This window comes from Gastrolobium bilobum, unplaced genomic scaffold, assembly GCF_033153095.1.
Source record: "Gastrolobium bilobum isolate Gb01-03AN ecotype WA unplaced genomic scaffold, APGP_CSIRO_Gbil_v1 utg3271, whole genome shotgun sequence".
Classification (NCBI taxonomy): Eukaryota; Viridiplantae; Streptophyta; class Magnoliopsida; order Fabales; family Fabaceae; genus Gastrolobium; species Gastrolobium bilobum.
Window position 1 is genome coordinate 18279 of NW_026895294.1, and position 72089 is coordinate 90367.

The 72089-nt window shown below is 35.4% G+C and overlaps 1 protein-coding gene across 3 annotated transcripts; it reads right to left on the reverse strand.

Moving 5' to 3' along the window:
- Positions 1-5988: 5988 nt before the first annotated feature.
- On the reverse strand, positions 5989-20137 carry LOC133304832 (mitogen-activated protein kinase 20-like). 3 transcript variants are annotated; one of them, XM_061504908.1, is made up of 10 exons: positions 19749-20137; positions 17422-17830; positions 16947-17074; positions 16730-16789; positions 9799-9948; positions 9543-9698; positions 9139-9350; positions 8906-9004; positions 6803-6960; positions 5989-6731 (listed from the first exon to the last, which is right to left on the reverse strand). In XM_061504908.1, exons 2-10 carry the CDS (start codon positions 17816-17818, stop codon positions 6286-6288), a joined length of 1806 nt encoding a protein of 601 aa, XP_061360892.1. In that variant the 5' UTR covers positions 17819-17830; positions 19749-20137; the 3' UTR covers positions 5989-6285. The 3 variants fall into 3 exon arrangements, with proteins under 3 accessions (XP_061360892.1, XP_061360881.1, XP_061360886.1); XM_061504897.1 differs by having other exon boundaries at positions 19608-20137; XM_061504902.1 differs by having other exon boundaries at positions 6797-6960; positions 19608-20137.
- Between the last annotated feature and the right edge of the window lie 51952 nt (positions 20138-72089).

Consider the following 72089-nt stretch of genomic DNA (forward strand, 5'->3'; position numbering starts at 1 on the left):
TGCAACACCATGGGTTTTTCTTCAAGTGGAGATAGATTTTGGAACTCTCTTTGGAATTGGAAGGGGCCTTATAGAGTTACAGTTTTCATGTGGATGGCTACTCTTAATAAACTCCCTGTTCATGATAGAACCTGTCACTGGAGTGATGGCCAGTAAATCTGCCCCTCTTGCCTCAATAATTCTGAAACTATTATACATGTTCTTCGTGATTGTGGCTATGCTAAATCTGTTTGGCTGAACTGGTTAGCTAGAGTTGTGCCTCTAAACTTTTTTACTCTTGATGGGGAAAACTAGTTTAGACACAATATTTCTAGGTTTTTTCATATTAGCAGGTGGGTTAAGTGGAAGGATGTTTTTTATGTTACTTGTTGGTATCTTTGGCAGTGGGGAGACTCTTTTATTCATGATAGTTGTTTCCCAAACCCACAGAGCCTTTAGCTATTATTCTTCTCTTCTTACAAGGTATGGAAACAAATGGTAGCTCTCTACATAATATTGTTTTCTCTTTTGACTCTAATCTGAACAGGGAAACAATTTCCTTTTCTCAACAAATGGATGCCTTCTTATTTGTTGATGGAGCAACTTGTGTTTCTAGTTCTAAAAGTTCTTGCGAAGGTTTTATACGTGACGTGACTCTAATGGTAACTGGTTGCTGGATTTGCTTATAATATTGGGTACTGTTCAACCTTAGAAGCAGAATTGTAGGGTTGTATTCATGACCTCCTTTTAACTTGGAAGCTTGAATGCTTTAATCTAGTTGCTACTTGTGATTCCCAAGAAGCCTTATTGTGTATATCTGGTGAAATAGAAACTGATGGCTTATCTGCTTTGGTGTGTCGTATTAAAATTTTAATGCAAAAGCTACAATCTATCTATCTGGTTTATATGCCTCATGACAACAATCTTTGTGCTGATCCTATTAGCAAAAACTGGTTTTGATACTGCTCCTCAGACCTATTTATCGTTCAATGCTCCCCCTCATAATATTTTGCCTACTTGAAATGTCTTTATTTTCAATTTTCTTGTTGAAAGTGCTACTTTAGAGTTGCAGCAACTTTCTCTGTAATTACTTGCTTTGTTTGTTCTCTGGGCTTTCGGCCCTCCACCATTATCACAAAAAAAAAAAAAAAACACCGGACATACAAGATGACAAGGGTGAGAATCAATTGTACAATCCTTTACTCTTCCATTTTAAAAAAAAAATACTATTTCACATACTCGAATCCATAATCATACAATCATAAAAAACTAACATTACCACAATTTCAAGAAGTGCTCTCTCTATATATATATATATATATATATATATATATATATATATATATATATATATATATATATTAATAATATAATTTAGATAATTCTTTGAATCTCATTTCAAGTCAGAACTTGTTGAGGTGTAAGACATGTGATTAAAAGTACAAGCATCCAAGAGATCGGTTTTCAAGGTGGTTATTTCACTGCAAACACCTAGAAAAGGAGGTTATGGATTGACTTGCAAGATAGGAATCAATTTCATAGTTACAATTATTGATAGTTTGTAACCAAAGTTCATAGCTTTTTTTACCAGAGAAAGCTGGCTCTTTCTAGGGAAGCACTGCATCAATGGCTCTCCCCCTCCCTCATTTTACAAACAAACCATCATCACCTCAGACTACAGTTCCTTCCCAACAAAAAGCCATTTTTTAGGCTATGATTAGGGAAAGACCCAAGTAGGTAGAGAGAAATTAATATATTGGATCAGTTTGGATTGGATCGATTTTCATCAACCCATCCAAAAACCGATCCAATCCAATTAAAATTTGCGGTTTTTAATCGGTTTTCGATTTTTCGGTTTTCGATTTATTCGGTTATAGATTTTTCGATTCGGTCACCGCGATTTGAATCGGTTGATGAACACCTCTACTAATGGGGAGTATAATTCTTTTAAAATAAATTCACTTTATTAATATGTTGGTGAGTCGACGCAGCTGGTCGTTGAAATTATCAATGGTCAGGTTACCAGTTTGCCACCTCTGTGCAAAAGTGAAAAACCAAACTGTTTATTTCCTCCATAGTGACAGGTCACAGGTGGATTCATAAGAGTTCATAAAGATTGGATTAATCTCATTTGCATACATTCTGCCTTTTGAGAGCCGAAATATATAAATTAATGCCACTAGAATTAGTATCGGAGAAAGGGTGAGAATCAATTATTCGGCGAATTTGCTCTTACATTTTTTTTTAAAAAAATATATATATTTCTCATACTAGAACCCATGATCATCAAATCACAAAAAGCAACCTAATCATTATAATGACCCTAAATGGTAAATCTTAATTAGAGATTTAATTTAAGGATTTAAATGCCATAATTAGATTCAGTGAGCGCTTTCGAGTATTTTGACTGTAATCATGACTATGTTATGAACAGTGCGTTCTGCCGGAGAATTCGCAGTCTTGTGAATTAACCGGTAGAGCTTAAATGAGCAAAATAATTTTAGAGACATAATTTGATAATTCTGACGACAAATATGAGTTCAGAACAAAAAAAATGTATAGTCTGGCACTTTCCGTGAAAATCTCGTGAATAGTGTTTCTATCGGGTATTTTGTACTGCTGTTTAAGCAACCGGTAGAGTCCAGAAATAAATAATTGATGAAATAAGAATAAGAAAGTCCAATATATGCCAAGCAAGTCAATATAGGCCCAAGAAAATGATAAGTTTATAAGTTTTAAGTTTCATAAGTAAATGAAGTACAATTAGTGATTCATAGTGCATTTCATCAAAAACGGTGCAAAAACCATACTGTGAATTATGAATATTGTTTAGTAAGAAATAAAAATTAATGTAAATAATTTTAGAAAAAAAAATATGTCTGTAACTTTAAGTTAGTTCCGGGTCAATTTAAGTTAAAATACGCGATAGAAAAACAATCGGTTAAAAAGCCACATGTGCTTAAAAACCCCTAAGTCACTTAAATTCACTATTCCCTTACACTTTCTCTCTCCCTTTTCCCTTCCCCACCCGTGACAGCCATGGCAAAAGGAAGCTTAGGGTTTGTTTTTGTTTTTCTTTGATTTCTCCATGATTAAGCAACCAAATCTTTCACCCATTATACCAATCTCATAGGAAATCATCCAAGGAAGCTATTCCAACCCTCCATTTGAGCTGATTTCGTTTGTGGAGGGAGATATTTGTCATCCCGAATTCGTGCATTATTCATCAAGAGGGCAAAATGAAGTTTTTGATTGAGATTCTCTTGGTGTGGTCTTCTAGGCTTTGGGTAGTTGATTTGAGGTAATAAACCTCTATTTCCATGGTATTATTTCGATGATTTAAGTTATAAAAGTTATGAGTATGTTTTAGTAGGAAAGCATTGTGTATTAAACTTTGATTTAATGATGAATCTTTGACGTTTTGGATTTAAGAAATGAAAATAAGCATTTGTATGTATGTAAAAAAATTAGAAAAAAATCCTATACTTTCCTCTACATGTTCGGCCATCATAGGTGAAGAGTAGGATGTTGTGCACAATTTTATCTTAAGTATTAGGAGGGTTTAATGTGTAGGAATTAAGTGAAAATTTGATAAATTAGTGAGAATGCCAAAGAGGGAAAAATTATATGAAATATGCCCTTAGGTTTAGGCCTTGTGGGGTTTTGGAGGGACTTTATGCTCCAAAAATTAAGTTGGAACCTTATGAAAACATGTATTTGTATGTGTAAGTTACATGTAAGTGAAGAAAAAGAACCTTTGCCTATGTCCTTGTAGTGTTCGACCTATAGGGTATTTAGGGATATATTTGTACATTTTATTTTAAATAAAATGTGTTGTATTAAATTGTATAAAAGTGATGAGTTTTGAAGAAAAATAACATGATTTATGTTGAAAATTCCTAAGGGAATGAGTGATTAAATTAAAGAACACCAACGGTTATAAAGAGGTCTAGACTTGTGTATTGGCATAGGATTGGTAAAAATGCAAAGAAATGAAAAGAAGCGATAAAATGTATGCCTTATGTGAAAGCTAGGCATGATGGCGTTTTATTAATTGGTATTTGTGGATTCTTGCTCTAGGTGTACCTAGGGACTAAAAAGGAATCAGAATCTTTTGAAGACATATAAGTAACTTGTGCAACAAGTAAGCGTATTGGTAAAGCTTCAAGAGGTAAGCTCTATGTTTAAGGAGTCTTTTCCTACTTGAGTACTCCACCATGGTTAGTGAACTATGGTTGGACTGTATGACTGTTATTTAGATGCTTTGTATAGATGCATTCATATAGAGTTATTTGATAACATGATATGTTTTGCTCTGATATGACTTCTGTAATATGATTTCTGTAACAATCTCTGGCCATTGATTGTATAGTACCCGGACGTCCGTTTTGGGGTCCTCCCTCGGGACTGATGGCGTACGCCTCTGATATGTCTGGTTCCGCTTTGGGGTCCTCCCTCGGGAACACGTGCATTGATTTCCGCTTGGAGTCCTCCCTTGGGAATGACGGCGCACATCTCTGATATGATATGGATATATGTTCTGTTCTGTTATGATATCTGTTATATGTTGTATTTGTATACTCTGTATCTGACTTTCATGCAAGAGTGAGCCAGGGGTATGGAGAATTCTCTATAAACCTGGAGCTTATTGAGATTTGTAATCTCACCCCTCGTTGGGGACATATTTTCAGGTGCCCAGATTCCCGGTGAGTCCTCACTAGGCAGGGACACGACACGTGGCTAAGGCAGTTGACAGATCGAATTTTGAGTGGCTGTATGCTACTACCTTTTTGGAGTGTTTGATATCTTTTAGTATTTCCGCATTTGCTGGATCATGATATTGATCCTTTATTTTGTATATGGCATGTATATGCTTTGTACATGTCTGTCACTTTGATGCATGTACATTTGGGTATTCAGGCATGTTATATGATGATGTATTATTCAGTTTATGATTTCTTATTGGATTGCATGCTGATTAGGATAGTGGCACGGAGCCATATTTTGCATGCGCCCATGGATGGGTATCTGATTATATTTGCATGATTGGTACTTCTGGATTAATATGCTGTATAAACTGTTTATCAGGAAATGTTTCTGAGTGGGATTGGAAAATCCCCAGTTGTCCGATTTATAGAGGAAACTCTGCCCGATTTTTGTTTACGCCGAGTAAGAATTAATTGGTACTACCTATACTAACAAGATGCATCTACTTTTCGGTAGCCCGAATCGGAAGAACTCCACAGTTAAGCGTGCTTGACTTGGAGCAATTCTGGGATGGGTGACCTCCTGGGAAGTTTTCCCGAGAAGTGTGCGAGTGAGGACAAAGCACATTGAAAAGTCTCATGTTAGTGTGTGGGGACAGTCATTGATTCTTGCAAGTTGTCAGGCGTTACAAGTGGTATCAGAGCAGGGCCTCTCTTCCAGTACGGTGTGGTTCGAGGACGAACCAGGCGAAAGCTGGTGGACATGTAACATCCCAAGAGCTGGCAAGGGCAGGGAGTAATCGCCGGTGCAAAAAGGCACGGACAATGAGCGGCTCATGCCAAATCTTGCAGCTTGGGGGTTCATGAATGAATCGAATCAACACCCGAAAGAGAGGGATTCCATAGACTGTGCTGGTATGGGACGGTACAGTTAGGAATGGCTTATAAGAATTAATTGGTACTACCTATACTAACAAGATGCATCTACTTTTCGATAGCCCGGTTCGGAAGAACTCCACAATTAAGCGTGCTTGACTTGGAGCAATTCTGGGATGGGTGACCTCCTGGGAAGTTTTCCCGAGAAGTGTGCGAGTGAGGACAAAGCACATTGAAAAGTCTCATGTTAGTGTGTGGGGACAGTCATTGATTCTTGCAAGTGGCCGGACGTTACAATCATTGTTTCGAAACTCGCTCTCTCTATCTTCTTTAATATAATTTACATAATTCTTTTGAATCACATTTCGAGTCAGAATTTGTTGAGGCGTAAGACGTGATTAAAAGTACAAGCATCCAAGAGATCGGTTTTCAAGGTGGTTATTTCACTGCAAACATCTAGAAAAGGAGGTTATGGATTGACTTGCAAGATAGGAATCAATTCCATTGTTACATTGCTTGATAGTTTGTAACCAAAGTTCATAGCTTTTTGGACCAGAGAAAGCTGGCTCTTTCTAGGGAAGCACTGCATCAATGGCTCTCCCCCTCCCTCATTTTACACACAAACCATCATCACCTCAGACTACAGTTCCTTCCCAACAAAAAGCCATTTTTTCTCTACAGGGATTGCTACCCCTCGCCAACACATTCACAAGACAAGGGTCTTCTAGTACATTCTTGTCATACCATATTGAATAGGCCCAACTTTCCTATGAGCAGTGGCCCCAGCAGCAGCACTAATTCCACTATATTGCGCCTTTGACTGCAGCAAGTTTGTTTCTATGGCTATTTGATCATCCTGTTCTAATTTGTTCACTCCTGCCCTTGTCATAAAAAAGGGGTTTGTATCAATATTAATAGCTATATCTGGTGCTATTTTGGCATTAACTCCACATTGCTGTGCATGTTTTGCTTGCAAAGGTGCACCCTTATCAGCTTCTGTTGCTGGCCTTTCTTGGCTTCCAGTGCTAGATCTTTGATAATAATATGCTGGAGGAACAGGTTGAGTAGGAAGCACAGAACCTCTGATAAAAGCCCTTTGATCATAAGAGTCCTTGACAACACCCCCATACTCATATGGAACAACTGGCCCAACAACTTTACCAGGTTTTGCTGAAAAGAAAAATGAGTATTAATTGTTGATCATGCACATAAACTTAACAGACAACAATGATAACACAAACCTAACGGAATTCTTTGAGGCCCCTGCAAAGACCTTGGCACTGGAATTTGTGTGTCTCTAGAGTTCTTACTGTATTCATCGCTTGTTTGACGGTTTTTGCTGGAAGCAATATTTGTCTGCTCTTTCGGGTGTACCGTATTCGAATGTACAACTGTTGACCTGTCAGTGATAAAAAATGTAAGAGTGATAATATCTGATCATGCTCTGTGCACCAATTTCGTTTTGCATCATTGATGTTACTATGACATTATTTGCTTTGTAATAAAATCCAATAAACTGAATTAGTGCGGACTTGCATAATGGTATTTGCTAAATAAATGTTAAAGGAAGAGAGAGAAACACGATCAATGGTGCACAGAGTTTTCCGGCTACTAAATCATAACAGTACAAAGATGGATCAATGGTGATAAAGGAAGAGAGAGATATAGAAAATCATAACCATTCAAAGGTGAATCAATTAATATAAGGAAATAAATAAACAAAACGACGTAGTTTTGTGGTAGACGAAATAAATATATCTCAAGCTGCTTGAGAAATATTTTTCTCATATATATATCTATTAAAAGCGGTAGACAATCAACAGGAAAATAAATTAAAATAAATAAATAAAAGGAATATAGGGAAAAAAAGTAAAAGAAAAACATATAAATAAATAAATAAGAGAAAAATATTGAAAGGAAAAATGAAATAAAAGAAAAGAATGAAAAAATGAAAGAAAGAGAAAGATAAAGAGGAAAAGGACTAGAAAGGGACCATCACATAGGCTTAAAAATGGATCTAATCCTCTGTCATTCTTATAGCTTTTCTCTAATCTGTCCTAAGACACACCATCCACCAATTTCTATTCCACCCCATTAAGTCTTGTTTTACTACCTTCCCCCAAGTAAGTTTCGGTCTACCTCTACCTCTCTTTGTATCAAATCAAGCTCTTGGTAACAAATTTTTGTTCTTACAAGAGCATCCAGATGCCTTCTCATAACATACATAAACCACCTCCATCTATGTTCTCTCATCTTTTCAGCCACTGGTACTACTCCTACCTTTCGTCGAATATCTTTATTTCTTATCCTATCCATCCTCGTATAATCACACATCCACCTTAACATCCGCATTTCCACTACTCTCATTTTATGCTCATGTTGCCTATGTGCTTGGCCAACATTCAACTCCATATAATATTGCAGGCCTTACTAAGGAAAATTTTGCGGTCACACAAAAACCCAAATGCACCACACCATTTCATCCACCCTGCTCTGATTCTATAATTTACATCATAATCAATCTTTCCAACTTTTTGCAAAATTGATCTCAGGTATCTAAAAGCATATTTCTTGAGTACCTCTTGTCCAAACAGATGCACGAAATCTTGATCTTTATCTCTTACCAGAGAATACTCACACTTCATATATTCAGTCTTGCTCTGGCTTAACGTAAATCCTTTTGACTCCAACGTGCTTTCCCCCACAATTCTAGTTTTCTATTAACACCAGCCTTGATCTCATCAATAAGCACAATATCATCTACAAAAAGCATACACCATGGCACTTCCTCTTGAATATCTTTTGTTAATTCATCCATAACTAAGGCAAAGAGATAAAGACTTAGAGCAGAACTTTCCGTGAATGAAAAATAAATTGATGTTCCATTACAAGCTTCACACATGTCGCAGCACCATCATACATATCCTTGATTGCGTCTACATACTTTGATGGTACTTTTTTCTTCTCAAGAATCCACCATAAAACTTTTCTTAGAACCCTATCGTATGCCTTCTCAAGATCTATAAACACCGTATGTAAGTCATTCTTCTTTTCTCGACATCTTTCCATTAATTGTCACATTAAGAAAATGGCTTTCATGGTACATCTTCCTGGCATAAACTCAAATTAATTTACAGAGACCTCGATCTCTTTCCTCATGCGATGTTCAGTAACTCTCTTCCACAACTTTATATTAGTGATTTTTATTATAGAACATTCAATCCTATGATTACTATCTCAGCTTAAGCAGCATGCAATAAAAAGTAACTATTTGTCCACAACAATTTCAAGTCAAAAAATGCCAGATGAAATCCAATGAGAAACTGATTATGAAATAGAATTACCTTGGAAGAGAAACGTGCTTTCTATCAAGTGGCATAACTGGACCATTTTTACCATTTTCCTCTAGATGAGCAAACTGTTTTCTGAATTGATCAACAGCACTGTACAGAAATGCACCAAAAAGAGTAAGGAGAAGATGATAAAGTTGAAAATCTGAATTGAAAATTAACAAAGGGACGAAGAAGATAACGTCATAAACAGTCAAAATGCAAACGCAATCAAGAAATCAAGAAACCTTGGATAAAGAAAGTTAGTTCTCTCTGTTCCATTCATGTAGTCTTTCAATAGTTGAGGATGATACTCTAGAATCTCACGGAAAATTAGCTCTCGAATTTCTTCCTTTGTGACTCTACGTCTTTCAAATTCAAACTCCATTTTTGTGATAGGCTGGCAGGATGGTTCCCTCTCAACTTTTGCCAGTCCCTTAAAGTAAGGATCAGCCAATGCCTGAAGACATCAAAACCTTTAAAAATCTCAAGCAAGAAAATCAAAACAACATATTTAATAGATTTCTATACAATGTTATTATATAACCTTTATTGTTCAAATGAAAAAGACAAGCTCAAGAAGTAGGTCAAGGATACAACTAATATACATTTCATTGCACATATATAAGCAAGAAAACACAATGTAACAAACCTCTTCAGCAGTAGGCCGGTCTTTTGGGTCAAAAGCCAGCAACCTTTCGAGCAGTCGCAGTGCTAAAGGGTCTGCATTGGGAAATTTATGTGCAAATGACACCGGTTGCTTTTTCCTCATGCTAGTTAGATATCTCCTTGCCTTATCATTGCGTACCTGCATCCAACACAAATAATTGTCACAGGCTGGTAACTTTTGGTTCAGAATTAAGATAAGCAATACAAATGGTTTTTCCTCAGTCGGGGAAAAGGTTTACCCGCGATATAGTATCCAATGGGGGAGTCCCAAGCAGATCTGTCATCAGATCCAACTGATGGACTACATTTTTTCCAGGAAAAAGTGGCTTTCCTGTTAGTACTTCAGCAAAGATGCAACCTATACTCCATATATCAATTGCTGGTGTATACTGCATCAAGAATTATGAATAAAATTACTACAAAAAGCGAATCTGAAAACCGGTACCATTATGACACGTCCCTTTGTAACCAAATAGAATAAAAAGTTTAGTTCAGCATGAATTATTTAACTAGAGCCAGTACATGCATAAATACACACGTTTAATCACAACAATGCTAAAACATTTTCCCAGAAGCTCCACAAGAAATGCAGCTCCATATTGACAATGCTTAATGAGTGAGTTCAATCTCAACAACCCTACAACATTTTAATGGACAAGTGTCACTGATACAATCAAATTAAAAGAGGACGCACGAGTACTAAATAACACTCATGTATTGGTATTTATCAGCAATAACCAAAAAAAGACATTACAAATGGAACACCATAGTGCTGCTATGGCTCAGTGTTTAAAGGAAAAATAATCGAGACACCCTCCTAATCTCCTAAGACAATCCAATCACAATGACCTCCTTGGTGCCTCCCTCCCCCCCCCCCCCCCCCCCCCATTCCTTCCTAATAATACCCCACTAACTCTAACTAACTTGCAACGCGCGGAACCTCCTCTCCCTCTAACAAATTATCTGACTCAGTAGTAACCAACTGATTGGAGGCATGCCAACGTTCCCTGCCTTTGTCTCTCACATACACCTTATTCAATCGGACCTTACGTAATTGGGCCCTGTCAATACCCCCCCCCCCCCCCCCAAAAAAAAAAAAAAAACAACAAGCACCTTGTCTCAAGGTGGAGGTCTGGAAATTGAGTATCCAAGGTAGTGAAACCCTCCCATGAATTTTCATATTCTGGTAAACCGTGCCATTTGACAAGAACCTTAACATTGCCTTGAGGACCCCGGCGCCAATCCAGAATGTCTGGAGGGATAACGTGTAGTGTAGTTCCCATTCAGCAGTCAGCATATCAGGCAACGGTTGGATAGTCTACACTGCAGGAAAAGCTTTCTTAAGCAATGACACATGAAAGACAGGGTGAATTTTACATCCATCCGGCAATGATAAGCGATAGGCAGCCACTCCAACCTTCTCCTCAACCCAAAAAGGCTCATTGACCCTAGAAGCCAAAGTCTTCAACCTATAAGGTTGAATCCGCAGGTAAACCAAATTCCCTACCTCAAATTTGGTGTCCCTTCGATGCTGATCAGCCTAGACCTTCATACGGTTTTGGGCTTTCTCCAAATTCGATTTCAATTCAGCCAAAATAGCTTCCCTCTCTGCCAGTAAGGATGACATTGCGTCTAACTTCAAAAAACTATTTTCCACTCTCAATAATTGTGAAGGATCAATACTGTAAAGAGCCTTGAACGGTGTCATTCCGGTCGACTCCTTGTACGTGGTATAATACCAAAACTCCGCCCAATGCAGCCACCTAGGCCAACTCTTTGGCTGCGGGCTGCAGAAACAACGGAGATAAATCTCCAACCCTCTATTCACCACCTCGGATTACCCATTGGATTGCGGGTGATACGCCGTACTGTAATACAGTTTAGTACCAGCAGACTTGAATAATTCAGACCAAAATTTGCTCAAAAATACCTTGTCCCTATCCGAAACCACCACTAAAGGAAACCCATGTGGTTGAACAATTTCCTTAACAAACAATTCAGCCACATCTTTTGCTGAACAAGGATGGGACAGCACCATAAAATGGGCATGTTTGTTAAGACGATCAACCACAACGAAAATGGTATCAACACCAAACGCTCTAGGCAAGCCACCAATGAAATCTGTAAAGAACCGTGGGATACACCACCCCAAAAGCTAGCTCAAAGGGTGGCAGTGCCCAAGGTCTCATAAACTCCACATTAGTTGCACATACAACCAATGTGGGACTATATATCTCAACACGCCCCCTCACACGAAAGTCCATTGGACTTGAAGAGTGGATGATGCAACAGGCCCAGCCTACTCGTGCTAAGAAATTCCACAAGAAAAAGTGGGCGGGCGGCGAGGCTCTGATACCAAGTAAAGAACCTTGGGATACACCGCCCCAAAAGCTAGCTCAAAGGTTCTTTACAAGGCCTTGGGCACTCCCACCCTTTGAGCTAGCATTTGGGGTGGTGTATCCCAAGGTTCTTTACAAAATCCATTGAAATTTCGGACCATACCTGCGTTGGGATGGGCAAGGGCTGCAGCAAACCCGCGAGTGATAGATTTTGGACCTTACTTTGTTGGCAAAAAGAACAAGCATTAACATATTGTTGATTGTTGAATGGATTTTCTCATTCCCTCCCAATAAACTACACCCATCACTTTTCTATAAGTCCTGGAAAATCTGGAATGGCCCCCAACATTGGATTCATGCAAGATTAAGGGAATAAATCTAGCGACTTTGGATAAAACCAGTCGATCCTTGTAGAACAGCCTACCTCCAACCAAATTAAACCCCACATGCGCTTCAGGATTCAATATTAATTCTTGTACAATATTGCGCAGTTTCGGATCCCCCTGTACCTCGCTTTCCACCTCCTCCAACTCTGGCGTTGCATCTGAGAAATCATAGACTATTGCATATTTCTAGAAAGAGCATCCGCTACGACATTCTCTTTTCCTGGCTGTTACTGAATTTCAAAGTCATATCCCAACAATTTAGATATCCAACATTGTTGTTGCTCTCCCAACACGCGCTGTTCCAATAAAAACCTGAGGCTTTTTTGATCAATTTTTACAATAAACTGTCTCCCTAGAAGATACGGTCGCCATTTCTTTACCGCGGATACAATGGCCATTAACTCCTTCTCGTAAACTGATTTGTTCAATGAATATTTGGAAAACCCTTGACTAATATATGCCGAAGGTCGACCATGTTGCATAAGCAATGCCCCAATACCTTTACCGGAAGCATCAATTACTACCGTAAAGGTTTTAGAAAAATCTGGTAATGCTAACACTGGCACGCTGACCATAGCATTTTTTAACAACTGAAATGCATCCTCCACTGCTTGATCCCACTTGAATCCTTCTTTTTTTAGCAAATTCGTCAAAGGTTGAGCTATCTTCCCATAATCTTTCATAAACTTGCAATGATAACCAATGAGGCCAAGAAACCCATGCAGCTCTCATAGTTTTAGGACTCGGCCAATTCACCATGGCCTTGATTTTGCTTGGATCTGCACTGACCCTGTCAGCAGTAATATAATGACCCAAGTATTCAATTCAGTTTTGCCCCAATCTACATTTTTTTTTGGTTACCATACAGACCTGTTCCTCCGTAAAGCTGTGAATATTTGTTTAAGGTGCCCAATGTGCTCCTCGGAACTCCTACTGTAAATTAAAATACCATTGAAAAACACCAAAGCAAACTTCCGCAAGAAAGGTTTCAATACCTCATTCATAAGCACATTAAATGTTGACGGTGCATTCGTGAGCCTAAATGGCATCACCAAGTATTCATAATGACCCTCATGCGTTTGGAATGCCGTTTTAGGAATGTCCTCTTCCTTCATACGAATTTGATGATAACCGGACTTTAAATCCAGTTTACTAAACACAGTTGATCCCCCATGCTCATCGAGCAACTCCTCAACAACTAGTATTGGGAATTTATCTACGACAGTTATTTTATTCACGGTCCTATAATCAACACAAACTCTCAAACTCCAATCTTTCTTTTTAACCAAAATGATCGGACTGGAATGGGGCCTAATACTTGGTCTGATAAATACGTCACTCATCAATTCAATAACCAACTTCTCAATATCAGTTTTATGGTAATGAATATACCTGTATAGGAGACAATTAGGCACTTGACTTCCTGGTTTCAAGGTGATGGTGTGATCCCTGGTTCGCTGAGGAGGCATCCCTTTAGGTACCAAAACCAAATCTGCAAACTAATCAAGTAACTCTGCCAGCTCCCTCCAATCTTTAGGAAAAATAGCATCCTCAATCCCTTCTTTCGGATTTGTCTCTTCTTTTTCCACATAGTAGTACCCTTGGCCTGACTGCAAAAGAGCTTTGGACATGGATTTTAGAGAAGAAATTGTTCTGGATAAGGAAGGGTCACCTTTGATGAAGGTCTCATTGCCTTGTGTCCAATATCTGAGAGTCATCTCTTGGAAGTTAGCTCGAATTTCACCTAACTCCTTCAACCAATCCAGTCCCAAAACAATATCAGCCCCTCTCAATTCGAAATTATATAAATCTTGCACAATCTCATGGTTCTGAATCACAACCTTAACCTTCCTACACACTCCACTACATTCAACCTTGTGCTCGTCCCCCACTTCAACACGGAATAAGGGAGTCTGCTCCACCTTTAATCCCAGAAGCAGGGCCACCTTCGCCTTCACAAAATTATTGGACGCACCACAATCAATTAACACCTCAAGCCTTTTTCCTTCCACCACATCCCAAACCTTCATCGATTGATTTGACGTGAGACCCATCATGCTCTGCAAGGTCAATTGTAAGGCTCGCTCCATGTCCTCGCAAATTTTTTCCAACAGCTTTCGCTATCACCTTATCGTCGTCGTCGTCGTCTCCTTCGTCCATAATCAGTAGGTGAAGTTGTTTTACTGCACACCTATGTTCCGGGTTCCATTTTTCTTCGCATTGAAAACACAACCCTTTATTCCTTCGATCTATCATTTCCGCGTTGAAAAGACGTCGGAAACTACTCTTGACTGTCCTCCTTACAGTTTGTTGATGAGCTTCCCTGCGTCACCACCCCTGTTCCGCCTCGATTTAGGGCATTAGGTTTTAGGTTATCAGCGCTGAGTCCATAGTGTTAGAAGTAGCTGGGTTATTTTTGCTGACTCTCCCTTTAGGTAAGCTGTATTGTTAATGAAAAGACGTCGGAAAAGACGTCTTTTCCGCGTTGAAAAGACGTCGGAAACTACTCTTAATTGTCCTCCTTACAGTTTGTTGATGAGCTTCCCTGCGTCACCACCCCTGTTCCGCCTCGATTTAGGGCATTAGGTTTTAGGTTATCAACGTTGCTGGCTCAACCTGAGTCCATAGTGTTAGAAGTAGCTGGGTTATTTTTGCTGACTCTCCCTTTAGGTAAGAGGTATTGTTAATGAACCTTTGTGGCCCACTAAATGTTTTAGGCCCAAAATACCCCACCCCTTCTTCAGCCCAAGCTAAATTTCGCTGATCAATCTCTTGGGCTAGCCTCATCATCAATGCTAAATCCAGCCCAGGAGTCATCAGGATTTCTTGTCTGATACTGGGTTTTAGACCACTACGCCATGCGCCCTTCAATATCTCTTCATCTGCATATCGCATGGCGCCCACCACCACTTCGAATTCACCCCGAAACTCCGTCACCGAGCCAGTTTGCTTCAACGAGTAAAGCGGACCATAGGGGTTATCTAGCAACTCAGGCTAAAATCGACACAAGATCTCTCGCTGGAAATGCACCCATGTCGCCATTGGTTTATCTAGCTCCCACCAACTGTACCAATTAAGCGCTTCTCCTTCAAGTACCAACATCACTGCCGGAACCTTACCGTTTTCCCCAATTTCGTTCACTTGAAAATATCGTTCCACCTTGCTAAGCCACGCATAAGCGTTTCCCCTGAGAAAATTGGGATGTCCAATTTTTTGACCCTCCAGTCACCGTAATTTGTCCCTCTGTGACTTCCATGAGAACCCTCCGAACTATTTCTCCTTCGATACCCGCCCCCATGGTTTCGCTCATTCTGGAACTCATTAGATTGGAGCTGCTCAATTCCCGCTCCAAGTTCCCTTAATTGTCGGATGATTTTGGCTTGATTCGCATCACTGGCATCCATCCTTCGCAATAGTTCATCCCGAGCTTGCTCACTGCGACGTAACCTCTCTTCCATTCCTTCCATGCTTCTCGTCCACACCTTAACCCAGCTCCCAGGCAGAGCTTTGGTACCAAATTGATACAATCAAATTAAAAGAGAATGCACAATGTATTGAATAACACTCGTGTATTGGTATTTATCAGTAATAACCAGAAAAAGGCATTACAAATGGATCACCATAGTGTTGCTATGGCTCATTATTTAAAGGAAAAATAACAACAAAAAGCTAACACCAGGGACCTCCGAGACACCCTGCTAATCTCCTAAGACAATCCAATCACAATGACCTCCTTGGTGCCTCCCTCCTTCCCCCCATTCCTTCCTAATAATACCCCACTAACTCTAAGTAACTTGCAACGCACAAAACCTCCTCTCCCTCTAACAAATTATCTTATCAGCAGTAACCAACTGATTGGAAGCATGCCAACGTTTCCTGCCTTTGTCTCTCACATAGACCTTATTCAATTGGGCCTTACATAATTGGGCCCCGACACCCAGTGGAATGTGATGAAAAACAACTAGATAAATGTCTCTACTTATATCTACAAGTAATTTGCTTCCACAAACAAGGTACACTATGCATAACATCAAACTTTCCATTGTTAACAACTATGAATCAAAGACTATTGATGCAGAAAAACCACCAGTATAGACAAGCATAAGCAATAAACTTCTCATAGACTTCATAATTCAATACCAAACACTAAGGTAATCAATGTATCACGCATTATCTTGCCTAAGATAATGGTCTTGCAGTCAATACCAAAGTGTTAGCTCAGTGGCAGATACAAAAATAACAGAAACATATATAACTAGTATATTAATAACAAATAACAGATTGGTCTCGATCCTTAGGTCATTTAGTTAGCTGATAGACGGAAAAGAAGATAACAGAATGAATGTTGATATTAAATTTGAAAAAAGGTATGGTAAGTCAAGATTATGCATATTTATGTTGTCTCTCACATTAACAGTGTCCAAAAGAATCTAGAAAAGCCATACCTTCGAGTAAAATGATCCGCATAGCTCTGGAGCTCTATACCACCTTGTAGCAACATAATCCTACAAATGCATGCATTAAACAAGCAAGAAACATCAGTCCCTAATTTCCAAAATTATATGAGAAAGTTTTAACGAATAATATAATAACAAGAAGAAGAAAAGCTTGAAAAAAAAAAGTAGAAAGGAAACAAACAATGGAAATGTTAAGAAGGAATACCGTCCAAAATATAGTTGTTGGTGTGTCACTGAAGGCAACTCTAGCCAACCCAAAATCACAGATTTTAAGTTTACAGTTTGCATTTGCCAGTATATTTTTTGGCTTCAAATCTCGATGATAAACATTTGCTGCATTGTACAGCTAAGAATTAGATGAGCAATATTGACATCAACGCCAGCAAACTCATATTACAGAACAGACAAGACCAAGTAAAAAAGGACATAGGAAGGGCGAAAAATTCAGACAAAAAGTATGCAATTTTCAGATGATGCATGGGAGAAGTGAAAAATAATAGAAACAAAAGCAACAGTCAAAAGAAGATAATGTACACAATCCTGACATCATTATTGAGAGGAATGCTGAAAAAATATTCAGTTTCACGTACACCCCATGAAAGTGAAAAACACATGTAATAGCCATTAGCCATGCAATGTGCATTTATATATAACAGTAACTGAAATATAATGCCTATTACCAGTGTGAATATACTTCAGTGCCCGAAGTAATTGATAAAGAAAAAACTGATAGTGCTCTTTTGTTAAGTCATCATTGGCTTTAATGACTTGATGAAGATCAGACTCCATTAGCTCAAAAACAACATAAATATCTTTGAAGTCCTTCCTAGAAGGAGGCAGCATAATGTGTTTTATTTCAACAATATCAGGATGTCGTAGAAGTCTCAGCAGTTTTATCTCACGGAGAATACGTGCAGCATCAGATATATGCTCAAAGATGTCATGAATCTTCTTAATTGCCACTTTTTCACCAGTATGAGTGTCAATGGCTGAACAGACAACACCATAACTTCCTTTGCCAATGACTTCTTGAATCTTGTACCGGTTGGCATCACCATATTCAGAGAAAAAATCCATCTCTGTTGAACTCTGTAGCAGAGATATAAAGTTATTCCACATAGCAAAATCAGGCAAGTTCAAATTTGAAAGATCGAAAACATTCAGAAATCAACCCAAAGCAACAAAGGAAAAGCAAATTTTCAATATAGATAGAAATTTAAAAAAAAAATTTGCAGCATTACAGAGAAATTAATTTCTATTGCACATATTTCAGAAATCAGAACTCATCAATAAAAATAAGAGGCACGTTATATTGCCTACCAATTTAATCTTCCAACCTTTAGTATCATTTTTGTACCGTTGGATGGTATCTAAATTAATAGCTTCTAAGCACACTGGATCCCACTTCTTGAAGAGAGAAAAAAGAGAAGAGACATACAAAACAGAGAGAAAGAAGTGGTATTGAGTGTGCTTGGAAGCCATTGATTCAGATAACATCCAATGGTGCAAAAGTGATAGTAAAGGTAGGAAAATTAAATTGGTAGACAATATAACCTAAACTTAAAAATAATAGACATAATATAAATTAGTGTGTTTGCTTCAAATTCACATCATTGAATTATCAAAATATCAGAGAGTCACAATCTCAAAGAAAGAGGAGCTAGATTATATTCACAGGAATATGATCATTTCCCCATTGATTAGAATGACACAAGCAAACTAACAAATAACAAACATAATAAGCCACTATGGCTAGCCTAGTGGTGAGGGGGGTTGGGTAGTGGGTAGTAGGTGTTGTGTTCGATTCCCATTGTATTCAAATAAAAATAAAAAACATAAAAGACACACAATGCATCTATGCAACCACTCACTCCATATCACATAAGAATACCATTAAAAGGAGAAATTTTAGCATTTAGTACCAATAAATATATCTCAATTCTTTTCACACTCCAATATCAAACACATCAGGCTAATTTAATTACCATTTCTTCTCATTCCACTCAGTCTAATTTATATCGAAACAAATTGAGATTTTCTTATCTCTTTTCAACTCAACAGCAATATACAAATTATTTTGGAGGGATAAGCACTTATATAATGCAATATTTTCCCACCTATTTTGAAGCCATATACAATTTATTATACATAAAATCCATTATTCAAAAATAAATAAATAAACATTCATATATATGTAAAAGGAGTCACTCCAAGAGAAAGTGTCAAAAGGGACACAGACAAAATATAGAACAGGAATTGCAAGAAGACAAAGGCATGGCAAACTGGAAGGGCGATAAATTTGTCAAAACAATACAAAATAAACAGTAGGCAGATTCCGATCTGATGGAAAAAAAAACCTGTGAGCATTTAAAACAGGAAAGCCATCTAGTATTGAGACAAATTGCACAAAGCACAACTCAACAGGTGTAGAAAGAGAAAATCTAAAGGGTGCGGTTGAAAGAATAACCCCAAGAAAGCCACCTAATCAGTTCAAAAAGAACCATGTAAATTTCATCAGTTAAAAAATCTTGAAAAAGATCTTGCCAACCATGCCCGTTATTCTCCATGTGTAACAGAAACATGAGAGAGAGAGAGAGAGAGAGAGAGAGAGAAACCAAATCATTGATGGACTAGCTATCGGGAGAACAAGCAAAACCGAAAATGTTACAGTCTCAGCTAACAAGACACCATTGAAAATTCTCAGCACCCATCATTCACCAACACAAGCATGATCTTATTACTCTGTTTAATTTTCCTAGTCATCATTCACAAAACATGTAAAGAAGAAGAAGAAGAAAAAAAAAAGAGCAATGATTTTTCCCAATCACAATTGTACAATTCCAAATAGGATGAACAAAAGATCCACCTTTTTCTTATGATCTTGCTGCATTATCTGCTGACACCCACAAATTCTCCAAAATTTCCCTATGGGGTGAAGATCAAGCACAAACTGAACAAAACCCAGGTCTCAAATTTTCCCACAAAAAAACAAAGACAAAACTTTCACCTTACTTCAGCCACATTTGCCCCAACTACCCCTGCTCCTTATCAATAACCCCCAACAATCCCAGTTTATCCTCCTCTTCCCCAAACCCTTCACCAAACATAGAATCCAAATGAGATCACACATACACCTTCCCTTCCAATCCAAACAACAACAACACCAAACTGCAAAAGCAGTCACCACCCACAATCATATAGTGACTCAGCTCCAACCCAGTTACGAAACCACCCTCATTTTCACAACCCCACCAAAGATCCAAGCTCTGAAAAAAATACGCTTTAGCTTGCTTCAACAGAAAAACCACGAGATACCCACGATTTGTTGCAGCTGAAAAAAGCTAAATGAGAACAACAGTAGCAAAGATGAAGAACGTGGAGTGCACAAGATCTGCGTACACCGACAAAGAGAGAGAAAGAGAGAAAGATAGAGAGAGAAACAGAGAGAGAGAGAGAGAGAGAGATACGTGAAAAAAATTTAGAGCTTTGAGGCTTAAATCTAGTTAGAGCCTTCGTGTATCTTATCCGTAACGTATCGAGATACATACATATACGGATATGGTATTGTTATACGAAATTGGCGTATTTGTCATTTTGGAAAAAGATAAAGGGTATTTTTGTAAAAGAAGTGACTCACAAGATTGATTCTCTTCCGTTTCTAAAATTACCTGTCCCCTATGTGAGTTACAGATGTCATGTGGGACAGAGCTTTCTGACACGTGGCAAGCTTCTAGAAGCTTGAGATAGTAGTTGGAGGGTCCACGTGGCAGTGCCACATTGTTGGAGTAATTGTTTAAGTGTAATGCTATGATCAACTTATTATTTGATTTGTCTGTATGCAAAGTGTTAGGATTGGGATGTGGTGCCATTAGACTTTGCATTATGTCCTCAGTTTTTTATTTTTCATTTTTTTGAAATTTTGGTATAAAGGCTAATAAAGCATAATGTTCTCCACTGATGTAAAAGTTTGTTGGCATATATTTTATCTTTTACAAGCTTCTTATAAATTTTGATTGGACTTATTTGAATTATTTAAAAAAGTTAAAATGAAATTAAAGTGTTATTTAATAACTTTTGTTAGAATCTCTAAAAATAATTTGAGATGATATAGTCAATGTAAATGTTATTATTATTTGTATTAGAATCTCTAAAAGCGATCAATATTATTTTACATGTATTATTATGAATAAAAGGATGAAAAAGGATATTCAATATTATAAGGTGTACCACGCACATTTCACTTTCAAATCAGCTTTCACTCACTATATCATGCATATGGTTTTGGCTAAGTGCCTTTCGAGTCATTTGTTGGCCTTCAAATCAATCAGACTTTGTACTTAATGCAAACTATGTTGTAGAAAACTTGTGTGCGGTTGCTTTTCATGAGTATAAAGCCCATTAAAAGATGAAAACAAAGGACAACAATTTGTAAAGAAAAATAAAGAAGGGATTGTTCATTAAGAAGTCTACTGTTTTTTATTTGAAGTAGAGGATTACAAGTCAGCACACATTTTGAAAGGTTTAAACGAAGAAAAGAGTTCATGCAGACAATTAATTTTTTATTTTTAACCGAGACCGTATTTTGTCTTTTAGATCCTTTCATTTCAATAAATCTAATGAATGAACTAATTGTGCTGTTACGCACGTCGAAGTCTGGTATCTTAAGAGGGATAGCTAGTATGCCAAATCCAAATAGCAAACTCTTCATATGTGTTTGCCCGATATAGAGGTTGAGTTTGAGCTTCTATAAAGTAGGTTTAAGGGTGATGGCAATAAAAAAAACCTCCTCCGCGCTTCGGTAAAACGATGGGGTAATGTATCTAGAAGATTTCAATGCTCAAATCAATAAAAATAATGAGTACTATCATGTTTAAGGTAAGATAAACACCTATGTCGTTTTTTCAGTGAGGATGAAAACCTTATTTATATATGAGAGATGCCCAAAAGTTTCAAAGAATCTAAAGTTTCTCTATTAGTAAATAGTATATCAAGAACACAAGGCATAAGAGAATGTAAAAAGAAAAAGACACTTCCACAAATCATATAAAGTATGTGTATAATTTGATATAATGTTATTCAAAAATTTATATTGGAACATATCTATAAAAAAATTTAAGCAAACATAAAAGAGTGACGATTTATAGTATCAAATCTTTGGGTACATTACATATATTATCAACAACTCCTAAATTATACCACAGTATCTCCCAATAGATATGTTAAGGATATTTGAAATATTTCTTTTTGAATCAATTGGATATACATTTGTTATGTTATAATTTTAAATACCCATTTTCAAATATTTGTAATATTTCAAAAGCTCATATAGCTAATGTCATTTACTCGAAAAGAAAATTATGGAATAAGGTCATAAATATTAAATAGTTCTTTTCTACATTCTCACTTTTTTTTTTCATAAATATGCATATGTTTGAAGTTATTCTCCTTAAATATAAGTTAAGAAAATTGTTATCACACGTTGAAGACTTTCACCAAAGTTACTTATAACTAAGGAAAATTAATAACAACTTAACAAGGGCATTCGAAAGTAATATTTAATGCAAAAAAAATAAAATTATAATTATTAAAAAAAAAAGAAAAAATAATTAGAAAAATTGACCATTTAATTTTATTTAATAGTTGTTGACAACAAATATAAAAGTATTGATCACTAATTGTGGATCTCTCAAATATGAGTGATAACATTTAACGTTCCAATCACGCGGCGGATATTATCAAACAATTAAAAATGAGGAGCAATTGTTAGAAACAAATATTAAAATTTCATTTAATAAAAAAAGTATAATGTTAGACCATTCAAAGATAAATCATGACCATTATTCAACGATTATTAATTTATTATTGATCAATAACAAATATTAAATATTCTACCACTTAATGATATTATTCATTATTAATAGCGTGATGATAATTGTTATGGAATATTTACATATCCTAACCACCTACCCAAGGATCCCTTAAAAAATAATTCTCCAATTATTCTAACAATATAAAACAGTAAGGCAGCTAAGGATAGAGTCTCTATCCCAACAGAAAGGAAGTTAAATCATACTACAACTGGGAGATCTACACAAGCCCAAGAGGTAACCCTTATAAATAAGAGGTTAAAGACCCCAGGTATACAGTCTGAACTCATTTACTACTTCTGCCCACACTGTGCACACACCCACGTCTCGGCTATAAGCCTATTGCTTGTGCGCAGTGATGGGGATATTGGCTATAAGCCAACCAAGATATCCATCCATAGGATATCTCTGAGCGCATACCCTTGAGGTATCATTATACGGTTTAATAGAACCGAACAATAATATTCTACAAAATTATTTTTTCTGCATTTTCAGTCTGAAAAACATAAATGATTAAGAATCACCTTTTATAAAATTAATTTTTTTTTGTATTTCAAAAAATAAACCAATAGTTCATGAATAAAAATTAAAAAAAAAATAGTTTTTATACCTGTACACATAAATAAAAAAATCACTTTTCTTTACAAATAAGCCGAAGAATAAAATGATCATCATACACAGTGTTCTAGACCCATCTTATGGGCTCATAGCTTTTAGAAACAACAACTAAAGATAGGTAGCAAAGTTAAAGAGATAAGAGAGAGAATCTCATATCCTATGACTAAGAGATAAGTGTTGGGGTGGTTCCTCCATTAATGTTTGCATGCATCATATTATTGGTGCAAGGCTCAATGTCTGCCCAACAACCTCAACAACCATAACGATTGAAGATTCTGGAAGAAGGTGGATGGTTTCCCTTACCTTATAAATACACTTGAAGACCATTGTAATTAAAGGTTAGAGATTTTGAAACTTAGAGCTTAGAATTTGAGAATACCTTTAGGGGTCGTTTGGTAGCGGACTTTTCAAAAAACACCTAGGCAAATTAGATAGGGAATGGAAGATGTCAACGTTTGGTAGGAGATTCTGAAAAATTATGCTAGCAAAATGGTATACCCAGGCAACATATATCATGTGAAAAACTCGGTTGATTTCACTGTTCTTAATACCTGCATCGTCGGTGGTAATCAACGGGTGCCTGGGAAAGGAAAAAATGAGCACCAAAATATTGTCGAAATTGACCCTTCTTTACTGTTGAACGTCTGCAGGAAGAAGTTTTTTTAGCTGAAATCACACATCATCGTCGAATGGGGTTGCCAAGTGATAATGCATGTGCTTAATACTCAGTATTTATGTCTCGTATGGTTCCCAATCGAAGCATCACTGACACCCACCCACTTTTGTCTCTGACATATGGCAATTTGTGATGTTACAGAAAAAGAGTGATGTTATCCGGCAAGTATACCGTTTCGCATAAGTAGTAAAGTAGTAAGAAAGATCGTCTCCTCAGGGATTGAAAACCAAGTACTAAAATAATCAGTCACTTTAAGTTGAAAAACTTGATCTCTTGTTGGGAAAATTAAATTGAATCTTAGTAACCATAAAAGTAAAGACTTATTTTTGAGTTTTTGTATTTTGAAGAATGAAAAGAAGAATAATAATGGAGTTGGTTTTGAAAATATGAGAAAGAATTGCAGTTAGGGAACACTCTCCCTATGATCCCCACTTATTATTTTGGATTGATACAAAATACTTATTTATATAATTTCTCAGATAATTATGATCTCAATATATTAATAATTAAATCCCAATCCCTTGGTAACTTAACCCTTTAACCTCACTTAGAATCCTAATCCCTTAGTAACCCCTCATGAGAATTAAGCAATGAACACAATAATTCCAACATCTGCAATTAAATATAGATCTATCCCTAGTATGCATACCAATAGTTATCTTATCTCCTTTCAAGATCAGAAACCCCAATATCCCTATTTAAGGTTCTAACCCTCAAACTATTTTCAACTATCAAATTGATCAGGTTTAATAAAGAAAATATCAAATACGCACAAGGTAAGATAAAGAAATTTATATAAACGAGTAAAATAATTTAAATCAATCCGTCATAACAAGGGTTCACATAGGGTTTGTGACCCTAACTACAATAAAAGAACTTAGCCAGACATAATCATATCTGACATAAACAAATATTCAAAAGAAAGCATAAAAACTATAATTACTGGAAAGAATGGAGAAGAATTCTTGATCTTCAGTCCTCTACTGCTTGCTCCGAGTTGTGAATTGGTTGCTTTGTTGTGCTCCCAATCTCCTTATTTATAACCACCGGCATTGAGCCCATCCAAGAGTTTGTATTTGATTTAAACTTTGTTTCCTTTTTTTTCATGTAACAACCTTGGAGATTTGATTGATAAATTAGAATTTCAAATCTTGATTCAATCTTACCACAAATCATCTAATCTTATCTCTAATTTGGATAGAGATCTCATTGCTGAATCAAAAACTTGATTTTTAAATCTTTTTCTTTTCCAAAAGTGCCCCGTTGCAAAACACGGGGTCTGAGAATTCGCAAATTGACGCTCTCAGCGTCAAATTCACGCTTCAAGCGTGAACGCTTCTGTCTGAAAAATTCCTTCCACGCTGCCAGCGTGAGATCCACGCTTTGAGCGTGGATTTTGATTTTGCAAAATCCTCGTTTTGCTCCAGTTTGTTTGCTTTTTCCTACAAAATTAGCATAAAATCAGTATTCAATCCTTGATTAAGATTTTGACAAATTAACAGTGATTCTTGCTCTTTTTCTCAAGATTTCATCAACATTCTTTCTCTTTTTGGCTCAGATTTCCTTATATGCTAGGCGCATATCAAAGAGCTTCACACGAAGTATAGACAAAAAGATGACATAGAGAAACAGATTAGACATGCTTGGGACCAACGAAGGGAGGGGTCAAGAATAGATGATTCCATTCCTGAAGAGAGAGACAATAAACATGTTCTTTATTTGCCTGGAGGAGGATCAAAGGGCATGCAAAGCTAGCTTGCCTGCAAGCGAAGAACAAAAGCAAAAGGCAAAAGAAGAGAAGATGAAATTATACAACCCCAACGATATACTGAGTCATAGTCAGGGGTTTATGTACATATTTTTAGTTTCAAAATTTACAATACCCATTTTGGTAATTTACACAAATTATCCCATCAATATTTTACTTTCTACTAAACATGGATTTTGAAAACTTACTTAATTTACCCGATAATATTTCGTCCTACCAAACAACTTTTTATCAATTTTACCAGTAAATTTCTTTACCCATTATTTCCCTAATAATTGTATTTACCTGGTTAATAAAATTTTCTCCTCTACCAAACGCCCCCTTAGAGAGAAGTTTGAGTGTGACCTTTTTAGACATTTGAGATTATCACCATTCTTGGTGAAGTTTAATTGTACCTCTAGTCTAACTAGGGAAGCTTAACTCTTTGTAATCTTTCTTTTCTACATAGTGAAAGATTTTTTGGACTAGTGTCCTACAGTTTCTACTCCTCTATCTTAAGGGAGGTTTTCCATGTTAAAATTTGGTTGTGTCTCTCTATCTCTCTCTTTCTGCATTTCTCATTCTCTGCTACGTGTTGGCCGACCTATTGACTTCATACCAACCTGATAGTGCCAAGCTCCGAGCTCGACTTGCTGACTTGCAAATTCGCTTCTACATTAGAGACAAGATGGAGACCAGTGGCATTGCCCATGATAGATATATGTTCAAGCTAATTGCGAATAACTTTACATAGTGGAGACCTATGATGGAAGACCATTTGTACTGCAAAGACATATATGAGCCCATCGCCACGAATAATAGGAAATCTCGTGGCCATGATAGGAAATACATCGACAAAAGCCTCATTAAGAACGTGTCTGATTTCACGAATGAGTACGAGTTATGGACGAAGCTGGAGTCCATGATTCAGAAGAAGACTCCCAAGAACAAGGAACACCTGGTTTGCCGACTTGTGAAGCTGGAATACAAGGACGGTATGAATATGATTGAACACCTCAACACCTACAAAGGTATTGTAAATCAACCATCTAAAGTCGAGATGAAGATTGATGACGAGATGCAGGCTTTTCTACTATTAAGCTTGTTGTCAGAAAGCTGGGATACTCTCGTAGTTACTTTAAGTAACTAGGTTTCTGATGAAAAATTGATGATAGACGTTGTGATTGACAGCCTCCTGAATGAAGAATCCAAGAGATGCGAATGAGGTGTAACCAGCAAGTTTGAGACCAACATTGCTGAGAATTGAGAAAGGTCTGACACCTGCAGTCGTTGTATAAGTCAGGGTCGTGTCAAGTTGAGAGGCCGGTCTAGGCCAAAATATGAACTAAAATGCTTCTACTGTGGGAAGCCCGGTCACAAGAAGTCTGACTGCCAGATTATGCACAAAGACTAGAAAAATGGCACTATGAAGTCGAATCAGATAGTACCGAAGAAGAAAGAAGACAAGAGTACCATAGCAGTGGCTGTCAACTCGGATATCGAGATCTTCCTTCTTGGTAAGGATAATTTTTTGAATATAACTTATAATGACTTCACCTAGATTGTTGATTTTGTTGCCTCCTTCCATGTCACCCTACACAAAGTCTTCTTCTCTTCTTACAGAAACGGTGACTTTGGGGTTGTAAAAATGGAAAATCAGGTGACAAGTAAGATTATTGGTGTAGTGACATAACCCTGACCACAGATCTTGGGTGCTGTGCTGAAGGAAGTAAAGCATATTCCAGACATGTGTTTGAACCTAATCTTGGTAGACAAGCTTTATGATGTCGGGTTAGTGAATTATTTCAGAAGTGGAAAATGGAAATTGTCCAAGGGAAATCCGGTGGTTACCTCAGACAAGAAACAAGGATCCTTGTACATGATACAAGGAAAGATAAATGGTGAAGAAGTCAACTCTGTCCGAGATGGACTTAGCACAGAGTTGTGGCACAAGCCCCTCGTCTATAAGAGCGAGAAAGGGCTCCAAATTTTGAACAAGAAAAGAATTTTTACCGTGTTGAAAGGCCAAGTACTGGAGAGTTGCACACACTTCCTAGATGGAAAGCAGCATCGGGTTTCGTTTTTCGGATCGGATCAGCCCAGACGACGCAGGTACATTCTTGAACTCGTCAAAACCGATGTCTGCTCCATGTCGGAGAGATCACTTGGTGTAGCTCATTATTTTGTTTCTTTTATTGATGATCATTCCCACAAAGTGTGGGTATATATGTTGAAATCTAAAGACCAAACACCCCAAGCCATTAAAGAATTTCATGTTATGGTGGAAAGGGAGACTAGCAAGAAGCTGAAGGTGATCCGATCTGATAATGGCGGTGAGTATTATGGCTTGTTCGATGCTTACTGTAGAACAATCGGGATAAGACTGGAAAAGTCTGATGTATGTCGTCCCGTGTTGGGTTACCAAAATTATTTTGGGGAGAAGCAGTCTGAATTGTAGTTGATTTAATCAATCTATCACCATCACGACCACTAGAAAGAGAAATTCCTAAAGAAGTTTGGACAGGTCGAAAAGCGATTTATGATCACCTAAATGTGTTTGGATGCCGAGCTTTCGTGTATATCTCCAAAGATGAAAGGGAGAAGTTTGAAGCAGAAACAAAAGAATGTATCAACCTCGGTTTAACAAGATGTAAGTTCGATTTTCGACTTTGGGATCCTGTCAATAGAAAAGAAGTGAGAAGCCGAGATATAATGTTTTATGAAGACGATACAATTAAAGACATCTTGAACCCCAAAGTCCAGGTTTCTTTCCAAAGTGAAGAAGTCATCCCTCATGTCTGAGCTAAAGCAAGGGGAGAAAATAAACAAGAAAATAATGAAATTGACCAGCAACAAGAAGAGCCAACTGTTGAAGTTGATGTTGAGATCCGAGAGACTGAGATGAGAAAGTTGAGCCAGACTCTCAAACTGAAAACCAACCCCAGAGACTCTACACGAGTGAGACGACCTTCTACAAGATACTCACATGATGAATACACAGTTGTTGTTGAAGATGGAGAACCACAAAGTTATGATGAGGCCATGACGAGCTCAAAAAAGAAAGAATGGCAATAGGCAATGCAAGACGAGATGAAGTCCTTGCATGAAAATAAAACTTATGAATTGACCAAGCTGCCTCAGAAAGACGAGCTTAGAAAATTAAGTGGATTTATAAAATTAAGCAAGAGGAGAACAACTAGAAGCCGAGATACAAGGCCAAAATTGTTGTTAAAAGCTGCAATCTAAATAACGGAGTTGATTTTGAGAAATTTTTCTCTGCTGTTGTGAAGATGACTTTAATCCTAATTATATTGGCCATGACAACCTTAATGGACCTTGAGTTGAACAAATAGATATGAAGATCGCATTCCTTTACGCTGACCTTGATGAAGAAATATATATATATGGAGAAACCTGAAGGATTCTAAGCTCCAGGAAAACAAGAATTGGTTCCTCTATTAATATTGGCATTAGGGGTGAAACTGGGCCGGGCCGGCCCACAGGGGCCTACGGCTCGGACTACGTCAGGCCAGACCTGACCTAGTATATTTCGTAAAATAGGCCGAACTTGGGCCTTGGAAAAGCTTGTTTACTAAAAAGGCCGTAGGCCCACTTTCACAAGGCATGGCCTATAAGCCTATAGGCCGGCCTATATTGTACTATTTATTTTAAATAAAATAAAATAGAATAAGTATGCCTTGAAGAAAAAATAAAAGATATAAATTTAATCAATTGTAATTATTTATAACTTAATTATATTCGATTATATTTTTATAGAAATCTAACTTTATTTCTTATATAGGAGCAACCAACATCTCAACATGTTAAATTGTGTATATGAATATATTAAAAATTGTGTATATGAATATATTAAAAGGTTTTTGGGAGAGGTTATACTTACTACAAACTTCATGATGTGTTGTTGGATTCATGTAATTATTTTAATTTACATAGTATGGATTTGTTTGTTAAATCTGATGAAATATTTGTTATTTAGTTTGAGCATTTTGCTTTTGAAAGTGGCTTAAATGCAGATTGTATGAGTTTTGTTGTGATTCATGATTTTGTTTGGACGTTGAAATTATGATTTTGGGTTTAGCAACAGAATTTGAGTATTTTGTAAAGTTGATTCATGGTTTTGTTTGAAAGTTAAAAATTAACAGGCTAACGGGCTAGGCCAGGCTATTTGTTTTTTTATAAATGGGCCAAGTTAGGCTAACAGTTAGACTCGTAATAGGCTTGGGCCAGGCCAAATTGAAATTTTTTGACGTAGGCTTGGGCTTTTCGGGGCAAAGCTTGGCCCAACCCAGCCCACTTTCACCCCTAATTGGCATGCACCATATTTGTTGGTGCATGGCGCAATGTCTGCCCAACCACCATAATAATTGAAGAAGATTCTGGAAGAAGGTGGAAGATTCTCCTCACCTTATAAATACACTTGAAGACGATTGTAATTAAAGGTTAGAGATTTTGAAGCTTAGAGCTTATAATTTGAGAGTACTTCTCCAAAGAAGTTTGAGTGTGATCTCTTTAGAGACGTTTGAGATTATCACCATTCTTGGTGAAGTTGATTGTACCTCTAGTATAACTAGGGAAGCTTGAATCTTTGTAATGTTTCTTTTCTATATAATGAAAGATTTTCTGAACTAGTGTCTCGTGGTTTTTACTCCTCTACTTTAGGGGAGATTTTCCACATTAAAATTTGATTGTATCCTTCTATCTCTCTCTTTCTACATTTTATGTTTGTTATTGTGTGTTGGCCAACCTAGTGACTTTAGGCCAACTTGATAGTGTCGAGCTCCTAGCTCGACTTACTGACTTGCGAATTCACTTCCGCGTTGATTTGAGGGACCAATGTCCCAACATTAAGAACTATTTACCTTATCCCCCAACAATTTTACTATTGTTCTCATAGACTCTAGAAGATATAAGAGTTTACGTCAATCCTAATTCAAAATACAAATCATGGATATTGAGCCTTATCTAATTTGGAGTTTAAATCCTAGTCAAACTCTTCCACCTTCAAGTAAACTCTTTATAGATACAAAGGTCAAACCCTCAAGCATGCATTTGGACTTTATACAATTCACCCTTGACTATATACTGATTTGAGTGTTGGAAACTCTGTAGGTGCATCCCCATATCTTACCCAACGGAGCACTTAACAAAATTATCACTGACGATCGATAGCTAAAGTTAAAAATTCTCATCATCAATGAGTCCAAGTATATTCTATTTGAACACACACCATTAAAGATCAGTAATAATTATTCACATGATAGCCATTGGCTTTTATATTAATTAATCAAATATGAATAATGACCACTAAAAATGAGCTATAATCATTCAAGTGATAGTCACTCCATGATTATTATTGATCGAGAAATATGAATAATAATCATTAATAAAAAAATATCAAATATTTGATCACTCAATAATTATCATTTTAAACATTAACCATAGTTATTTACCAAATAATGGTTGAGTGATTGGTGCTAACTAGATATAAAATGACAATTTTTTGCAACAAAGATAATTTTAACTATTGAGTAACATTAAATGGTTGTTTTTTAATTAAACTTTGAAGGGGCATTCTGTTAGTATGTAGGTGTCCTAGAAACAATCTGTTTTATCATATGAATACCTTTTATTGTTTGGTATTTCATGATTTATATATATGAGCACACCTTATCTTTATCATATTTATGTCTCACATGTACTTTATGATTAATATGCGTTTAAAGATAAAGGCCCTAGGGATAGAATGAGTGTTCATTCGAGAATCTATGATAAGAATCATGATCATGAGGACTCGAGGACACTGCATGCCTATTGCCTAAAACTAGTTCCTGATCTTGAATCACCGAGATAGGGCATTGGTGATCTCAATAAGACTAGTATGACATCATCTACTTGTATGAAGATACAAGGTAGGGACCTCATGGAATGTAGGCATGATGATGCCTTAGTTGATGTCGTGGGTGGATCGATTAGAGAGCATATGGCACTGAACTGACCCGTCAAGAGACTCCACAAGAATTTATTATAAAGAGTATCATTGGATTTGTAAAGTCTCTCATCATTTGGTAGTGCGGATTGTCCTAGACTTGAGGATGTCATCGAACACTATGCCTTATAGTTATATTTTGACTGCAAAACTCTATCCGACTGAAAATGGGAAGAACAGTGTACTCTTGGGTATAACTCGAATACATGAGTATAGATGGACATGTCAAAAGGATTCATCGTTCACAAGACTGGTAGGACTTGGATGACTTCTATTAGACTCGGGAATCTGAGCTCAGTAAGGGATCATGAGGAGTCATAGATCCACCTTAGAGTCAGTAGAAGAAGATTTATTGTTCAGTGAGAAAGCTACATTTAGTAACACAATAGAGAATGATACTTTATCCTTACTCTCGACTAAATGTGAACAGCGATATGAGGGATGATGCCAGCACGGTATCTATATTAGAAAGGTAGATCACTTGATCAACTAAGTTAGTTCTGGGGCCGCAGAGCATTGCTAGTGTCTTATGTGGTCATTAGATAAATTGAGTTTATCTATGTCAGTGACTAATTAGGCTTAGGGTCACACACTAAGGTTGTTCTTGATTGCTTTTTCTAGCAAGTTTGGGCCAATAATTGTTATTAGGCTTTTTCAAGACTATAGGTATAATAGGGTTGGAATGAGACTCCAAACCCAATTAAGTCATGCACCTCATTTGGGCTTTTAGTGAGAAAATAGTTTCTCCACTAATAGGCCCAAATGATTAGAAGGCTCAATAGGTTCTTGGGTCATGAGTCCTAGTAAGTCAAATAGTTGACTTGGCCAAAACGAGTTTTGGTGCAATTCGAAATTTGAATTTTAAAATTTTGAATTTGGAATTCAAATTTTAAATTCAATAGGTTAGATAGTTAAGGATAATTTTGACTTATCCAAAGCTATATTTTCAATTAGGATTGGATAAGACTTATTGCAATAAACTTTTTATTTGAATTACGAATTCAAATAAAGGTTATTGAAGCAACAACCTTGAAGGATAAGATGATTGGGGCCGAGTTTCAAGTGGGAAGGTTTTAGACCCCATTTGAAATTCAAATAGCATGGATAAGATCCAGGAAACTTGAATTTTGAATTCAAGTTAGTTTTCATGATAGGAACTAAAATTCAAGATGGTTCTAAAAACCTTTTGAATTTTGAATTTCATGAAGTGCCTTCACTTGGTCATTTGAATTTTGAATTCAAATGTGGAGAAAAATTCTCCAACTTCATGATAGGATTAATCCTCTTGAATTGGGCCTTTCTAGCAAGCACTTGAATTAGGGTTAAACCCTAATTAAGTGGCTGAATGAGGCGCCACTTTAGTGTGTCTTTCCTTTCATGAAACTTATACCCCACTCTTGCAATTAAGAACCCTAGTCTTGGTTGCTCACACTTGTTCATCCCATCCTTCATTGTTGTGCCTCACCTAACCTCAAGACACTGTTATTGTCTTTAGAAAAATTAACCCAAACACTTGATAGGCTCCACCTTGAATTTTCCTAGCAAGCTACCAAGGAGAAGGTGTTCTCACTTGCAATCAAGGGATGGTCGTGCGGATCAACGTTAGAGGACTCCATCCACTTTGGTGTCATCAAGTGATAAACGTATATCCTAAACCCCTAAGTGTTTTAACGGGTAGATCGTAAGGGACTCATGAGGACCGTAATGGGTTACAGTTTTTCCACCAATTAACAAAGATGAATGTTTTTGTTTTTCACCCTAATGAGCGAGTTGCTTGATCGTCAAGTAACTCCCATTTTAACTTTCACATTCTTCATAATTTTTACTTTCTTTTTCGCCTTTAAATTAAGGGTTTAATATTTCTCATATTGTAAGAGATAATTTTATCTCATATGCACATATAAAATTCGGTGGGGACTATGTAAGGCCATGTGAAGAGAAGAGAAAAAAAAGCGATATTCCAATTTCAGCATATTAATACAATTCAATCCAACATAAACCTATCATAGGAACATAACAATCAATATACTGAAAATATCATAGTATGTGATCTTTCATACTCACATACAATAAGTATTACATTTTCAAGAATCATGTGCCTAGTAGTGTAGTAAGAATTAGTGTCAAAATGTGATCAACAATGCAACACACTAGCTCTTATTGATCCTCAATGTAATTTCTCAACAATATGAAATCGCATTGCCGTAATTTCTAAACAATGTGAAATTGCTATTTTCAATCCAATCTCTTAACAACATGAAACTGAATTAATACAATTTCCAAACGACATGAAATTGCTCAGGTTAATTAAACCAATATGTCACAATACAATATGAGATCTCAAAATTTGTGACATCCAATAATCTTTAAGCTCACAACATGCTTAAAAATATTATTTCATACATATATTTCTCAATCGATAAGAGAAATAACAATAATGATTATCGCCAATTATGAAAATTCAAACAAATGTCACAAAATCATCATTAGTTTGCATACAAAAGTGATTAGAAAAGCAAATGAAATATAGCTCCCACTGATCAAGGGAATCAAAAGAATCTAAAACAATCCTCGAGTATAACTCTCACTAATTAAGGGGATAAAAATAAATCTAAAGGACTCTTGTTCTATTCATATAAAGGGCTTCTCCAAGATCTTTCCTATCAAAGCTTTTAAAGCTCTTGTATCATTCAATAAATCAACATCTTATTAGAAAATAAAATAAAATATCATCTGCATAAAGTACTAAGAAGATATATCCACTTCCATGTACTTTCATGTAGATGCATAGACCAACATAATAGTATATTCTCCTTTGAGCACAATGCACAAGCCAAGGTTTAAACTAAGGTCAGAGCCTCAAATGAATCAATCAACAAGCACAACATTGGGTTTCAAAATCTATTTCCTTTGGGTAGATAGATCTCTAAATCAATGAGCTTCCAATAATTTTATTTATAACCTTAAAAAAAGCGCTCTATGAGCAAACATTGGCTTCAGAGATTTGTCCCCTTTGGCCAGACAAATCACCTAGACCAATGCACCTGCGATATTTTCATCTCCAACAAGCTTCCAATCAAAACACATAATAACTCCCTCTGGGCATCAAATTGTATGAAAGAACCATTAGCATTACTCAAATTACAAAGAAATCATAAATCAATACAAGCAATCTCACTTTGGTGGTAAATACCAATAAAAGTTTATAGATACTCTTGCACCTCTTGCCCAAAATTATAATACAGTCCACAAGGTGTAACACCCTTACTCATTATGAATTCAAATTCTATAACATTCTTAAAAAGGTTTTGCACTTAAACAGTTTAAGCGGAAGCATGCAATCCAATAAACGAAAACATTGCAACATGAAATACAAGCTAAGAGTACAAAATCGTACAACATTATCAAATGGAAGTTAATTTTTCAATACATTTTGCACCAAAATATACCCAAAAATAAAATAAAATTATGTGAACTTTTGGACACTTTTGTTATGGAGATTTGTGAACAAAATGATGTTCAAGTGTGACCGACAATGGAAGAAATTATGTTTTGGTTGTTAAAAGATAAACTTATTCAATTGTTAATATTTCAATTTTTTTGTGACTCATTTTCATATTTAAGTTTATGTTTGTTATGTTGGGGGAAATTTTACAAGCCAAGAGACCTCATTTGTTTTGGACTCCATATGCTGCACATTGCTTGGACATGATGCTGGAAGACATTGGAAAACTTGAGTAAAAAAGACAATAAAAAGATGCATCAATCTAGTAGGTTTCATTTATTATCATTCCTTGGCATTGAACACTATGTGAAAGTTCATGAGCAAAACAAAATTGGTGAGGCATTGAGTGACAAGGTTTGCTACCATATTCCTGACATTGCAGAGGTTGTATAAGTAAAAAACAACCTCCGAAGGAAGTACATTTCTTATGAGTTGTCAAAATCTAAGATTGCCAAATACCCTATTGGGAAAAAGGCAACTATTTATTGTCTTAAGGATATAAGGCCTATTGTGGGTATGCTGAGGATAGTTGATAATAAAAAAAGGCTAACAATAGATTACAGTTATAAAGCAATGGATAGGGCCAAAGAAGCAATTCAAAATTCATTTCGTGGAATTGGAAAAGAAAATAAGTATAGAGATATTTTAGCTATCATTGATAGAAGATAGGATTGTCAACTTCATTATCCTTTACATGCAGCTGGGCATTATCTTAACCCTCAAGGCTGGATAATTATTTAGAAGTGGTTAATGATTATCTAAAATGTTATGAGAGGTTAACTGTAAATGGGTATGAGATGGACTAGGTTATGGATGAATTGGAACTGTATAAGAAAGCTCAAGGTCTCTTTGGCATGGACTCAGCCAAAAGACAAAGGGATAAAGTGTCTCCCCGTAAGTTTTTTTTATCCCATTATGCTTTTATTATTACGATTTATTTAACTAGTCATATTATCAGTTATTATATTTTGTATTACAGTTCAATGGTGGGGGACGTATGGAACACGAACAATAGCACTAACATAAAAGTATTGAGTTTAACTTGAAGCTCTTCGGGATATGAGTGTAATTTAAGTATTTTTTTTAGCATGTAAGCACATGATCAATGGTTTTATTTTATAAAGCCTCATAATTGCTTGTGATACTAATATTTTTTAATTTTAATTATCAAATAGATTTATTCCAAGAGACGAAGTAGACTTGAGCTTCAAAAGTTGCAGAACTTGGTTTATATTAAATATAACCCAACTCTTACACATCGATTTGACAATCGTGACCTGATTGATCTTATTCTCCTAAATAGTATTGATGAAAGCAATGAATGGTTTGTAGGAGATAAGGATGGAGATGGGAAATATAATGAGAATGAACTTGTATTTGAGGATGATACCTCGACCTGGGGTGACATTGCAGATGTAACTAATGTTGGTGAGCCTTTAGTTTACACTAGACAGTATACAAGGTCCATTGTTTTGCCTTCAAGCTCTAAGGGAAAGGAAATTATATAAACCGAAGGACTTGAAGATGAGCCTGAACAACTATACAATATAGATACTAGTGACATTGAGATTGAAGCAAACTTTGGTGATGGTGGAATTCAAGATTCTGATTAGTTCTTTTTGACATTTGAATATGGAAATGGAATGGAATACGTTTTGGATATTGTTATGTTTTGGGTATTGAAAATATTTAGATATTTTAATTGACTACTTGGAATTTCTATTTGTTTAGGACTAATTCTTTATTATTATTGATTGTTTTTATTTTTAGTATATACATGTGTGGTATATCTAGGTTCAATTAATCCATTCTGCTATTTTTGCAACCGCAACCCGCTATACAGCTATAGTATTTTTCAGGATTGGCTGCAACAGGCCGTATTCCGCTTTTAACTAGTATAGTTGGTATTAAGCCTAGTTGGGAAACAGTGTAGGCTTTAATGTGATCCTAGTTTCAATGAAGGGTGAACCCAGTAGACATAAACTCTTTCTTGGGTATTTTGGCTAGGTCCCCTATCTAACCTATTTATGTAGGGTTGAACTCATAGAGTCATCATGCTCCCATCGCAAAAAAGCTGTCATTTTAGAACAAGTCATAGACAGAAGAAGATCCTAGCACATTAAGCATCAAGTTGCTTCCTTTCCTTTGGATTTGTGATGACCTAAAAAGTTACAAACCTTTACATATTTGATTCCATTACTATTTGGTATTTTATAATTATGTGTATATCCAGAATTATTAGATCTTGCATATTGACTTGCCAAATAGACTAACAAAACAATTCCAAAGAGTAAAGGCCAAGATGACTCTAGCTCAAAGTTCCCAACCATTTTAAGATTTATCGGCATCCATTCTTGAGTTGATAGAAACACATCAACCTATCCTGATCATAGAGTTTCCTGCATATATCTTGCACGCAAAGTATAACACCTCGTATTTTTATAAATGTATTATTGTTTATGAAATGTGATTTAAAGGGATAGGATTAGTGAAAATTCTGAGATTAGGGTCAAATTGCATGAGAAGGGTAACATGGTAATTTACAAAACTCGTAACCCGAGACATGAAAATTGAGTAAAAGACCTCAAATGGTAAAAATAATGTCGGAAATGGATTCAGAACAAAAAATCGAGTGGATAGGAAAGTTTCAGAAATTTTGGTGAATAATGATTTTTTCGGTATAAAATACAGCAGTATAATTGTACCGATAAGCGTGAAAATATTATCAGTATTTTAGGGAAATAAAAATATGACGTGAACGAGAAAAATACACAGGTTATGAATTTGTGGATTAAAAGGGATGATTTACGAAAGTTAATTGACTTGTGGGACCCACTTTAAATGGTTTAAGTGACTTAAAGTCACAAAATCAGATTTTCTCTCATTTCTCTCTCCTCTCTTTCTTCTTCCTCCGTCGACCAAGCCATAGAATAAGGCATTAGAGCTTTTGATTTTCCAACTTATTTTCTAGCCACTTTTGAGAGAAACTCCCAACTACAAAGTTGTTCCCCTTGAGTGGATATTGAATATTGATGCAATAAAAATTATTATGATTTGGAAAATTGTAACTTAGTGAAAATTGAGTGGAATTTCAATACTTTGTGAGATGATAGGATATTGAAATTGAGTTGTGGAGTAATTGTGTGAGTGAATTATAAGATTGTATGATGTGTAGAAGTGTTGGATTGAATTGAAAACCATGGAGTGTTATTCCATGGGTGATTCGACCTATAAGGAAAGAATAAGGAAAAATGATGTGGAAATTGTGGTATGACTAATGGTTGATGCCTTGGTGCATGAATGTTTAAAAGGTGAGATAGTTCAAGGATTAAAGTGATTGAGATAGTTGAAGAAATGAAAATTAGCCTTTAGGCTTAAGTGGTTATGTTGGTTAGTATTATTGTGAAGTTAATTGATTTTATGCAATTGGTTGTTTATCATTGTTGTCTGATCAATATAGGTTACCTCGCACAGACGCAATAGAAGCGGATTAAGCTTGGAGCTTACGTTATGGAGCATTGGCTTTGGAGTGAAGGTAAACCTTTGGAACTTGGATTTTAATCCCTTATGTGCTCCACCACACCTAGTGGAAGGTTGTGGTGTGATTTTGTTCCTTTAGACATTGTGTGAATATGTATGTTCATGCATTATTGCTTGATTGTGTGACATGCTTGGAGCATGTTGTGTGAAATTTTGTGATCTCTGGCCAGTAGATGTGTGTTGGTTTGGACTTCCGCGGGAGATATCTTTCGGGGATTCCTGTCGGGTTTTATCGTGGGGCCGACTCTAGGAGCGATACCAGGATGATCCAAACATGGGACTTCGGCTGGATAGGGCTCATGAGGAGTTCCAGTTGGGTTTTGCCATAGGGTCGTCTCATCTATGGGAGAGGCACCAGGAAGCTTCCCAGGAGTTATATGATGGGGTCCTTGAACGGAATCCTTGTAGGGATGTTCTTGGATGTGAGCCCAGTTGTGTGTGATTTTGTATGTTATGCATTTTACATGATGTTTATTGTTGCACATTGAGTGAGCCATGGGGTGGAATGATCCTGTAGTACCCTTGGTTTACAGAGATATATTTGTATATCTCACCCCGCGTTTGGGGACATCATTTCAGGTCATAGTGAGAATGGAGGACCGTCGGGCAAGAGGCCTGTGTAGACGAGGATTGGATATGGCGTGCATATGGAGAGCATAGCATTTTGGAGAATTTTATTTGATGCACATAGCATAGTCTTTAGCATTTTGGGACTTAGATCATGAACATATTGCAAGTTATTACTGCCATGCTTTTGGGTGTTCATGACTAGATTCTAAGTCTATGTAGTTGTTGTACATTGATGCCTATGGTTTGTATTGATATTTTGAGTGAGCATGGACTTGTCCATGGCCACATACTTTGTGCTTAAAGGCATTTCAAGCACTTGATTTTGTAAATAGAACACATTTTGAAACATTCATATGATGGAAGGGTCAAGGACTTATTAGATAAAGTACTATGTTAAGGTGTTATTATTGAAACATTGATGTTGTAAGATTGGTAATTAGCTCATATAGTGTGTGGGATTGATTCCCCAAGAAAGATACATGAAAATTAAAGATATAGTATTTTGCCCAGTGGAGGGGGCTTAAGCCTGCAAATGGAGGCTTAAGCCTGCAAATGGAGGCTTAAGCTCGCTCAGGGGGCTTAAGCGCCCTGGTGCACCTGTGAGTGGAGAAACTTACTACCACATGGGGCTTAAGTGCCCTGGAGCGCGCTTAAGCACCCTTGGTGGTAAAAAAATACAATTTTCCTCTGCCTGTGGGCGCTTAAGCTCGTTGGAGCGAGCTTAAACACTCTGCCGGGCGAAAAACATGTTCGAAGAGGGCGCTTAAGCTCACTGAGCACGCTTAAGTGCGCAACTCGTTTTCAGCATGAGTTAGTAAAATTGGCATAACGCGAGCTACAGAGCTCCAAATTGTGCGCGGTTTCAAACCACGCGTAGCTAACGAAGAGAGCTATAATATAGTAAGAGATGAGAGTCAAAAGATAAGTTTTAGCTAATTGGGTAATAAGAAAGATAGTGAATACACTGGTACTGAACATGAACAAAATAAGTTTTAAGCTTTGTTGGTTTATGGGAATCACTTAGCATCTTAAATGTAAGTTGCATGGTATTAAGCTATGACTTTCATAATTTCCGCAATAAGTTTTGAGTTATGATCACAGTTATTTTAAAGGTACAAACGAGATTAAAAAGAAAAAGTTTTTCCGTAATTACAAATAACTATTGTAATTGTAACTGCGCTTAATATTATATTTGATGATAACACACTGGTTCGATAACGGGGTGTTACACAAAGCAGTCCTGAATTATATGAAGGCACTCTTTAATATGGAAATGGCACTTTGGACAAGACGCATCTATTGGCGATGATATTTATTAACATTGGTTAGAAGGTATTCACCTAATATCCACAAAAAGTATGTATCCTCTCTGATTTAGGCCACTTCAAAATATATTGCCATTGAAAATCCACAACAACATTATTTGAACTAGTAAGACATTAGAGTCTAAAGGGTTTGGGCATGTTTGACATATTTTTTTAAGCTAAAAGTTGCTTTTAAATTAAATTTAAAATTAAGAGTTTGAAAATAATTAAAAATTGTTTGATGATTGTATAAAATTATTCATAGGATTTTGAAAGAAGAGAGATGAAATGATTTTTGATTAAAGTAAATTATTAGGATAAATAATAAAATTTGTAAATAAATGTTAGAATTAAGGTATAATTGAAAAAAATATGAGAACTCCAAAAAACTTGCACACATCTTAAAAAAGTTCGTCGTAAGAGCTTTTAGCTTTTAATTTTTTCTTTATAAAAAACTCTTTTTATGATAAGAGCTTGTATAAAATAATATTTGGCTAAGCTTCTACTTATGAAGAGAAGATAAAAATAAGAGCTAACATCAAGAAGCACATGCTTCTACCCGAGAAAGAGTGCACAATACGAGAAAAAATACTTTCATCTTCTCTTGGTTTACATGTTGAACAGATGAATGACAAACAATCTAACGCGCTAGTAATATATGTCTGATCCTGAGAGGCATACGCAAACAATAAAAGATCATTCACTAATAAATGAAATCTCACATCAATTCCTTTTCAAGATGACAGGTTTCCATTGTTCGCCTAACCTTTATATGCAAAGAACAAACATATATGGCGACAATTTCCCCTTTAAGGGTGTTGATTCTTGATCCGAAACATCGACACGATACAAATACGATACAAAAATTTGTGTTTAGGTTGACCTATATTTAAATTCATTTCATGTTCGTATTGACAAAATATGACACATAAAAATTTGTGTCGTGTCGTGTGTCAACACGAATTTGGCTCGTAGTTTTTTAGCTATTTACTATTTTGATCAAAATGTACATTTGATTGCATCTTATGATGTAATTAAGGGTAATTACGTTATGTGTTTTTCGTGTTGTGTCACCTCGTACAAAAAGTGATTCGTGTCAATATTAAGAACTCATAAATTTTAAATTTGCATGTTATCTATGTCATGTCATGTCAACCCACAAAATTTGCAGGTCGTGTTTATATTGAAGGTTTTGACACAAACAAAATTTTATATCATATTCGTGTTGATATGTCTGTATCGTATCAAATTCATGTCATGTCAATCCAAATTGACACTACTGTCTTTAAGGCTTGAACTACTCGCTTGTTGCACCATTCTATAAGGCATTCATTGTGCATGAAGTAACACATTGAATGATAAGCGTATCTCAAAGAAAATCCCAATTATTTAATCATATGTTGTCTCAATTTCTACTTTTAGCCATGCATCCCTTTTAACATTACTTTGATCTCATAAATGGATAATTAATATCAAGTATTATGACCCTTGTCAGGTGAACCAATTTCATTGACTTTTTTATTTTTAAGACTATCTATAATTAGTAATAAAATATATGATGGCCTAACATAAATACTTTTTTTTAATCTTTAATACTTTTTTATTTTTGTATGTATTTGATTTGAGTTAATTACAAGATATCACTTAATTAGCAAACTGATTTTTATATAAAGTGAACATTATTTATAATCTAAGAATTTGAAACCTATTAAAAGCACTAACTAGGATCAAGTTAAAGTTCAAGCAAAAATTAATAATTCACGTTCGAAGAATATAGAGGTAACTCATGATCTTTAGAAGTAGAAACAAATTTGATTTGAGTTACTTTTCACATTATTTTACTAAATTAAGGACCGACATAGCATGAAACCTATCCAAACACTTCAACCTGTACATTGGGGTAGATTAAAGTATAGTTAAAGCTTCTGTTATATGAAAGAGACATTTGAAATACCCAGTAATTTTGTGTCTATCATTCATTATTTCTAAAGGTGACAATATAATATGTCACTAAACTGCGTGGCTCAGAAGTATTGCAAGAGGTTCAATGATTTAATAAATAAATCACATCAAAATGAATGGTCCATTCGTTCGACAAGATGAATGGTTGAAGTATATTTAATATGTAGCACACTAGATTAGTTCCATCCACAAAATTTTTCTTTATTTATGTAGCCTGGGAATCTTAGCCTACACAGTTGATATGAAAAATTCACATTTGTCATCGCATATGTACTTTAACCTACGATTATGTTGTTACTCTTCTTGCACAAGAATACCATACATCATGTGTTAGTATATGGATGTCCTAGAGACAATCTTTTAATTAGATTGGGATATATGTGGACCTTTGTATTGTCGCAAATAAATAAAAGCACTATTTATCCTGTTTCATATTTTGTCTCAATATTACTGTTAATATTTTATATGAGTAACTGGATAAACTCCTTGGAATAAAATAGGTATCACTTGAGTATCTGTGATGAGATCACGATCATGAGGATGCAAGGATACTGGATATTTATTCCTAATTTTATGTTCTTAGTCTAGAGACACTGAGAATGAGGATCAGTGATCTCTGGTAAGACTAGCACGACTTATCTACTTGTATTCGGATGCAAGGTAAAGACCTCATGAGCTACAGATATGGAGATGTCTTAGCTAAAGTTGTGGGTGGATCTATAAGGGTATAGCTCGCACTTAATAGACCCACAAAAGAGACTCTATGAGGAAATCTCACAGAGAGTATCATTAGAGTAGTCTCTTTATATTTGGGTATGCCTTTCCTTAGACCAAAAGTTATTACCTAGACTGTGTTCTAGAAGGCATGCTTTGACTGTATACCTCGTCTGCCTGAAACATGGAGACTCATAGGTATACTGTTGGGCTTGTCCTGAAAGAGCACAGGGCTAGGGTGATAAGCTGAAGGAATTCGTCAAATCTCTGTGAGAGATTAGGTTATCTGTAAATCGGAGAAATCTGGATGACATTTACAGGGACTTGGGAATCTATGCATAGTAAAAGAGACCATGAGATGATCTGCCTTTAGAGTCAGTAAATTGAATATTCCCTATTTCGAATAAAGCTTGCCCTAAACCGCAAGGGTTGATACGCTTCCTTACCCTAGGTTTTATGGGAAGGTAACCAAGATGAAAAGAAATACATACGGCAACCAAATATGTGTAATAGGATGATCAAGTCATTAATCTAACTAGCTCTGGGGCAACAAAGCTTTGCTAGTGCTCTGTGTTGTCATTAAATGGATTGTGGGCTTGTTGGGCCCGAGCCCATTTATGTCAGTGGCTATGTTGAACCTAATGGGTCATACACTAACACCTTAATGTCATGATGATATAGCATTAAAGGTATTGGGCCTAATAATGGTTGTTAGCCCAAGATGAAGTTTGGAAGCCCACCTAAGAGGGAGAGGGCACATGGTTTTGTTAATGGGCTTGGAGGGTCCAAGACATTACTAATTAATTTAATTAGTTAAATTAATTATCAAATATTTAAATTTTGAATTTGAAATTTGAATTTAGAAATTTGAATTTTGAAATTTGAATTTTGAAATTTGAATTTGAATTTTGAAATTTTAATTTTGAATTTTGAAATTTGAATTTTGAATTTTGAATTTGAATTTTGAAATTTGAATTTTGAAATTTGAATTTTGAATTTAAAATTTGAATTTGAATTTAGAATTTAAATGTTTGAACGTTTGAATTTAAATGTTTGAATTCAAATTTGAATTGGCTATGAAAAGTTGTTTCATAACAAAAGGATAAGATGAGATCTTGTTGGAACAAATCCCTTGTATCAAGAAAAGATCTATGGAGATCTCCAAGGGCTGATTTGGGGCGCCATTTTGGTGGGAGATGATTGTCATCTTGTAAAACCAACAAGCTCAAGTCAGATTTGGTTGTTGAGAGAATCAGTAAGCTAGTTGGTTCAAACTTGAATGCAACAGCTCAAATGTATCTAGACCCTTTTTGGGCTGAATAGGGGCGCATGAATTGGTGGTCATATGATGACCATTGGTTCAGAATTTTGACTAGATAAAGACCTAGTCTTATGAGGATTCAAAGGGGAGGTTGTTGGGATTTTTGAAATGCAACAACTCCACATTTGTCTCACTCACTTGTGCGCCACTTTCATTATAACTAAAGTAAAAATTCTGATTTGATACACTAATTCTCTCCCTCTCTTGTGCGCCTAGTTGGTGAGTTACTCCTTAAGGTTTTTCAAAAGAACCTAGCCAATTCTTCTATATACCATTCCCACTCTTGTGAAGTTTTCATGCTGGAGACTTCACTCTTCTAAACACATATACTTAGCCTCCTTCTTCACCTATTGAGCGCATAGCAAGCCTCTCTGTGGTGGTCAATTGGTGGCTTTCAAGAAAGCGTTCTTGCATGTTGACGTGGGTGGTGTGGATCAACGTTAGAGGGTTTGAACCCTTCAAACCTAACACTGATCGTCTTGGAGTTTTGAACTCACAAACAAAGGTAACATCACATGCCATAAAGCATGATTCTTGATTGCATGTGTAATTCCGCATATGAAAAATTTTGTTTTTCCCTCTCACATGCTACGGCCTTCAAGGCAATTTTACTTTCAAGTGGTATCAGAGCCCGGTCGCTTTACCATCGGCGGGTGATGGTACTTTGTTTGTGAAATTAATTTTCTCACGGTCAAAAGGTCTTTTTGTTAAAGATTAATTCTTTGCATGTGGATTTTTTTTATGAACATGTTTAATATGATTATGGTGTTCATATATCTACATGACCTCATGGTTTTGTTTGTTTTGATTCTTTGTGAAAGTTTTCAAAAGAAACATTTTTTTTGAAAAGGGAATATGATTCTGCCATGATGTGAATATTCAAATGCATTATTTTCTCCATGATTTTATTTAATAATATTTTTGTATATGATGATGTATGGTTCGGCCATATGAGTTATGGTTGAATAAATGGTTTAATTTTTGTGATCTTTGAGAAAGATTTGACAAAGATTTGAATTATGCATAAAGATGCAAAATTCGACCATTGGGAGAAAATTGGAAAATTTTTGAATTTTGATTCTTGTTTTGATACTTTAATTGTTAAATTATCAAAATATATGTGATGAAATATTTATATAATATTTGATATTATGTGCTTGCAAGCTGTTTAAATTTTCAGGTGCAATTTAGAAGGGGATGGTCATGGTGCCCAAAATTCGAATTTCAAATTTTAAATTAATGTGTAATTTTGCTCTATTTTAATTAGAGTTGTAATTTGAATTTTAAATTTTAAATTTTTATTATTTGTCCCTCCAAAGATGTTTTGGAGTTTCTTTAATTATATGTAATTAGAGAATTAGGCTAGTGGCGTATAGACGACGAGGAGCCGATGCTTGAGAAGCAAGTTGGACAAATGCACGAGCACCATCCATCTCAAATAAAATTGTTTTATATGCATGTATGCTTTTATGTTTTGAACGACTAGTATGCATGAATTGGACAAATCGCGTTTGTATGTATTATTATGCATGTCCAATTACGACTAGTGTAATCCGATAGATGTTTGACATAGGATAACGACTAGCATGATAATAATATAAATGCGTTTGATGAGACCTAATAAACCCCAAATAAAAGGAACCCTTAAAGGAATAAATTATTAAGCATATGATTACCTCCCACCACCAATATTACTCGAACCTCCTCTACATAGTGGTGCTCCACAACTCAGTTGGGACCCACTGTTTCGTTGAGTAAGAGTAGTATTAGAAGTGTTAGACACTTAGGGTGCTGGTTAATACTTAACTGAGACATAAGTTGCAGGCTCAGCCGGGCTTATGTGTTTAGGGTAATAATGCTAGGTTGGTTGCATGAGATGCACCACTAAGTGACAAGGAGTTGTCAACCTAATGTTAAGAGAGGGTATGAGATATTGTTGATGAGGATCAACCCATTATTTAAATTAATCTTGCGGTCACAGACGGGGGTCAAAATAGATAATCGCACTCTTAATCTCACTAAGGTAAAATCTAAAAGTAGATTAACCCTAAGTCAAATGGAAAGGGTCATTGACTTAGATAAAATAGTGGGAGGGGAAAATTATTTAAAGTCTTTAATAATTTGTTTATACAACATGTCTAAATATATTAATTAAATCATCTTTACATCTTTTTCAGTTTTTAGTATGACTAATCCACTGTCACTGCGCTCAATACTCGATACGAACAAACTGACCGGTTCAAACTTTATGGACTGGTATCGGAACTTAAGAATTGTTCTTAAGGCCAAAAAAATAGCTTATGTCTTGGATGCTGCATTACCCGTAGCTCCTAGGGAAGGGGAAGATGGGTTCGCGGAATTTGATTTTGAGGCTCACAAACAACACATGGATGACAAAGTGTTGAGTGTCTGCATCATGTTGGCATCCATGTCGCCTGAACTGCAAAAGCAGCATGAGCATATGAATGCTCCCTCTATTGTCTTACATCTCAATGAGTTGTATGACATTAAAGGCAGGCATGAGAGGTATGAGGCCTCTAGAGAATTGTTCTCGTGCAGGATGTCTGAGAACATGTCTGTGAGAAGTCATGTTCTTAAGATGATCGGGCTCATTGAGAAGCTAGGAAATCTAGGCTTCATGATGGATACCGAGCTAAGTAATGACTTAGTCCTGACCTCGCTTCCACCTTCCTTCAGTCAATTCATTATGAATTACAACATGCATGGGATGCTTGTGAGCTTGCCTTAATTGTTAAGCATGTTAACAACTGCTGAAGTGTCTATCAAGAAGGATAGGACACATGCTCTTCTGATTGGTGGGCCTAGCAAGGCAAAGGGTAAGGGCAAGGAGCCTGCGAAAGGAGACTCCCTTAAACCCAAAGGAAAACCCAAGAAGAAGAAAGGCAAAAAGAAGGGTAAGAGTGCATCCAAGGACAAAAGCGATGCTGAGTGCTTCCATTGTGGCAAGAAAGGCCATTGGAAGAGGAATTGTCCAGACTACCTGAAGAGTGTGAAGGACAAGAAGCATGGTGATGCTTCTACCTCTGGTACTTTCATGATTGAGATAAATTATTCTTGTGCTAATCCTACCTCATTGGTATTGGATACCGGTTGTGGTTCTCATATCTGCAATATGTTGCAGGTGCTTAGGAGCCCAAGGAGATTGGAGAGAAACGAGGTGGACCTCCGTGTTGGCAATGGAGCAAGGGTTGCTGCTCATTCTGTTGGAGATGCCGACCTTATTTTGCCTACGGGCCTTTTATTGCATTTGAATAATTGTCTTTATGTTCCAAACATTTCTAGAAACATTATTTCTATTTCTTGTTTAGAACAAGATGATTTTACTTTTAGTATTAAGAATGGTACATTTTCTATCATTTCGAATGATATTTGTTTATGGTACTGCTTCTTTAATAAATGGATTGTATGTTCTGGAAATGGGAACTGAAGTGCTCAATATAGCCGTGAAACGACCTAGGATAGATAATCAATCTTATCTTTGGCATTGCAGACTAGGGCACATAAACAAAACAAGATTGTCTAGGATGCATGTAAATAGATACCGATTTGGAATCCTATGGACAATGTGAATCTTGTCTAGCTGGGAAAATGACTTGTCACAAGCCCAAAGGGCTTGAGAGTCATAGGGCTAGTGAGTTATTAGAACTCATTCACACTGATGTTTGTGGGCCAATGTCTATAGAGCCTAGAGGAGGATACTCCTATTTCATCACCTTTACTGATGACAAATCAAGATTTGGGTATGTGTACCTAATGAGATATAAATCCGACGCCTTTGAAAAGTTCAAGGAGTTTAAGAATGAAGTAGAGAAACAGCGTGACAAGATGATTAAGACATTATGATCAGATCGTGGTGGTGAATATCTGAGTCATGAGTTTCAGGATTATCTGAGAGAAAATGGAATTCTCTTGCAGTTTACTGCACCTTACACACCACACCAAAATGGTGTCTCCGAAAGGAGAAACATGACCTTGTTAGACATGGTCAAGTTTATGATGAGTGAGACTCAACTTCCAAAATCGTTTTGGGGATATGCCTTAGACACAGCGGCATACCTTCTAAATAGGGTACCGTCTAAATCTGTTCAGACCACACCATATGAGATATGGAATGGTAAGAGACCCAACCTGAGTTACCTCAGGGTATGGGGATCGCCAGCTTATGTCAAAGTGTTGGCATCAGACAAGCTTAGTGCTAAGAGTACTAAATGTCTATTTGTGGGGTATCCCAAAGGTACTAAGGGATACTACTTTTACTCCATGGATGAATACAAGGTGTTTGTGTCAAAGAATGCTGAGTTCCTTGAGAAGGATTTGATCTCTCAAGGAGCCAGTGGGAGTAAGATTGATCTTAAAGAAGTTCAAGAACCACATGAACAGATTGAGGAACCCGAGTCTGCTCCGCAGGCGACGTTCTCCAATAGAGAATTAAACACACAAATCTGTAGGTCAACGAGGGTCATCCATCCACCTGAGAGGTATGGGTTTGTGATTGAGAATCAGCAAACCGTCGAGGATGATGAACCAAGTAACTATGAAGAGGCAGTCAAGGATGTTGACTCTTCTAGATGGCTTGAAGCCATGGAATCTGAAATGGATTCGATGTATCAAAACAAGGTATGGACCTTGGTTCCTAAACCGCAAGGAATAGTTCCTATCGGTAACAAATGGGTCTTTAAAAGAAAGACTGATGCAGATGGCAACGTTCAGACCTACAAAGCTAGGTTGGTTGCGAAAGGGTATCGTCAAAGACAAGGAGTTGACTATGATGAGACTTTCTCGCCTGTTGCCATGATCAAATCTATTAGGATCATGCTTGCAATAGCGGCATATCACGACTATGAAATTTGGCAAATGGATGTCAAGACCGCCTTCTTGAATGGGTTCTTGAAGGAGGAAGTGTACATGAGACAACCTAAGGGCTTTGAAATCAAAGATCAGGAGCATATGGTATGCAAACTTCAAAGGTCGATATATGGGCTAAAGCAAGCATCAAGGAGTTGGAATATTCGTTTTGATGAAGTCATTAAGAGTAACAGTTTTATCAAGAACGAGGATGAACCTTGTGTTTACAAGAAGGTTAGTGGGAGTAATGTCGTCTTCATGGTACTTTATGTAGATGACATATTTTTAATAGAAAATGACATCCCCACATTACAAATAACGAAAGAGTGGCTTTCAAAAAGCTTCACCATGAAGGATTTGGGAGAAGCGGCCTTTATACTTTGTATAAAGATCTACAGAGATAGATCCAAGAGGCTGCTGGGTTTATCTCAATCCACGTATGTTGACAAGATGCTAAAGAGGTTTAGCATGGAAGGGTCGAAAATGGGTTTTCTTCCCGTCAGTCATGAGGTACATCTTTCAAAGGCTATGTGTCCTAAGTCACAGCCTGAGAAGGATCGCATGAGTGGAATTCCATACGCTTCGGCTATTGGATCCATCATGTATGCCATGATATGTACGAGACCAGATGTCTCATTTGCTTTGAGCATTACGAGCAGATGCCAGTCGGACCCTAGAGAGGGTCACTGGACAGCAGTCAAGACCATCCTTAAATACTTAAGAAGAACTAAGGATGCGTTTCTGGTCTATGGTGGGGTTGATGAGCTAACAGTGAAAGGGTTCACTGATGCCAGCTTTCAGAGTGACAAAGATAACTGCAAGTCACAGTCAGGGTTCGTATTCACCTTAAATGGTAGGGCAGTATCTTGGAAGAGTTCCAAGAGACAACAGCAAATTCAACGACAGAAGCTGAATATATATCTGCTTTAGAAGCAGCTAAGGAGGCCGTATGGATCAAGAAGTTTATATCTGAACTTAGGGTGGTTCCAAGCGTGGATGAGCCCATACAGTTGCTTTGCGACAACACTGGAGCCATTGCGCAGTCAAAGGAACCTAGGTCTCATCAAAGATCTAAGCACGTGCTCCACAGATATCACCTTATTAGAGAAATCATTGATAGGATGGATGTAAAGATGGATTATATTCCCACAGATGATAACCTAGCCGATTCTCTGACAAAGGCTGTTTCTCAGAGAAAATATGATAGTCATTATAAGGCTTTGGGTATACGACTTAGGTCTGATTGGCTCTAGGCCAAGTGGGAGCATGTTAGTATATGGATGTCCTAGAGACAATCTTTTAATTAGATTAGGACATATGTGGACCTTTGTATTGTCGCAAATAAATAAAAGCACTATTTATCCTGTTTCATATTTTGTCTCAATATTACTGTTAATATTTTATATGAGTAACTGGATAAACCCCTTGGAATAAAATAGGTATCACTTGAGTATCTGTGATGAGATCATGATCATGAGGATTCAAGGATACTAGATATTTATTCCTAATTTTATGTTCTTAGTCTAGAGACACTGAGATTGAGGATCAGTGATCTCGGGTAAGACTAGCACGACTTATCTACTTGTATTCGGATGCAAGGTAAAGACCTCATGAGCTACATATATGGAGATGTCTTAGCTAAAGTCGTGGGGTGGATCTATAAGGGTATAGCTCGCACTGAATAGACCCACAAAGGAGACTCTATGAGGAAATCTCACAGAGAGTATCATTAGAGTAGTCTCTTTATATTTGGGATGTCTTTCCTTAGACCAGAAGTTATTACCTAGACTGTGTTCTAGAAGGCATGCTTTGACTGTATACCTCGTCTGCCTGAAACATGGAGACTCATAGGTATACTGTTGGGCTTGTCCTGAAAGAGCACAGGGCTAGGGTGATAAGCTGAAAGAATTCGTCAAATCTCTGTGAGAGATTAGGTTATCTATAAACCAGAGAAATCGGGATGACATTTACAGGGCTCGGGAATCTGTGCATAGTAAAAGAGATCATGAGATGATCTGCCTTTAGAGTCAATAAATTCAAGATTCCCTATTTCGAATAAAGCTTACCCTAAACTGCAAGGGTTGATACGCTTCCTTACCCTAGGTTTTATGGGAAGGTAACCGAGACGAAAAGAAATACATACGGCAACCAAATATGTGTAATAGGATGATCAAGTCATTAATCTAACTAGCTCTGGGGCAACAAAGCTTTGCTAGTGCTCTGTGTTGTCATTAAATGGATTGTGGGCTTGTTGGGCCCGAGCTCATTTATGTCAGTGGCTATGTTAGACCTAATGGGTCACACACTAACACCTTAATGTCATGATGATATAACATTAAAGGTATTGGGCCTAATAATGGTTGTTAGCCCAAGATGAAGTTTGGAAGCCCACCTAAGAGGGAGAGGGCGCATGGTATTGTTAATGGGCTTCGATGATCCAAGACATTACTAATTAATTTAATTAGTTAAATTAATTATCAAATATTTAAATTTTGAATTTGAAATTTGAATTTGAATTGGAAATTTGAATTTTGAATTTTGAATTTGAAATTTTAATTTTGAATTTTGAAATTTGAAATTTGAAATTTGAATTTAAGTTTGAAATTTGAATTTTGAATTTGAATTTTGAATTTGAATTTGAATTTAGAATTTAAATGTTTGAACGTTTGAATTCAAATGTTTGAATTCAAATTTGAATTGGCTATGAAAAGTTATTTCATAACAAAAAGATAAGATGAGATCTTGTTGGAACAAATCCTTTGTATCAAGAAAAGATCTATGGAGATCTCCAAGGGCTAATTTGGGGCGCCATTTTGGAGGGAGATGATTGTCATCTTGTCAAACCAACAAGCTCCAATCAGATTTGGTTGTTGAGAGAATCAGTGAGCTAGTTGGTTCAAACTTGAATGCAACGGCTCAAATGTATCTAGACCTTTTTTGGCCTGAATAGGGGCGCATGAATTGGTGGTCATATGATGACCATTGGTTCAGAATTTTGACTAGATAAAGACCTAGTCTTATGAGGATTCAAAGGGGAGGTTGTTAGGATTTTTGAAATGCAACAACTCCACCTTTGTCTCATTCACTTGTGCGTCACTTTCATTATAAGTAAAGTAAAAATTCTGATTTGATACACTAATTCTCTCCCTCTCTTGTGCGCCTAGTTGGTGAGTTACTCCTTAAGGTTTTTCAAAAGAACCTAGCCAATTCTTCTATATACCATTCCCACTCTTGTTAAGTTTTCATGCTGGAGACTTCACTCTTCTAAACACATATACCTAGCCTCCTTCTTCACCTATTGAGCGCATAGCAAGCCTCTCTGTGGTGGTCAATTGGTGGCTTTCAAGAAAGCGTTCTTGCATCTTGATGTGGGTGGTGTGGATCAACGTTAGAGGGTTTGAACCCTTCAAACCTAACACTGATCGTCTTGGAGTTTTGAACTCACAAACAAAGGTAACATCACATGCCATAAAGCATGATTCTTGATTGCATGTGTAATTTCGCATATGAAAAATTTTGTTTTTCCCTCTCACATGCTACGACCTTTAAGGCCATTTTACTTTCATCATGCCCAAAAATGTACCAATAAGAAGAGAGACTCAACACATATGAACAATAATTTCAAAAGTAAAACAATGTCACTTGCAAGTATGTCCTGACATTAGAATTTTTTTATTATGATTTTTTACAAGATACTGCTAGGAGTTAGAGTATACCTTACCTTTAGAATGGTACCTAAGAGATCTTCACTATGAAATTTAAAAAGAGAGAGAGAGAGAGAGAGAGAGAGAGAGAGAGAGAGAGAGAATGTTAGAAGTGTTTACAAGATCCTGTTAGGACTTAGAGTAGACATTACCTTTAGAATGGTACCTAAGAGATCTTCACTTGAAATTTAAGAAAAGAGATAAAAAAAGAGAGAAGAGAAAAAATGTTAGAAGTGTTTAATCCCTTATAAAGAATTGTTATGAAAATATATTGGCAAGCTTTATTCTTATCTCACTTTGTAAACTTTTACCTAAAAAAGTATTGTATTTGATAAATGAGGAATGATAGAATTTAGAGTGAACATATATATTATTAGTCTCTTTATTGAATTAGAATAAGAAATCCTAAAATGTTAATCATCCCACATCATTTGGTGAGGGATATCCCCATTTAGACATTACAACCTCCTTATTTAATAAATATTGAGAACGAATTTTGTTAATAAATATTCGTGGAGGCTAAGAAGGACCATGAGAGTTGGATGGAGGAACAAATGAAATGTGAAATGAGATGGTTATGTGTATTCAAAATGTGGGAAGGAGGGTGCTAGGAGAAGACAAAGGGAATGGATTTCAAACAAGGGAAACACAGTGGTGAAATGAAGAGGTGCAAGAAATAATTAAACAGAAGAAGGAATGCTTTAGATGTTTGTATAAAAGTCCAAATGATGAGAACTTGCAAAAGTTTCCTTTGGCTATAAAAAATGCTAAGAAAATAATTGCAAGGAGTTAGAGGCAATTGGTTTTTGCAGATTTATATATAAATTTTGGGAGCAATGGTGGTGAAAAAAGTACATATAAACTTGCAAAAATGAGAGATAAGAAAAGTAAAACCCTCACCCAGGTAAAATGCATGAAGGATGAAAATAAAAAACTACTAGTAAGAGATACAAAAGTAAAAGAAAGGTGGATGAGCTACTTTAACAAATTTTTTAATGGGAATGGCGATAAAAGTGAAGTGAACTTGGAGGACGCTTTTGATAATTTAAATAGAAGATTTGTGCCCAAAATCCAAGCATATGGTTAAGGAGGCTTTAAAGATGATGAAGACTAGTAAAGCTTTGGGACCCGATAGTGTCTTATTGAAGTGTGGAGAGGCGTGGGGATATGATAATAAAATGGCTGACCAATCTTTTCAATAAGATTATTCAAACAAATAATGCCAGATGTCTGGAGGAAAAGTTTACTTGTGCCTATTTACAAAAATAAGGGAGATATTTAGAACTGTTCTAACTATAAAGGCATTAAACTTATGAGCCATATATGGAGTTATGGGAGAGAGTTATTAAACACCGCTTGAGGAGAGAGACCAAGGTCTCTGTAAATCAATTTGGCTTTATGCTAGGAAGATGTACCATGAAAGCCATTTTCTTGATGCGACAATTAATGGAAAGATATCAAGAAAAGAATAAGGACATACATATAGTGTTTATAGATCTTGAGAAGGCATTTGATACGGTCCCAAGAAAAGTATTATGATGGGTTCTTGAGAAGAAAAAAGTACCATTAAAGTATGTAAACGAAATCAAGGATATGTATGATGGTGATACTACATGTATGAAAGCTTGGAATGGAACATCAAATTATTTCCCTATCATGGTAGGTGTACACCAAGGTTCTGCTCTAAGTCCTTATCTATTTGCCTTAGTTATGGAGTAACTCACAAAAGATATTCAAGAAGAGCCATGATGTATGTTTTTTGCAGAAGATATTGTGCTCATTAATGAGACCAAGGATGATGTTAATAGAAAACTAGAATTATGGAGAAGCATGTTGGAGTCTAAAGGATTAACGTTAAGTCGGAGCAAGATTGAGTATGTGAAGTGTGAATTTTCTTTGGCAAGAGATAGAGATCAAGATTTTGTGCATCTGCTTGGACAAGAGGTACCCAAGAAAGATGCTTTCAGATATGTGAGATTGGTTTTGCAAAAAAATGGAGAGGTTGATGAGGAAGTAAATCATAAAATCAGAGCAGGTGGATGAAATGGCATAGTGCATTTGGATTTTTGTGTGATTGTAAAATTCCCTTAAAGCTAAAAGAAAATTTTTATGGAACAACAGTAAAGCCTGTTATGTTATATATAGTTGAATGTTGACCAGCATATAGGCAACATGATCGTAAAATGGGAGTAGAGGAAATGAGGATGTTAAGGTGGATGTGTGGTTATACAAGGATGGATAAGATAAGAAATGAAGACATTCGAAGAAAGGTGTGAGTAGTAATGGTGGCGAAAAAGATGAGAGAACATAGATTGGGGCGGTTTGGGCACGTAATGAGAAAGTCCCTGGATTCTCCCGTTAGAACAAATATTTGTTACCAAGAGCTTGACATAAAGAGAGCTAGAGGTAGACCGAAACTCACTTGGTGCCTGTTTGGATCCTCTCTCTTTTAAGTTAAAAGCTACTTATAAGTAGAAGTTAGGCCAAACAGGTGTTGAGAAAAGCTCTTATAATGAAAAGCTCTTTTTTTATAATGAAGAAAAAAGCTAAAAGCCAAAAGCTCATAGGAGAAACTTTTTTTGAGCTCTTATCTACTTTTCTTAAATTATGTGCATTTTTTTTGAAATGAAGAGCTATAGAGAGAGAGAATTTTCTTGAAATATGTGCTTTTAAGCTAAAAATTTTAAATAGTCACCAAAGAGCTTTTAGCTTTTTTTAAGCTCTTTTTTTAGCTTTTGCTTATAAGTAGCTTCTAGCTTAAAAAAGAGAGGATCCAAACAGGCTCTAGGGGGAAGATAATAAACAAGACCTAATGAAGTGGGATATAGATTGATAGTCGATGTATAAGCATGGTGAAGGGTTAGACCATTTTTGTTCATTTTCCTCTTTATCTCCTCTTGTCTTTCTTTTTCCTTCTTTTCTTCCATTTCATTTTTCCATTCAATCTTCTTCTTTTTTCTTTTTTTTTGATAATATCAATCTTCTTTCTTTTACCTATTTGTTTATGTGTTTTCTTTTTCTTTTTTCCATATATCTTATTTGGGTTAAAAGTTTCTTATGTTACATAAAAATGTCAACTCATTCCTGCACAAACACAATAACATGGGTCCCATGGAAGTTTAAAAAAGGAAAAGAAAAAAGAGTTGAAAGCGACGTGTTTTCTATCTGCGGGAACGGAGTGAATTCTTATGTTACATAAGAATTTCAATCCCCATTTTATTTTAGGGTTTGATGTTTGTCTATTTAAAGGACATAAAGTTGTATCATTTTAAGTAAGAGAAAGACACAAGCAATGAAAATCATGAGGAAAGAAAGCGAATGGTTTTATTATTTAAATTTTAAATAAAAAATATTAGTTTATGTCTTTATCTCAACTAAAAGGACACAACTCTGTGTCCTTTTTTTGTAGACAATTCTATATCTTTTAAAAGGATAAATATTTTTCTCTTTATTTTTTTTATTTCTTTCCTTCTTATTCTTATTTTTTCCTGTCCTCCTATATATCCTTATTTGTATTTTATTTTAATTTATTTTTGCTTGCAATTGTGTACTACTTTTTATGGATAATATACTTAAAGTGTATTTTTATCATTTTTCTCAATTTTTTCGTAATTTTTTATTTCAGTTCATCTACCACCGACTCCAATTAATTTGTGAAATGTTATTGATATTGATATTATGTTGATTTAATATATTAAATTGAAAGAATATTTAATATTTTCACTTAATAATTAACATAATTTAATCACATATATTCAATACTTCTTGCTTTGAAGGCACTAATTAATAGTAATAACCAAAAATTTTAAATAATAAAGTATAAATTTGCTAACAATGTCTAACGATAACCGTCGAGAGAACAAAAATTATAAAGTATTATATAAAAATTAAAGAATCTATTACAACAGAACTATTATAAAATTTAATAATTACAATAAAATTTAATAATTATATTTTTTTTTTAATAAACCACATGTATGGTTTCGTGGAGACAATTTATTTGATAAGGTGCAGTAAATGTTCCTTAAACATTATATTCAGGTGATCAAAGCTCTTAAAAGTATTTAGAGGTCTTTAAATACATTAATATTTCCTTATTTAAATTATCATATCATATTTTTCTTATTATTTTATTGGGTTTTTTAAGGAGTTTTAATATTCCTTATCAAACGCATCTAATTGTTTTAAAGAAGTAAGTTTTAAATAACATTGCGATCCCAACATAGTAAATATTTTATTTTTTATTTCGTATTTTTTAGCCAGTATCGTAATAAAACTTACTCTGTTTAATTTTATTATACACATCTAAACTGTAATTAAAGCATTCATATAATTTATTACAGGTTAAATAACTCTACTATTATTTCATGTTATAGATATATGTGGGACCATATATTAAAAAAAAATAAACAATGGCAGAAATTTCGATGGGTAGGAAATTTTTTCTTTCTTCGGTTGCCGTTGTAGACTCATTTAACCCATTATTATATTCATTTTTTACTTTTTTTTGTATGAATTTTATTTATTGTTTTATTGAGCGTTGATTAAGACAAGAGGAAAGGTCGTATTCACAAATGTCAAAATACAATAAAATTGTGTCGGTGGTGTTTATATTTGCCCTCACTTTTTAAAAGAGAAATGATACTTCCTCAAGTCTTTTCTATTTTAAAAGAAGTTAGGTGGGAGAATATTTTTAGTGTTAGCGTATATTTTAAAATAATCTATTAGCTTATATTATAAGAGTACTCATTACTCAAATGTTTTTTTTTTTCATGATTTAGGTAAATGTAGTCTATTTGGATTCACTTAAAAGCTAAAAAACTAAGTCGGATCAAAGTCAAATTTTTTTTCTTTAAATTTGTTAACTCAACTCACACATATTATTTAGTTATTTGAGATGTTAACTTAACGTGTTTTAACACCTCTAATTTTCATAGTGTGACCAACAATAGATTCAGAATAATATACTTACTCAAAAAATATTCAGTCGGTAGATAATTAGATTCTTTAAGCAATTGGTAAATAGTTGGATTTCTTAAGCAGTCAGTAAATAGTTGAAGTTCGATCATTAACTGGTGTATAAAAAATACTTTTTTGGAAAAGATTTATTATCCACTTAATTTAATCTCTCATCGCAAAAAGATTAATTTCAACTATTGGCCGAAGGATATATTGGAAAATAAAATATAATAGTAATAATAATCATTAAACATATTTATTTATTTATTAAATTATTTGAAAAGTTTTGTTACTTTATATTAAATAAATTTATTATTTTTTAAACTATCATCGGAGATACTGATGATGTTATGATTGCAAAATATCCTTGATCTTTTTTTTTTTTTTGATAACAAAATATCCTTGATCTTATATTGGCTGCTGATATGATCAAGAACTTATTTTATTTTTTTATAACTAGGGATATTTTTTAAACATAAAGTCATTAGCATCTCCTATTTTTTTTAGGTATTTGCTGATGATTGATATTAGTTTAGAAATTAAAATAAAATTTATTAAATGTAAAGTAACAAGCATTTAATATCTTACAATCCAAAAAGTATTTAACTTTTTTAAATAATTAAAATGATTTAATAAAGGAATATGCTTAACTATTATTTTTAGAACACTGATTATCAATTTCTTACTAAATATTCAATGACTATATCTTAATATTAATAGATAAATAAAAAGTTAATATATTTCCTCTCGTTTAAATAATAATTTAATGTAAACTAGATCAGTTCATTTCATAAGGATTAAAAAACTAATTGATTCGTAAAACTTAAATTTGATCCCCACAAATAATTTCCATTGACGCTGATAACAATCTCCTACATTTAAAATGAAATAACTTTAATTTTAGAATTATTTTTCAACTTTTAAGGCAGATTGTGTACTACTTTATACAATAATATCTGGCAATGTGTATGTATAAAAACAAAATATCTGGCAATGTGTATGATCGACTTCTCAACCTTAAAATATATATTGTGGGAATAACTTATATTTATAAAAAAAAAATTATAAACTCTTATAAAGTACATTATATACTATAAGTAATACATACTCAAATAATATGTATTACTACCTATAATACATAATGTAATTTATAAATAAAAAATTTATAAATGATATATAAAGTATCAAAATTATGTTTGACAATTTATTAACATACTAATATGGGTTTTATAAGAGTTATATTGTAGGAAAAATGATTGTGTAATGTTATAGAGATTCGTTCTGCGTGCCGTAATTTCTTTCTTTTTTCTTCAAAAAGTGTGAGCCCTACAAAATGTTGTGTGCGTAAGAAAGTTTGTTGTGTCATGATAAATGTCAAATGCAAATCCGCTACTAATATATAGAGTCAAAAACGAGATCTTGGTGTTAATGTTTTTAGAGAAGAGAGAACTTGGTGTACTCATACCTATGTTGGTTTGGTTACCTGAAAAGTATTCCATAACCTCCGAAATTGACATTTTATCCTTCTTGAAATGGATTGATGCTGCTGAATGAGAAACTCCTCTGTTTCTGAATGTTAACATGAAAAAGTTAGAAATACCAAAAAAAAAAAGTAAAATAAAAAATAATCAATATATATATATATAGAGAGAGAGAGAGAGAGAGAGAGAGCTGAAATGATAAAATTGTATACCACATTGGTTATTAAGGTTTTGATATCATATTATGAATTGATTCGTTCACAAACTTCAACTTTTAAATGTAAACACACAAATAATTTTATATGATATCCTTAACAAATATTAATTTTATTAATAATAAATTCAAATATTTTTATTATATAATATTATTAGGCTATGAACAATGAGATTTAACTGAAATGTAAGAAAATAAATTAAAATAAGAAATATTTTTCAAATTAAAAAGAAGTATATAGTTAAAGTGAAAGAGAGTTTAAGATTAAAAAAAAAAGGCAAAATTAATTCTCATGTTAAGGAAATTTAATCTCCTGTCACTCACAGTTCGAAAAACATGCCTGACCTTTTTTAAATGGGAAATAATACTTTCATGCCACATGAGAGTACATCATTTTCCTACACAAATTCATTTTCCGTGCTAATTAATTTTTTTTTCTTTTTTAATATAAAATATGGGACCCACATTTAACTTCTCTCTACTTTTTTTCACTCCTACGATCCTACAACATAAGAAAACTTAAACCCTTTTTAAAATATAAAAGTTGATGAACCCAATTTGCTTCTCTATACAGGAAACGATGTTGATATCTTATTCCTAAAGAAATACAAAGCTCTTAAAAAAATAAGATATATTCTTTATATCTTATAGATAATAAAATAAAAAATTAAGTCACATTTAAAATAAAAGTGCCTAAATATAATAAGAGAATTATTTCTTTCATATAGTTCAAAACAAATTCTCTTATGTTGAGAGACAACAAATGAGATTATATGATATTTAAAAAAAAAAAATACATCAATGCTATGTCACTAAACGTGATTGGATGACACATCACAAGTCCACCTCCAAAAGGCGAGAGAGCAACGACAACATACGACCCCTTCCTATTTGTCGGGTTGGTGCAACCGACGATCCAGAGTGGTCCCCACTCCAATGTGGACCCCACATCTCCCTATGTCACCCCAGCAAGGAACCTTCACGTGGCCACATGTGGGGACAGCGCCACCCCCATTTACTCCGGGCACCACCGCTGCCGTGTGATAGTGGTTAAGCATATCTACCACCTATACACTACCATGTATCTGTATTTATACGAATACGTAGGGAATGCATGTACTATGAAACGTTGGATTGATACGGATAGGGGCAAATGTGTAATTGCAGAATGGTGTCAGAATTGACTTGAAGTCTAAAGAGATTGAAGAGGTTACGGATCCGTGCAGCTGAACATATGAGGAAATGGTAGGCAAACAGCATAAAAATTGATGGGTTTGGCAGCATACGGTGAATTTAGTTTGGACTTTTTTGTTGTCAACCTTCCACCGTTTGATGACAAAACTTTAGGTCTCTTTTGGCTCCTATAATAAATAAATCTTGTAAATTAAGTAAATAAATAATGTCATAGTAAGAATAATTCTTACATTTACTATTAATAATTGATTTTACTTGCATTTCATTTTCAACAGATTAAAATTATTAGATGTAAATTAAATTAACAATTAATAATGAATAGAAGAGTTTTTATTTATGTTTGTCTTTGGTTGATGATACCTAGATCGGTTGAGATATTGTTTCTAAGTCTTTTTAATGATCATTTTACTAGTGGTTAACAACCATTGAGAGATGTTCTTCATTATATTATAGTGGATAAATTTTGTATTATTAAATTTAGAGTTTATAATTTATAAATGGACCAATTGATAATTGGGCTGCATCACGGATCTAATGCATAGTCCCTAAATAATATATACTTCTTATTTGCCACGTGAGGTTTTGATTGAGCGGTTGAGAAAATTACACAAGAATTGTAAGAAAGACTTTCAAGGGAAAAGAGACTGGTAAGAGAGAAGGAAGAGTACGATCGTAGCCAAAAAAAGTCACGGTCTACGTCCAAATTGTGGGGTTTGATAAGAAAGGCGAAAATTACTATTAAAAAAAAAAAAAAAAAAACTTGCATCAGCACTCATTTATGTTCAAATCTTACAAAAATTCCATTTAAACATACACAAGTTAGAGATCTTTAAAAAAAAAACTTGGGCAATTTTTTTTTGGTGAAAACATCATAAGGACGGGGAGGCCTTTCAAACACGACATTATGAAATTTTGGGTGAGTATATTTTCGGCAGCTAAATAATCACTCATGCAATGGAGTTTTACGATAAATCATGCCGGTACCTAATTGAATAATTTAGCAAGAAAAAAGGATAGGTTATTCTACCTTTCATATCATTCTCCAATACCGTTAGATCAGAATCTAAAGATGAGAGAGAAAGATAAATGTTAATTAAAATTCTGATCTAATGCTGTTGGAGAGTGGTAGGCAAAGGTAGGCAAAAAAAAGTAAGTATAGAATAACCTATGCCAGAAAAAAATCCAAAACAAAACAAGCATTTTTTAAAAGAAAAAATCAAATTAAAACTTGTTTGAGATTCGAAACTTATAATATGCTTTGATCAAAATTAGATACTAAACAAGAGGGATAAAGAGAGGAAGGTTTGGGCTCAAGTGGCCCAAATGACCACTACACAGTTGCTGCAACGTTAGCTAGAATTTACCCAAATTACCCTGTAACAGAATGGAACACGTGTCTTTGGATTAGTTATATACAGGGAAGGTAGCATGAGAATGGGTATCTAGAATCTTGGATTAGGACTTGGGACAGAGTGAGGCCTCTCATATGTGCTTTACACTATTTTTTCTTCTTTCTGCATTTTACATTTTGTCACTGTTACTGTAATTTCCATATGATTACACTGATCCTATTACTGTAATTTTCCTTTACTGAAATATTGTAATAGTTGGATTATATCAATATACATTTCTTGAGGTGTTATTTCCATCGTTCCTCTAATTGTTTTGTTATTCCCTATCAAATTGGTATATAAGCTCCAATCTAGGAGCTCTGTGGGATGGTCATTACAAGAAGCATGGAGAATCAAATGGAAGTGGTGGAAGAAGGGTTGCACAGGAACAATGTAAGATAGGACGAGGTGCTTCGAAGGTTAGAAGTTACTGAGGCGGGAGAGACTGAAATTATCAGGAGATTGAACGAAATGACTAGGAGGAGAAAAAGTCGTTCTCATGACAGAGAGAATGACCCGGAAGGCAATGATTCGGGTTCACATGAAGGGAGAAATGGAAGGAGATTTAACCCGATTGCTTGGAGATTCCGGTATTTGCAAGAGATGATGCTTTTGGATGGGTGAGAAGGATGGAAAGGTACTTCATGGTGAACGAAGTAGCAGAGGCAGAGAAATTGGCAACGATGCTGGTGGTTTTAGAAGGGTAAGCTCTCCGCTGGTTCCATTGGTGGGAGGTGAGCGACACAAACACCACGTGAGGGCTATTCCGACGAGAACTACTTAGCCATTTCCCACCGAAGACATTGGATAATCCTTACCGGGTGTTGTACTCACTCAGACAAAGTGGGAGCGTTGCTGAATTTTGCGCTAAATTTGAGAAGATGGTGGGTGCGTTGCATTTCAAAAATGAAGACTTATTGAAATGAGTGTGGCATCACATAGTGTGCAGTAGTATCAGGGAGGAGCTGCTGATGTTTCTGGCGCTCAGCTTGAGGAAGATGGTGAAGTTCTCCATCAAAATCGAAAGACAGAACTCAGCATGGAGGGGGAAGGATTGGGCCAATGGAAGAAACTGGGTTCAAGGGTCGAATCAGGTATCTTTGGGCCAAAGAACAGAGTCAAGCCCAACTGAGAATAAAAATTGGGCTTCATTGAGTGTGGGCTCAAGAAATCTTAGTAAACCCAATTAAGAGAACTCACTTACGATCTCTAACAGTTCGAATGTAGGTCATCCCAATCCACGAAACACTCAAATAGAGAACCTTAAAGAAGGAGCAGCGGCGAAGGGTTCGATGACCATCTCCGGAGGCTACCCGCGGGACAATTACTTGGGTCAAGGGTGACGACTGTCACAAGCAGAACTTCGTAATAGGCAACTAAAAGTTCTATGTTTTAAATGCAACAAGTGTTGGCACCCAAATCACAAGTGTCAACTTCGTCAGCTACACTTGCTACTGGTCAACAGTGACAACGAGGGGAATGAAGAAAGAACGACAATGACACTTATACCAGACACTAGCGATTCAGAAAAGGCTTTGCATTTCTCTTTTCAAAGCTTGTTAGGGCTCACTTCAAGCCAAACTTTGAAGGTATAAGGAGAGACACAGGGTCAGAGGGTGGTGGTCATGTTAGATTGCGGAGCTTCTAGCAATTTTCTCAAAAAAGGAATTGTGGAGAAATTGGGGTTAGAAATTTCTAATACCCCCTTGTATTAGGTAGAGGTGGGAGATAGGTCTAAGATTGGTTGCCAAGGGCTATACAAAGGAGTGGATATCAAGATTCAAGGAACTTAAATCAAGCAAGAGTTGTACCTGTTCAAACTTGAAAGTGCAGACGTGGTACTGGCTTAGAATGGTTGACTCAATTAGGAGAAATAAAGGCAAATTTTAAAGAGATGACCCGCAAGTATAGAGAAAATGATAGTGAGACAGTGATTAAAGGAGATCATTCTTTGTTCAGTTTGAAGCTTCTTTCAAGTCAATTACAAAGGCCCTCGAATGACCAGGGCCAAGGTTTTTATGTGAAAACAATAGACACTGATTCAGGGGAAGGTGGAGAGTAGTGGGCTGAATTGAACAACTTATTGGCAGAATTTGAGGAAGTATTTCGTGAGCCCAAGGAGCTTCCATCTGCATGTCCTATAGACCACACCATCCATCTGAAGCCAAGTAGTGAAGTGCCAAACATTCGACCATACAAGTATCCTCATTACCAAAAATATAAGATTGAAGCTTTGTTAGCTGAATTGTTTGGGAATGGTATAATCACACATAGCACTAGTCCCTATTCTAGTTCGATGATTCTAGTCAAGTGCCACGTCTGTGTCGATTACAGAGCATTAAATAAGATTACTATTCTTGACAAATTCCCCATGCCTATGGTGGATGAATTACTAGATGAGTTAGGAGGATCCCAGGTTTATTCTAAACTGGATTTGAAATCCGCGTACCATCGAATTAGAATGACAGAAGAGGACATCCTTAAAACAACGTTCAAAACACATAGGGGGCATTACGAATACGTAATGATGCCCTTCGGGCTGACCAATACCTCTTCTATTTTTCAAGCACTGATGAATGAAATACTTAGGTCGTTTCTGAGGAAATTTGAACACTTTTTTTAATGAAATATTAATTTACAGCAGTAGCAGTTGGGAACACATTGATCATTTAATGTTTTTCCAGTGTTAAGACAACATAAATTAGTAGCTAACAGGAAGAAATACAGAAGGAAGAAAAGATAATGTGAAGCACATATGAGAGGCCTTACTTTCTCCCAAATCCCAACCTAAGATTCTAGATACACATTCCCACGCTACCTTCCCTGTAGATAACTAACCCAAAAACACATGCGTTCCATTCTGTTATGCGGTAATTTGGGTGGATTCCAGTTGACGTGGCAACAGCTGTGTAGTGGTCATTTGGGCCACTTGGGCCCAAACCTTCCAGCTTTTATCCCTCTTGTATTTCTTAACCGTGTAGTAGTTATTGTGCTTCATATGTTGTAATTAGACCAATCAACCAACAATTACCTCCTTAATTTGAAGTTTCAATGGATTTAATTAAGGCAGTGTTTGGTAGAAGAGTTCACGAAAGATATCCATGCATCTGACTTTGGTATTTTGTGTAGTTTATATTTGGTACAAGATATTCAAATATTTTCCCAGCAACAAACTTATTTGCCTAGCGTTTGAGAAATGTTTGTAAAATGGGATAAAAAAACTGTTCTCAAATACCACTTGGAAGGTGGTATTTGTAGTTAACTGGCTAAATGACAAGAAGAGCAAGAAATTGCAGACAAAAATACACTCTTCTAACGAACATTGTGTTTAACCTCATATTCAGTCGAGTCCAGTGGAAATCACAATCTATCCACCTCTGAGAGTCTTCCATTAAAGGCGGTAAAAACAACAGCTTTCTATGTGAAAAATGAGATCGTACTCTTTTCTCCAACACCTGATATGCATCCTGCAAGGTCGATTAAGGTGATTTGCAAAAGTTATCTCATTATCTACAACCACCTCATGCAATGATAAATTCTTTCTCCAAAATATATAGATGGAGAAAGGAGAGACAGAGAGAAATACAGAGATATGAAAACTTGAATATTGACGTTGGTATAAATGTCGAAGACACACTCACTGATACTTTATACAAGGGTTATTCACATTCAAAAAGTATAAAAAGGTTATTTTAGTATTTTTAACCCATTTCCCCATCAATATCTTACCTTCAACTAAACATAGACTCAGAAAATTTAACTCAATTTTCCCGATAAAATTTCGGCGTAGCAAACAACTTTTTTTAACTTTCCTACCAAACTCATTTTCCCACCATATTCCTAGTAATTGTATTTTCCTGGGCAAAAAAAATTTCTTCTCTACCAAACACCCCCTAAAGAGGAACAAAACAATCGTAAGTTTGACAATGTGTACCCATCCAAAAGTTTAATATAATGGGTTTATGAATTTTTGCCCTCATCACTTTGTGTATTTCGTTTTAGGGTTATAAGTTTCTCTGTTACAAGAGAAACTTATAACCCTCTAGTTGAAACAAAAAATTGTGGGACCCACCAATTTTTAAAAGAAAAGCTGATAAGATAGATTTTTGTATCGGAAAGAGATGATAAGTTTCTCTTACAACAGAAGAAACTCATTCCCCTTCTTTTTAATATGAAACTTCTTTTACCTATATAGCACAAAGACTAAAGTGTCATATTTTGGTGAAATATATATTAATACATTAAACTTTGGAAGTTCTCCCCATTCAAGTGTTGTTAGCCTCACTTGCGAGATCACTTTTGACATGTTACATGTGACATGAAGTCCCGCTACTTGTGTCAACCAGACCAAATGATGCAAAAATAAGCACTTTAAAGACACATGACGGGGGCAGGAAGTCTCGTTACTTGTCACATGCCTTATTCTTACATCATTTGGTCCATGAGGCGGTGGGATTTAAACGTGGCAATTAAAAAAAATGGAAAGTTTGATATATTAATATATCTTTTCTCAAAACATAATATATTTTTTTTTGTGCCACACATCTAGGTAGTAGTTACTTCAATTTCTTGCATAGCTCGTTGCATATAGATCATTGTTGACAGGATCACTATTTTTCTCATGAGATCGTACAATTATGTGATTTTTTGACATTTTACCGATCTAATTCATAAGTGAAATTGTAAAAAGAGTGAATCGCTAGAATCACATTGTTTTCTCGTAATATCGTAAAATCTGTAACAATTCAATCAATTATGAAACACTCTTTCACTAGACTACCCGAGAGCGAACCCGACCTTTGCTCTCAAAGATCCATTCCACTCCATCTTTAAAACTCAAAACTTGAATGCTCTGTTTTCTGAAGCACAAACCCTAAGTTGCTTCTTTCCTTTAGGTATACTCGATTTGTTTATTTCCTCTTATTCTTTTCTTTTTTTTCTTCGTTTTCTTCTGGTTTTTTCATTTATTTTTTTATTCATTCTTTGTGTTTTTATTCAGAAGCAAGAGTATACCTTGTTCACTTACCGACTACTCTGTTCCTTCATGTTACCTGTGACTGTGAGTTATATTTGTAAATTTGTTTTCTTTCTCTGCTTTGGTTTTTTACCCCCATTTTTATTATTATTAGAAGATTGTAATGCTCGATTCTACTGACTTTGTAAAGCTTTGTGAAGAATATATTATTCTACATATTAACTTTTGCATGTTTTTCTATGCTAGAAGTATTACAGATAGGTTATTTTATCTATTTTTTTCCCTACCTTTCCTACTCATCTTCAACACCATTAAATCAGAATCTCAAGAGGAGAGAGAAATAGTGAGATTCTGATCCAATGATATTGAAGATGAGTAAGTAAGGTAAATAAAATCTAAAGATAGGTAGAATATCATATCCCTAAATATTAATATATTACTATGTATTTGTTGAATTTATAACTTACGCTTTACATGTTGTATTTCTTAAAGTGTTTTACACATTGTCTATAAACTTTTTTTTACATATTGTCTTACACTTCACTTTTTGTGCACATTCTTCTATAAAGTATTTTTACATTCTTCTAGGTTGCATTATTTTATGAATTTGTACATTTTTTTATGCTAAACGAATTGGATACAATTACTGGTTCTTACTTAGACTTTTATTTTTTTTGTTTTTTTTATAGTGAATAAATAATACAAAATAAACTTATACAAGTCTTCCAGCTAGTGCATAGGATATAGGTTAAGTTAGTTGATTTTTAGACCATACCTCCTTATATAAACCAAAAGAAATATATTCTCATTTTAATATTTCATAATGTATTATCTTGAGAAAATTAGTCACTATGACTATGAGCCATAGACATATAATATAATATATATATATATATATATATATATATATATAATTATTATTAAGTGTTTGGATTAAACTTGTCTATATTACAAATAATTTTTTTTTATCTTTTCTCTAAAAGAAACCATTTTAATTTTTTTTATTAATTCAATTATTGTAGTTACTTTAATTTAATAGTGTGATATTATTTATTATTCAATTTTGAATATGTCTTCAAATGTAGGTGGTGGTGGTAATTTTGGTTCTGCCTCTTTTGTCATGCTAGTGGAGCAACTTCTAAAATTTACAAGAACGCTCTTGGAAGTAGGAGTGATGTGGCATGGAAGTATTGTATTTCAATTGATGGAGATGCAAGAAAAATTAAATGCAAATATTGTCAAAAGATAATAACAGGATTGTAAAGAAAAAATGGTTATGTTTTAACTTTTTTCGCAAGTAACAAAGAAAATAAAACCCCATTTTCAAGAACACATGTAAGAACAAAATTAATCAATCAAGAAACATTCTCCAACCCTTAAACAGATTCAAAACATTATAAACAATGAATCAAAAAAAAGTTGTATCCAGCAGAACTAAAAGGACAGGGAAAAGAGAAGAAAACACCAGGATTTATCCTGATTCACTCTCCAACCACTTGAGAGCTACATTTAGACTGCCATCGATTGTTCCACTATCTTCTAGCTTCCAACCGATGCTTGAAAAACTAATTTACAAAAGAAATTTTACAAGACCTGCAATATCCCTAGATCAAGCTTAACTCGAGAACCTTGGGGATCACTTCACTTGTCTCACAATCACTCATAACAAACTAAATCGTTAAGAACCTGTTGGGCAACCTCCCTACTTTCAAAATTACAAAGAAAATAAAAAGAAAACAGAAGAAGAAGATTAATGATCTTTCTCTCTCTAGATATAAAAATATGGCATAGTTTGATCTTAGGTGTTTCTATCTGTAATGCATGTTCTCTTACGCTCTCTGTACTCTCTCTTATGTTTAGGAACACTAAGATATGCTTATATAGGAGTTAAAGTTGGTTTAGAGAAGATTTGATTCAAATTTGTTAAGTTGTCACGTGACTTCCGACAAATATCTGGATATTTTGAATTCCATATTTGGATATTCTGGGTTCAATATCAGAATATCAATATTCTGATATCAATATCAGGATATTCAAATATCCATATCCGGATATTTAATAACAACAACCCAAAACTTATCCGAATTTGATCCAATTGACTCCTAATTGATTCTTTCTCACTTCTCACACATGAATGAATTATTTTATCATTAATATAACAGTGTTCCACGTGTTTGAGACTTGTATGCATGGATCAAACATGTGATACTAAATGTATGAGTTTATGCTTCTAAATGCAATCTAGAGAAATATGCCTCAATAAACCCAACTTCAAACTTTCTAGGACTCTAAAAGGACATGACAAATAGTATAAACATAAGTCTTCGTTTGTCTTCAAGTATCTTCATGATTTGAGTCTTATAGTTCCTTTCTTCACTTGAAATATTTTGACTTTGTAGTTGACTTTTCATATTTGAGTAGTCCATTCACTTTTGCATGTTGTCTTAGTCTTCTAATCTCATTTGGAACTTATTGCACTGCTATCTATGTTGTGCATCCATGGTGAACTTGTTGGTGCTCTGTAATCATTAAAACTTCAAATGCATAGACTTGATAACCTATGGTTCAACAAGGAGGAGCTTATAGATTGAAACATAATTTGGTAGGAAAACAAAAGGATGCTGGAGCTTATAAATCTGTTACTCATGAGGTGAAGAAAGAAATGTTAGAAATTTGCAAGATAGATTAATCAAGAAATTAAGAATTGATGATAGAGTTTTTAGAATCCTGGAATGGGAAAAATATAAAATAATGGAATGAAAGCCCAATATATGCCTAACAAGTCATAATTAGACCAATAATGTTAAAGTTAAGAAGATTATAAAATCCGGGTACAATTAAGAACACCGGTAAAGGCTATAGTGTAATTAAACAGCTGTAAGTGGATCTGTGATCTATTAATCAAATTTTAAGTTATGAACATGATAATTAGACAAAATTAATATTAATTACTTAAAGTTAGAGTCTTGGGTATTTCCGGATAAAAATTTGATAACAGTTCAAAGAAAAATTATACCTGGTGTCACTAAATGACAGAAAGCCACTTAATGACATGGCATAAACCCTAAAAACAAAAGGGACCCTTCTCCTCATTTCTGATCAGCACCCTAGCAGCCCCCTCTCTCTCTAAGTTTGAGTTTTTAAATTTTCTCCACCTTCTCTCTAAGATTCCACCACCAAAACTCCATCAAATCACCAAACACTCTTCACAAAACTTGTTCCCCTCATCCTCCTCTTCAAGAACATACCATTTTTGTTCTTGAAAGCCAAACATTTGTGGTGCATACCCCTCCATACAACAGCATTTTCTTGGCTTTTTCAAGCCATGGTGTTGGTGCTTTGAGTTCTCCTTGAATTCTTAAGGGAGTTGATGTGTTTAATTGATAAAAATTGGTTCTTGAGGTTGTTAAGTGTGGACAATCATGAGTAGGACTAGGGGTGGAAAAAAGGAGCCAACCCATCGGGTTGGCTCCTAACCCGTCAAAAATGAGTCGGATTGGGTTGGCAAAAATGAGCTGCAGACCCGACTCGAGCCAGTTCGAAAAAAAATGAGCCAACCCGCGGGTCAAACGAGCCAGCTCGCGGGTTGAGTTTTTTTTTATATAAAAATTTCAAAATAGAATATACAAAAAATGGACAAAATCCACACATACTATCATCATCTTTATCTTTCTCTAAACCCAAGTCCCTAATCTTCTCACATCCCTGCCATTTTTATATTATTAGGCTGTGTTGGCTCTATTTGGTTCAAATATTTTACCCGCTTGGTAGCAAGTGGTTCTGATTGTTTCTTGATGTTGGTGCAAATTTGTTGTGAAAAAAATTCGAAACTAGAATATTTTGCTTTTATCACTCATTTTGCAACCCTTTGTTTAAGCTGATGGAAACCACATAGATGATGAATTAATACTACAAGTTCATTTAAATAGGTTGAAAATGAGCCAACTCGCGAGCAATTTTCGAGCCAACGAGCGAGTCAATTTTTGAGCCAACCCGCAAGCCAACCCTGACTCGACTCGGGTCGGGTTGGGTTGAGTTTTCTTGCTTATTTTTTTTTCGAGTCAACCCTAACCAAGCTCATTTTTTTCGGTTTGTATACGGGCTGGGCTGGGCTGGGTCAAGCCAGGTTGGCCCGTTTTGCCAATCCTAAGTAGGACCAAGGTGGAAAGGTTAAAAAGGCAACCTTTAAGCTTAAAAATGCTAATCTTGATTAAGGAATTGATTTAAACTCTAATGACTTTATTATATCAAATATGTCCTAAATAGTATAATTAGGGTTTTATGTTTAAAATTTAATTAAAGGATGAATTAGTGGACTAATTAAGTGTAGGACTTAATTAACTAAATAAATGGTAAAGTTAACAAGTTAAAAACATAGTTTGTATAACCTAAAAAATTTGGCCACCTAAGGATCAATTAGGGTTAGTATGATAAATATTGGTTTAAGACCTAATTAGGATAATAATCTAGGGTTTAAGTGAAGTGGACCATGCATAATGTATTAATTAACTATAAAAACACATTAGTGAACCTAATGAACTAAGACCTAATATGACTATGTGTGACTGCATAAGTGACCTAATAATAGAAAATCCTAAAATAAAAGTGACTTAGAGTTTCTAACCAAAGATAATTAGGATATGCTAATTAAACACACTTGGGGTTAAATGACCAGTTTTTAGGCTAATTTTGGGAAAGCATATCTCCCTCTACAGAGGTCCTATAGGGATGTG

Excerpts from the sequence above, each read along its gene's own strand:
- LOC133304832 (XM_061504902.1), bottom strand. The coding sequence starts at position 19,631 with ATGCAGCAAGATCATAAGAAAAAG. Across the intron at positions 17,831-19,607 it reads AGCAAGATCATAAGAAAAAG|AGTTCAACAGAGATGGATTT; the intron begins GTGGATCTTTTG and ends TCTCTGCTACAG. Across the intron at positions 6,732-6,796 it reads AAGAATTCCGTTAGGTTTGT|CAAAACCTGGTAAAGTTGTT; the intron begins GTTATCATTGTT and ends TTTTCTTTTCAG.